This window comes from Nothobranchius furzeri, chromosome 5 (genome assembly GCF_043380555.1).
Source record: "Nothobranchius furzeri strain GRZ-AD chromosome 5, NfurGRZ-RIMD1, whole genome shotgun sequence".
Classification (NCBI taxonomy): domain Eukaryota; kingdom Metazoa; phylum Chordata; class Actinopteri; order Cyprinodontiformes; family Nothobranchiidae; genus Nothobranchius; species Nothobranchius furzeri.
The window spans coordinates 4,930,696-5,002,784 of NC_091745.1; the positions used below are offsets into that span (position 1 = coordinate 4,930,696).

At 43.8% G+C, this 72,089-nt stretch overlaps 2 protein-coding genes across 7 annotated transcripts in view; one reads left to right on the top strand and one right to left on the bottom strand.

Moving 5' to 3' along the window:
* Positions 1 to 10,692: 10,692 nt before the first annotated feature.
* On the top strand, positions 10,693 to 54,711 carry axin1 (axin 1). 6 transcript variants are annotated; one of them, XM_054740147.2, is made up of 14 exons: positions 10,693 to 11,364; positions 24,499 to 24,597; positions 24,668 to 24,847; positions 29,005 to 29,970; positions 33,157 to 33,339; positions 39,844 to 39,984; positions 40,440 to 40,536; positions 43,668 to 43,805; positions 47,450 to 47,940; positions 48,028 to 48,189; positions 48,264 to 48,512; positions 48,675 to 48,782; positions 52,927 to 53,076; positions 53,226 to 54,711. In XM_054740147.2, the coding sequence occupies exons 4-14, from the start codon at positions 29,096 to 29,098 to the stop codon at positions 53,350 to 53,352; spliced, it is 2,721 nt and encodes a 906-aa protein (XP_054596122.2). In that variant the 5' UTR covers positions 10,693 to 11,364; positions 24,499 to 24,597; positions 24,668 to 24,847; positions 29,005 to 29,095; the 3' UTR covers positions 53,353 to 54,711. The 6 variants fall into 6 exon arrangements, with proteins under 6 accessions (XP_054596122.2, XP_054596120.2, XP_054596121.2 ...); XM_054740145.2 differs by lacking the exon at positions 24,499 to 24,597; XM_054740146.2 differs by lacking the exons at positions 10,693 to 11,364; positions 24,499 to 24,597; positions 24,668 to 24,847 and adding an exon at positions 26,501 to 26,731.
* A 17,078-nt stretch (positions 54,712 to 71,789) lies between these two features.
* galr2b (galanin receptor 2b) overlaps positions 71,790 to 72,089 on the bottom strand; it is a 14,962-nt gene continuing 14,662 nt past the window's right edge. The window contains exon 3 of the mRNA XM_015948611.3: positions 71,790 to 72,089. This exon is cut by the window's right edge and continues 3,328 nt beyond it. The gene's annotated coding sequence lies outside the window, so the exon portion shown is untranslated.

Sequence of the window (72,089 nt, forward strand, 5' to 3'; positions counted from 1 at the left end):
TTGACCACAAGGGGGTGGTATAATCTACCACCTGACAATGGGAGCCGTCTGTTTTTTAAATGCGTTTCCAAATACACAAAGGAAGAAGAGTTTTTACTTTCTGATGCACCGTTGTTTTTAACCTAAGGCGGACAAAACATATATCAGTAAACCTTTAACATGTGTAGTCTGGGCTGATATCAAACCACGTAAACAGCATTAGTGAGGTGATGGGTAGCATGTCACATTCCAGCTTTCAACTCGGGAGTCTTGTAAGTACTGTAATATAAGTTTCAGTGGGAGCATGGGCAGAATATCTTGCCCTCCAGCCAGAACCCGAAAACAGCACCAGTAGGCAACAACTTATCCAAAAAGAGCCTTTATTCACACCGGCAATAATAAAACAATCACAATCAACAATAAAACACTAGTCATTCACACTACAAGCCAGCTGATCAGCATAAATTAAAGCAAGCAGCGGTACTTGGCTGTCCCAGTTGATCTAACCCTCTCCCCGGGGTCTGAGCTTCCGACACCGTCCAACGCCCCGGGGCTCAGCTTGCGAGGACGGCGGGTAAATCCACAACTTAGGTCCGGCTGCCCGAGTCTGCGGCGGCAGATGTCGGTGTGGTCTCGGCACCCAAATACTCCCAGCCCTCGCTACCTAAAGAAGGCGCCAAGCCTTCCCTCCTATCGCTGGAACACTGTCACCTGCTCAACTATCTTCATCGCCGGCAGTCTTAAACGACTGCGAACGATCCCACCCCCTCGGGATCTGGTGCCACAATGACAGGTTGACCACACACACCACCTTGGTAGATCTGCCACCCTTTTGTTCTCTCTGGCCTCACTACCCATAACAAGGACCAGCCGGCGTCCAATCACCACGCCCTCAGAATCCGGCAACTCCGGTCTTCTGTCTTTCACGCTCTCCCCCTTCTTGCCCTGAAGGACTCACCCTCGAGTCCTAAACATCCACACGATAATCCTTGAACCAAGCGGGGGGGCCTCCTCTGACAAACCACACGTTGTTCCACAGCTCCATGTCCCTCGTCCTTCCCAGGAATACATCCTCTCGATCCTCCTGCAGCAGCACCCCCTCGAGCAGCTTCTCCACGTGATGGGGCAGGGTCACTTGAGTCACTGGAACCACTTGTCTCTGCCGACCGTTGATCAATCCTGCTGGTGTCCTCCCAGGTGGCATCCGGTTGACGGTTGGTGGCATCCGGTTGATGAACCACACGTTGTTCCGCAGCTCCATGTCCCTCGACCTCCCCAGGGAGATGTCCTTCCGGTCCTCCTGCAGCAGCACCCCCTCGAGCAGCTTCTCCACGTGATGGGGCAGGGTCACTTGAGTCACTGGAACCACTTGTCTCTGCCGACCATTGATCAATCCTGCTGGTGTCCTCCCAGGTGGCATCCGGTTGACGGTTGGTGGCATCCGGTTGATGAACCACACGTTGTTCCGCAGCTCCATGTCCCTCGACCTCCCCAGGGAGATGTCCTTCCGGTCCTCCTGCAGCAGCACCCCCTCGAGCAGCCTCTCCACGTGTTTGGGCTGGGTCACTTGCGTCACCAGAACCGCTCGTCCCTGCAGACCGTCAATGAACCCTGCTGGTGTCTTCCCAGGTGGTATCCTGTTGACGCAGCCTCTGCCCCGCTCTCTCTTGGGACCCCACAGCCATCGGTGCTGCAACTGTTGGAAGAGCATTTCATGGCTTAAGTCGACTGAAGTGAATCATACTCTCAGGACCCCCTCAATGAGTACCAGTCTGTACAGCACATCTGTCACCCGCTCGAGAATCCTAAACGGTCCTTCATATCATCTCTGAAGCTCGGGAAATTGATTAAGGGGGTAATTGATAGGGGGTTGTCCTTGTCTTATGTTTTATGCATCTGCAAGAGTCCACATAGCTCTCGAAATAGTTTTGACTCGAAGTTCCTCTCCTGGTCGGAATGGAGGCTCTGTGGTACCCCAAACCGACACACCCATTCCTCGGTCAGAACCCTCGTGATCATTTATCCTCCTGATTAGGGAGTGGAAAGGCTTCCGTCCATTTAGAGAAGTAGTCACCCTCTACCATGATGTATTTATTTCTCAGTCCGGTCTAAGGAAGTGGACCCAAAATATCCACTGCAATGTGTTCAAAGGGCCTAGAGGTCAGTGACTGCTCCAAAGGTGCACGAGGTATTCCTCCATGCATTTTAACCGAGCCACAGTCAGCACACTCCCGGTCCCAAGCCCTTACGTCCTTAAACCACTCGGGCTAATAAAAACGGTCTTTCACCTTGCCTTGCAACTTTTGGACCCCCAGATGGCCTCCAGTGGGGACATTATGTAACTGTTTCAGGACCTCTGGCACCAGAGCTCGGGGCAAAACAACCTGGACCTCCCGCGCAGCATCAGAATTTGCCGGTGCTACACGCACCAACGGGGAACCCCGTATTTCGAGTTGGTCCCACACAGGTGCAAACTGTTTTAATTCCGGGTCATCGGGGTCTACAAGCTTTACACACTGTTTGGCATCCTTGATTCGCTTCAGCACCGGATCATCCAGCTGCACCTGGCTGAGTTCATCCATCTCTAAAGCCCGGCTAGACCTTGATCCTCCCTCTTGTAGGGAGCACACCCTCAACTCAGCTTCTAAGGGCCGCGTTCCCTCGCCAGCTGATAAGTTCTCTGGTTTCCAACTTGGCAGTCTGGAAAGTGCATCTGCATTACTATCCAGTTTAACTGGCCGATGAATGATTTTACATTGGAAATTGGCCAGCTGTTCCACCCATCTAGCCACTCCAGTTGTCCCTCCAAACCCTGGAAATTGTGCAGCCATCGCAGAGAGTTGTGGTCTGTCCTTAAAACAAATTCCTTGCCCAACAAATAATGTTTGAAATACTTAGTGAAAGTGCCCAGACTCAAGAGCTCCTTCTTTGTCGTAGCATATTTACGTTGTTGCTTTGTAAGAGCCCAACTAGCATATGCTACAACCTGATCTGTTTCCCCTTCAACCTGTGATAGTACAGCCCCAATCACCACCTTGCTGGCATCTGTATCTAAAATAAAAGATTTCTTGGGGTCGGGGTAGGTCAGTACAGGAGCGGTTATCAAACAGGCTTAAAGTTTCTCAAAGGCATCCTGACAGTCTTCACCCCACTGAAAGCGTTTTCCTCTTTCTCCCAACCGAAGCAATGGACGAGCAATGTCCGCAAAACCTTTCACGAACCATCTATAATAAGACGCCAGGCCCAAAAAGCTCTGGACCTCTGTCTGATTAGTTGGGATGGGCCACTCTCTTACTGCCTCTATTTTAGCTGGATCTGGCATAACGCCTTTGGCGGAAATCACATGACCTAAATAATGGACCTGCGTGGAAAAAAGGTCACATTTAGAAGGCTTTTTTTTAGATTAGCCTGCCTCAACTTCTCCAAGACCGTGCCCAGGTGCGCTTAATGCTCCTGAAAATTATGCCTGAACACGATAATGTCATCCAGGTACTAAACAAACAGTTCACTGCAGATCAGCCAAAATCAAGTCCATCAGGCGCTGAAACTTACCGGGGGCATTACACAACCCAAAACTTAGCACGTTAAACTCAAACAGTCCCTGATGAGTGATAAAAGCAGTCTTATGCCGGTCATAGGGTCTACTTCCACCTGCCAATAACCACTAGTCAAGTCCAAAGTTGGAAACCATTGTGCATTCACCAGACTATCCAAAGCATCATCGATTCGAAGAAGAGGATAAGCGTCTTTTCTAGTGACATCATTCAGTTTCCTGTAGTCCACACAAAATCTATATCCGCCCCCTTTCTTTTTAACCAGGACCACAGGGGCAGCCCATGGACTACATGAGGGGCGAATAATGTTATTTGCCAACAGGTCTTTCAAATTATCTGTCACTTCCTGTTGTAGATGAAGTGGAATTCTTCGCGGGTGCATTTTTATGGATGCGGCCTCCCCGGTGTCAATTTCATGAGAGATTATCCGTGTTCTTCCCAAATCTGTATCCCCTTGACTGAATAGAGACAGATTTTGAAGGAGCAACTGTCGGACTGCTGAGACTTCCTCAGGGGTAAATCCTCTCTCATCGACTCTGAACTGAGTCATCAACGATTCCACTGTCCAAGGTTGAGAGCCTTGATCCTCCATCACACGATCTGTCCTCTCGTCCTCCACCTCAACATCAGTGAAAAGCGTGTCCACTCTCATACCGCCTTTCAATATTAGTGGGTCGTCACTCACATTTATCACTCGCACTGGGAGTTGGCCCTGATCAACCTTGCAAATGACTCTAGCCACAAGCAAGTCACAGTGCTTAGAGAGGTGATTAGATGGCTCCAGCAACCCTCGGGCATAATCACCCCAGCTGTCGTTAATTTGTCTTGATATTATAGCTTCACTCCGCGGAGGAACCACTGTATCTGTTTGCACCACTACAACCTATGGACTTAAAGAAGGCCTCAAGTCAAGCAGTGGGAACACTTTGCCCATGATCTTACACGTTTTGGTGCCCAGATCAACCACCATACCATATTTGGACAGAAAGTCAAATCCCAACAGTATTTCATCTGAGGGGACGTCTGATACCAAGAATTCCACTACGAAAGCCAGGGCGCCCAGCTGACATGTTGTTTGCCAGCATCCTGTAATACACATTCCTCCCCCATTTGCAGCTGTAACATTACCCCCATATGGAGTTAATTCACACACCCCTCGAGTGAAGGATAGCCACAGCTTTCGTGAAATCACAGAGCGGGAAGCTCCTGGATCTATTAGAACATGGCATTCGCACCCACCTATCCTGGCCTTCAAATACCCAGAATTTCGTCTTCTTATAGGGGTCTCAACAACGGAGAGGGGGGCAGGCATTTGACCCACTGTACACGCCCCCTCTAGTTTCCCTGAACGTAAGGACAGTCCCGACGTATATGCCGGTTACAACCACACTACCAGCAGCCTCCCAATCTCTCATTTCCTTTTTTCCGGGAATACTCTCGACTAGGCTGTAACTTTGTGTTCTGGGAGTCGCGGTGAGGACCAGGGGCAGCAGGTACAGGCAGTGTGTGCACCACATTCTGGAGGGATTTCACCTCCTATCTCAAGCTCTCAACCACCCTCATTAGCGAATTAATACTCTCGTCATCAGCATCTTTCTCAGTTATTCCTCTCACTCTTGCATCAGTTACTGAGCTGGTCTCCAAACCCTTTACGAGCTCAAGCTCCGCCGCCAGGTTGATGGCTGCTTCAAGTGACGCAGGCTTGGCACTCCGTAAACTCACTCTCATGTCCCCATTCCCCACATGAGCTATAAACTGATCTTTAACCAACAGGTCTTGTGTTGGGATCTGCTGTCGGATAAGCTTTAACAGCAGACCGTCGTAATGCCATCCCAAATTCACGAGCACTCTCATTATGCCATCTGCATCGAACGGAGAAAACAGCTCTATTCAAATCAGCGCTGTCACACGGATCTAAGCACCTCCCCATTTGCTCTTTTAACGAGACATAATTAGCTTTAACACTTCCCGACAAGCCATTATTAACCTCTAAAGCCTTGCCAGACAAAAGAAGACACATAAACTTGAATCTAACGGGCTCATCCCAATTATTTACATCGGCTGCCATTTCAAATTGTTCAGCCCAGTCTGCCCATTCATGGCCAACACCAGAAAAACTTTCAGGCATAAAAATCGGCCGAGCCGCATGCGCTCACGGGCTGGTTTACAGCTGAGCTCGATGAGAGAGGTGTGTTATTTTCAGGTTCTGACATTTTGAATTGCTGGATCCCACTCATGACACCAGTGTAGTATAAGTTTCAGTGGGAGCATGGGCAGAATATCTTGCCCTCCAGCCAGAACCCGAAAACAGCACCAGTAGGCAACAACTTATCCAAAAAGAGCCTTTATTCACACCGACAATAATAAAACAATCACAATCAACAATAAAACACTAGTCCTTCACACTAAAAGCCAGCTGATCAGCATAAATAAAAGCAAGCAGCGGTACTTAGCTGTCCCAGTTGATGCGACCCTCTCCCCGGGGTCTGAGCTTCCGACACCGTTCAATGCCCTCTGACTGGCTCCTCTTGATATAGAGAAGCAGCAGATCTACTTCAAGACCCTCCTGGATGACCAAGCTTCTCACCCTATCTCTAAGGGAGAGCCCAGCCACTTGGCGGAGAAAATTCATTTAAGCTGCTTGTATCCATGATCTCCTTCTTTTGGTCACTACCCAAAGCTCGTGACCTTAGGTGAGGAACGTAGATCAACTGGTGAATCAACAGAACGGTACAACACCGGTCCATCGGTACAATATCAGCATCACTGTAGACGCAGCACCAATCTTCCTATTGATCTCATTCTCCATTCTTCCCTCACTCGTGAACAGGATTACAAGATAATGAAACTCCTCCACTTAGGGCAGGGCCTCATCCTTGACATTCTACCCTTTTCCAACTAAAGATCATGGTCTCGGATGTAGAGGAGCTGATTCTCATCCCAGCTGCTTCACACTCGGCTGTAAACTGCTCTAGCAAGAGCTGGGGATCATGGTCTGATGAAGGCAACAGGACCATATCATCTGCAAAAGCATAGACCTGATCCTTAGGCCACCAAAACAGATCCCCTCAACAACTTGGCTGCGCTTTTCCTGTCCATAAAAGTTATGAACAGAATATGTGACAAAGGGCAGCTTTGGTGGACTCCAACTCTCACAGAAAACAAGCTCGTATCAGAGTGCCTGGTACCCCATACTCCCAGAGTACCCCCTCACAGGGTCCCCCAAGGGACATGGTTGAACACCTTCTCCAAATTTCCAAAACACATATAGATTGGTTGGATGAGCTTCCACACACCCTCCAGGACTCCCTAAGTTTAGAGAGCTGGTCCAGTGTTCCATGGCCAGGACAAAAACCACATTCCTCCTTCTGTCAAAAACACTGCAGTGCTTACATTGTTCTGAAATGTCAAATGGACGAAAACGTATTTACAAATAAATAATTGTCACCAGCAGTCATCAAACCACACTCATGTTCATGGCTGTACTTTAAAAACAAGCCAATGCATTTGACCATGTGGGTATGTGGCAGGGTGAAACAAGGGCCCAGGTGAAATTTGATCCCTAGATCCCCGGGAGAGAGTTACGCACACTAACCAGTCAGCCAAAGGGACATCCCCTTGGCCAAGAAGCCAGGGTGCATGGTCAATCAGGACACAGTGACAGGAGGTTCACACTGTCACAGGTCTACTGCCTCTACACTCAAAACTTGAAAAACAACAGCCCATCCATTTTCTTCAGCGGACCCGCCCACGTGCTTGGTCACATCTGACTTCCTGAGCTTGGCCGCGTGGAGTAGGCTGTCCCCACCCAGCCCTGGCCAAGCTGACAGAAGTGTAACAACGCCATCATTTCCTCAGTTGTGATGTCACAATCTTAGGATTTTTTAAATGACTAATTTTTAGGCATATAATTCCTAAAACCAAACACTGACATAAACTGGATGGACATTTTTTTCACGTTTAGTGTTTAAAGAGGCAGCAGAGATGCACATGCCTAAAAGTTCCCCTTTCAACATCTGTCCAATGTTAAGATGTCAATCCACAGTTTCTATAAAAGTTCATATTTGACTCTTAAATAAATAAAAACGCATTCAACCCAGTCAGTGTATGATACTGGCATTAAATCCCAAACTTTCAAAGACAGACATGAACTAAATTAAATGAGCAAAGGGCTGCCATCTTTATCCAATACACACTAATGGTGATTCCAGCTTAGTCATGCAGGACCCATAGCCTTCTTTATAGGCGAGAGCACTTATTTTGGACATAAAATGCATCAAACATAGCACAGAAAGCATTTGGTAGTGTACAACATTTCACCAAACGATTTCTGCAAATATAAACTGTTTCTTATCATGTTGTAAGCTTTTGAAAAACGTTTATGCACCATACATAAAATGATCAACTGGGATACAGTGTGCATGTAACCTTTAAAAGATGTGCTCTTAGATTTTAGATTTCTTTTGCATCTCAAACTCTTTTAACCTGAGAAAGACAAAATGTTCCAGTCAGAGATCACATCCGATGCATTCATCTTCCCAAAAAAGCTCAACCCCTGAGAGAGGTAGAAAGATCACTGAAGCACTTTAAAATTATTTATTGATTTGTTTCAGTTCAAATCCTGTTTTTGGCTCGCTGCATGGGAATGAATATTTGTTTTTGATTCAAAATATTTACTTTGCTCTCTTTATTGTTTTTTTTTTTTGTTAGACTAAGTACATTTTCAGTCTTAACTCTGATTTCTGAATAAAGGAAGAGAAAAAAAATTCAATTTAATCTGGAAGTTTGATTTGGATTTAAACAGTAGGTTTGTCATAAAAACTAAAGGCTTTCAGGGATTTAATACCCCTTTGGATTCTTTTGCTCACAGACTTGTATCCTAAACTAACCAGTTACATACACATGCTAATTTAATTTTCTGTCAATTTGGGATTTTTTATAGAGATTTAAGATGTTCAAGTTTGTGTAATCTAAAACTGAAATTAGGATGTAAGAGATTGCCAAGCAAGAGAGCAGTGGACACAGAGTCATTACTCCACTGCTGTTGAGGCACTGCTTAACGTGTGGAGAGCTGTTAAAATCAGCTGGAGCTATAGTGGAGGCAGTGGAAGGAGTACGTTGAGGAGGTCCTCAGTCCCATCGACACATTCCAGTAAGGACCCAGAGACATGGAACATAAGAATGGATCAAACAACAGAAGCTTGGATTGAGGAGGAGCAATGTTTCCTGGCCATGGACCTGTGGACCAGCTCTTTACCCATGCTAGGATGCTGGAGGGAGCGTTGGAGGTTGCCCAACCAGCTCACATGTGTTTATTGGCTCAGGAGAAAGCCTATAGCCATGTCTCCAGGGGCACCCTGGGGGGCACTCAGTGTTAAGTTAAGGTCTACTTAGCCCCTGTGCAAAGAGAGTGAGTCTGGTCCACTTTGATCCATGTTGCTATAAGTGTGACCTGTTCCTGGTGAGAGTTGGACTCCACCAGGTCATCCCATTATTGGTTCTGTTAATGACCTTTATGGAAGTGTAACTGTGGGATGGAAGGTGTTGAGTTTTTGGGCAGGAGGATCCCTTCTCTGCTTTTTGCAGATGATGTGGATCTCTTAGCACCATCAGAATGTGACTTTCAACTCTTGGTGGACCAGTTTGCAGCTGAGTGTGAAGCAGCTAGGATGAGGATTAGTACTTTCAAATCTGATGCCACAGTTCTTGACTAGAAAGGGGGGGATTGCCAACTCTGGGTCTGGAGAGAGGTCCTAGCCCAGATGGGGAAGTTTAAGTATCTCAGTGTCTAGGGAAGGAGGGACAGACGTATCGGGGCATCGTCTGGAGGGTATAGATCTACTGTGCCAAAGACTATACGGTGTAGAGGTTTACCTGTGACACGTAAGTCTTTTAGTGCTTAGTTTATCTTTGATGTCGTTATGTTTGGGCAGGGATATGACTGCATAGTGGGTTTCTTATGTTACAGCTGGTACTTCCATACCATTGTGGAAAAGGTACTTTTTTAGCAATCTCCTCTGCAGAACTGACACAGCTTCAGCAGAAATGCAGAATGTTACTTTTGAAAGTGTTTGTTGGAATGAGAAACATTTTCATTGTGAGAAGTGGAGGTGTGAATCTGCACTAGCCTCATGATTCGATTCAGTTACGATTACCATGTGAACGATTCAATTCAATTCAATATGTCGATGCATCATGATTAATTCATATGGTTTCATATTTATCAATGGATAGAAGACATCAGATATTAGCTGTTTAAGTAAAATGTGTCTGACACAACCCAAACGCTCTTCAATCACAACACTCCTCATAGGACAATGCAAAAGAACATTTAAGATGTAAAAAAATCTGTTTCTTTACGTAACTGTCACATCTCAGACTTGGAAAAACAAATTCTGCAGATGACAAAAAATAAATAAAAACTTCTTTAAAAAATACTGATTACCCTTTGTTTTAGTGATCCCAGCTAATCTGTGTCAAAATGATAGAACCAGAAATGTAATGCAGGCAGCCGAATATAGCCCAGCCCGAGTGGCTCTCAGCTCCACTGGTGCAGCTTGAGGAGAAAATTGGTTATTGTGAGAAGGGTATGCTGGATGTGACCCTGGTCACAATGAGACGTGCAAGTGTGAAATCTAGCTGAAAGGTAAGCAGCTGATAAAGCTACAATACAAAGGCAATATCATTTCTCCCCCTCTTTTCAAATTTTCCCTTTTCTCCCATCTCTCTCCTCTTTTATTTGCATGAATCTGTTTGAATGGACTGTTTTTGCAATTTCATTTAGCAGTTAGATAAACATTTTAAAATCAAACCAACTTGTAAGGTGCTGGAATGACATGTAATCACTTGCATGTGGTGCAGCTTTGCATATTTTACAATCATCTGATAATGTGTGCAGAGAAATCAGGTGCTTATCTTCGTACTTGTTGGGTCGATTACCATAGATACAACATGATTTTGCAGTCAAGCACTTGGTCTTTTCATTCCTCCAATAGAACTTCAGAGCTAGACTACAAAGTGAAGAAGCCAAGAACGCTCTTGAAGAACTCAGAGATGTGGTAGACTGGCATCATAGTGGAGCACAGAAATCTGATGAAACGATTCACACAGCAAGAGGAGGGGAGAACATGTGTGTATTTTGTCCATCAAAAGGGGTTTGGTTAAATCGATCAGTCACAGCAAAGTTACTCAAGTTCCTAAAAGAAGTACCAGGAGTAAAAGGGTTGATGCATTAGGATTAGCTGAGAAAAGAACAGAAAAGAAACTAATCTGAGAGTTTCATGAATGACTGTTTATGAGGAAAAGGCATTTCAATGTAAGTTGATGTTAAAATGCCGTTTCAGGTTTAAATTATGTCATGCTTTAATGAGATGTGGTTTTTGCCAAACAGAATGCGAACAGCTACAACATCTGTGAATGAGATTAAAACCAAAGGCCTGAAATACGTTTAATGTCCCGTCCATAAAATTCTGAAAAAAAAAATATCCATCCGTTTATCATCAGCATGGAAAAGGACAACAGCCACCACAGCATGTTGAAGCTGCCCCCCTACTGGGCGGCCCACGAGCCCATCGATACGGTTGGTTTGATGTTGGATGGAGAACAAGAGCCCCCCACAACAAACGGAGGGCTGGAACACAGAGACTGGAACAGAGAAAGAGAGACTAGAAAGGGAAGAACCATCGACAGATGGACTCTGTTGTGATTAAAGATGGCGGCAATCTTCACTGCAGACTACGAAGGAATATATTCGATCTCTAGAAAAGCGATGGGAGTTGTCTGCGGTCCAGCTGAACAGAACCAAGAAGCACACAGTAAGGAAGCTGATCAGGTACAAAGTCTGATTTTCATCCGTAGGAATGGAAGCTGCTGTTAGCAGGAACTTCCCATTGTTTTGTGCATCGTTCTGTTATGTCTGCTACCATTTTTCATGTCTGTGCCATACTCTTTGTTGCATCCTCCCTCTCATCAAAACAAAGCACATCATTTGATTTGATCAGTGTGTGCAGATCTCATCAACCATCTACTAAAGACCATAATGAACTGAAGAGGAACTCATTCATTTATTTTATTTCTAGCTGACAGAAATCTGGCTGTTTACTTTTTGTTACATGGTTCGGCACGAATCGCCACATCGCCAGCAGTTGTGCAGGCCTTTCACGAAGCTTTTCTCCCTTTTTGTGAGAATATCACAGCCATGATATCCTGCAAAAATAAACTCAAGTCTGCAAAATTGCTCAATCCTCTGTGCCTAATCCACACCAAGACTTGTTAGTGGTGATCTATTCAACCTGCACAAAGAACAGCGGCGGGACTCCAGAATACATTTTCAAAAAGTCTTTGCTACCAGTCTTTTGTTATTTTCCAAACTCGACAAATGTCTGAATAGGTTTAACGATCTAATATCACATCTAAAGAATTTTGTTCATTAGATAAAACAGCTTTAATTTTCTTAAAACCTATTGGGATGCTCATTGTTTTCATTGAAAGGATTTTGAAAATCACAGAACTTTTGTAGTGTTTTATGAACAGATGGTTTTAAAAGCGTTATTGAGAATGCATCCAGCTAAATGTGTAACAGGCTTTTGTTCTTCAGAAGGTCTTCAGCTGAGATAAGCTGATTTCAGCCAGAGCCTACAAGAAAATCTAAATCCACACTGACAGGTGGAACAAAGGAACACTGAAAGGGCCAAAGCAGGAGACATGAAGTTGTCTCTGGGTAAGACTTCACTGCAGCTGGGTGTTTTTGATAAAACATTTTAATAGGTCGGTAGAAATTTTCACGACCAAACAAATTAATTTTTAATGTGTCATAGGGTGTAAACTTTAAATGTTCTCAACTTCTGAAATTGTTTTATTTAACAACACAGACACATGGCTCAGTGATGTTGTGAATAAATAAATTAACTTTTTAAGAAGAAACATTTTTATACAGCTCCTCTCAAGATAAAAATCACAAGGTGCTTCACAAGAGCAATAAATAATAAAAAAAATCTAAAAAATATTTGAAAAAAGTTTCAAATGTCATAATAAAAAAGGGGAAAATTAAAACATTTGCATAAAAAATGTGAGAAAGACAAAAACGAATAAGAAAAGGTAATCAGGATACCAAGAAAGGCAGAATTGGCGGAGGAAGTGGCATGACAAAAAAGGTAGTGATGAAGAATCAACAGAAGGTCACACCAAAACCAGCTTGAACAGGTGAGTCTTCAGCTGCTTTTTAAAGGAGACCACTGAGTTCAACAATCTCAGGCTCAGGGGAGAGAGGTCCAGAGTCTGGGGGCCACAGCAGCAGATGATCTGTCACCTTTGGTCTTTAGCCTGGTGCTGCACAACCAGTAGGCTTTGGTCACTGGACCTCAGGGACCTGCTGGGGGTGTAGGGACTGAGATGATCCCCAATGTATGATGGTGCTTATCCCATTAAGGCCCTATAGACCAGAACCAGGATCTTGAAATGAACGCTGAAGTTGAGGTGGTGGAGGACCAAAACGTGGAGACAGTCCTTTGGCTTCACTGTAACAAACAGCTGTAAACAAAACAAACAAACAAACAAAAAACAACAACGACAACAAAAGCATCCAAAAATAGGCAATGGACAGTGCACTATATTTCATTCTGGAAATTATTTCTACATAAAATAGAATGAATAGATTTTCTTGATCACACAGAAGGGAAATTCACTTGTTACAGTGACACAAACACTTAAGAGAATGATTTGAAGAAAAATAATAACAAAGGTACACATATTTATACACATAGGCAATAAGCTAGTATTGTAACCTTCGACTGCTAAAAACCACGAAAAATAAAATAAAAAAATTGGGTTTCAGCATTATGCAGCCTACTGTAAGGGACGCAGACATATTATGTAAATCTGGTATTGGACGAGTATTGAACACATACTGAGTATTGCATTGGTGTTAATGTGCAGCAGGATAATGCCAGTACAGCTTAGACTGAGGAGTTATAAACTCTTTCTGCAGAGGGGATGAATGACCTACGGTAGAGTTCTGTTTTACATCTGGGATGTCTCAGTCTGCCTCTGAAGGAGCTGTCCATGGTCTCCAAAGTGGAATGCAGTGGGTGGGAGGGAATTTTAAGATGGAGATCATCTTCCCCAGCATCCTCCTTTCACACGTCTCCTCAACTTTTGTTGGTGAGGTAGTTGTGGTCCATGCAGTCAGATGTTCGTCCACTCCTGCACCCCTCAACTTCTGCTGCAGTAGACGCAGCTGGATGGTGTTGAAGGCACTTGAGAAGTCCAAGAACAAGATTCTCACAGTGCTCTTTTGCATCTCGAGATGAGTCAGCACCTGGTGCAGCAGGTAGATAAGCTCGTTCTCCACCCCCATTTTTGGTTTATATGCAAATTACAGTGGGTCCATTTCCGGGGTCACCATTGAGTGTAGATGGGTGAGGATGAGTCTCTTCATAGTCTTCATCAGATGGAGATCAAGGCGACAGGTCTGTAGTGGTCTGGTACCCTGGGATGTGATGTTTTGGGAACTGTTAAACGAGGCCCCATTTAATTAGGATTAAACTGCATTCCTCTGACATACATAAGGAGCAACTCTATTGCTTTTACACATTTACACATTTCCATGTGCTTTGATTTCAAGCAGCCATGTGTATGAAAATGTGGTTCTTTAAAAGTTATTTCATCACCATAACCTGCTTTTGAGCTGATGACACAACTCCTAGAAATAAGAAGTAATAAAAAACGACCAACCCAATTCTAATACCATTACGTTTTGAGACAATTGTAGATAGTATTTGTAAATCTGGACACGTATGAGGGAATGGTCTGTCAAAATGAGTTAAATACATTTTAATTTAATGCAAAAGAATAAAGTTAATTTAATAAAATGAACACGTTTTCTTTATGTAAATAAACATTTGTGCATCAATGGTGTTTCTGTTCTAAGCATGTTATCAAGCTGGTTAAATATTGAGAAAAGAACTGACAAGTGTTCCTGCTGATAAAGCATTTATGACATTTATAAAGTTGCTTTTGGATAAAACAGAAACCTTTATGTAAAATGTGAAAAGAAGCCATCATTTCATCTTTTGTTATGTTTATGCTGTTCTACAAAAACAATGTTCCATAAAACTCAAGCAGGTTCTGTTTCTAAAGGCTTTGAGTAACTCCTTGAGCTTTGGACTGTTTACTTGCCACAGGAGTCCCCCAGGGCTCAGTGCTGGGACCTCTTCTCTTTACCATATACACCACCTCACTGGGTGAGATCATTCGATCACATGGCTTCTCCTACCACTGCTATGCTGACGACACCCAGGTCTATCTGTCATTTGCACCGGACGACCACACTGTCTCTGCACGAATATCGAACTGTCTCTCTGACATATCAAAATGGATGAAATCCACCATCTCCAACTCAACCTCTCTAAAACTGAACTACTTGTCATCCCAGCAAAACCATCCATACAGCACAATATCTCAATCTGAAATGACTTCCTATCTCTGGCTCCTTCAAAGGCAGTTCGAAATCTGGGTGTTGTGATTGATGAACACCTGAGCTTTAAAGATCATGTTACCTCTGTTGCTCGTTCATGCCGCTTTGCGCTGTATAAGAAAGATCAGACCATACCTAACACAACATGCCACCCAGCTCCTGGTGCAATCTACTGTCATCTCCCGCCTCAATTACTGCAATGCCCTTCTAACTGGTCTTCCAGCCTGTACTGTGAGACCTCTTCAGATGGTCCAGAACGCAGCGGCGGGTCTGGTCTTCAATCAGCCAAAAAGAGCACACATCACCCCTCTGTTCATTGAGCTCCACTGGCTACCGCTAGCTGCACGCATCAAACTCAAATTGCCAACACTAGCATACGTACTAGTATGGTACGGCTCCCATCTAGCTGAATCCTCTTGCAAAGGCTTACGTCTCGGCCCGGCCGCTCCGGTCATCACAGGATCGTCGGCTAGCAGTGCCTACACCACGCTCAGGACAATTCAGACTCTTCTCGTGCATCGTTCCACAAATGTGGAATGACCTACCAAGCACTACCAGAACTGCGGCTTCCTTTTCAATTTTCAAGAAACTCCTGAAGACCCTGCTCTTCAGAGAGCATCTTCTTAACCAGCACCTTGCCTGCACCTGTCCCCCCTCTACTGTCCACTCCTTGTTCCCTCCTCTCCATGACTGATGTCAATGTTGTTGTTGTTATAGTTGTTGTTAGCCTCAAGGGCAATATGCCGATTATCCCTTGTAAGTCGCTTTGGACAAAAGCGTCTGCTAAATACATAAACATAAACATACTTGTAAACCAACATTTTTAGTGTTACTGCTTTTTGTAATATTTGCATCAGAAAAAGTACAAAGTTTATTTGAGAATGTTACTCATCCAGCTAAAGAAGCCTTGGGGACATTAGCTCTAACTGAACTCAGTCTGTTTTCAGCAGCTGTTTTTGCAGCCTATCCAGATGTTGTTTTTCCTACATCAAACACTGACCTCTGTGATGATGTTGTAGGTGAATTTCATCTCACAGGTGTTTCTTTTAGACCTTGTGCCAGTGCTGCACAGGCAATTATGCATCATCATCATCATCATCATAATCAGCCCCTTTAGCAGTGACTTTGGGAGATTTTGTTCTTGCAGATGAGCAGCTTCATCTGACAGCGTTTTGGCTCTGACTCAACTTCCGCTCTTTTCTTCAACTGGCATTTGCTAATAATCTTTCAGACAGCTGCAAGCCCTTAAAAATGACGCTTCTACTCTTCTGCTGCTCTATCCATTAACTTCATTTGCAGATTCACAGTCAGTTCCTTAGAAGAGTCTGTTTTAATGGTCTTAAACTCCAAATCGCAATTATAGATTTACTCTAGGTGAGGGCAATCATGGAAGCTTTTTTTTACCCCCCCACCCCCCCCCAAAAAAAACAAACCTTTAGCAGTGTGCAGATTATAAAGTCTGTAGGCTCACAGTTAGTGGAATAAACTTCTCTGAGATCCGCTGATGCAACAGCCTTCATCTCTTTTCAGAAAGCAGCAGAGTGAGCAGGCAGTGGCAAAGGTTGTTTCTGTTTTCTGATTTTGTTCTAGGCTATCGCTTCACTTTGCTGATGTTAAGTACGTGGGTACCAAAGTTCAGGGCTGTTTCATTCTCCTGCTGCTGAGCTTTCCTTTCATGAATCATGACTACCAGCTGCCAGTTTTACTTTAAAGGGGCATCATGGAAGTTTGACAGCCAAAACATGTATAGAAATAATAAATGTCTTCTTCATACATTCTCCTGCAATGCCCTGGTCCTGTAGAATGAGTCCTGGCATTTTTACTGTGATTGCCTATTTTTCTGTAAAATCACAGAAAAAGAGCTGCTCGGGTCGAGCAGGCTGCTTCATACGCGTTCGTGCTCAGGCATAGCCCTTCGAACCGTTCTTAAGTGGTACAGATACAAGTGACAGCACTGGCGTGTTCGCTCGCCTAGTTAAACGTTGGACTTTCGTGCAGAAGATCTGGGTTCGATTCTTGATGTGAACATAGTTTATTTAGAGTTTCTTTTTTACATTAATGGTATATTTTTTTACAGTAAGATGCCCAAAATTTTATTTGAGACTCGCCGAACGGCATTGAATTCACAGATAAAAAAGATGTGGGTTCAACTTTCATTTTGGAACAATTTTTCAAGAGCATGCAGGAGGACTGACCCATCTTAAACCTTTGTCGGCTGTGCTGAAGAGAAAGGTACAGAACCAAATTATTTAATTAATTAGCTGCACGTTCTCCTGTCCTCTGTCCTCCGACACACACACACACACACACACACACACACACACACACACACACACACACACACACACACACACACACACACACACGAGCTGACTGTCTCAGCTGTTATTTTCGTTAAGGAGTGTGCTCGTACAGCATGCACGCTTCGTGCACGAGCCTACTATTGAAGCTGCCTTTACGCTTTTGGCCTGAGGGGGCAATCACGAGCATAAAAGTTCAAAACTCCGTAAAGTCCCTTTAAAGGTCAGGATGTTTACTTTTAATCTTCTGTTGCTTTTTTTTAAAAAGCTCTGACATAGAGTTCTGTTTCTGCAGTAGCAGCTTATCTACATTCTGGTCTATTGTCATAACTATTGTGGGGTCTGGACACATTTTTGAAAGTGCATGCAAAATAATATCTGTCTCTAAAAATAAAATTGATCTCTTTTGTAGGAAAGGTTTTCTGTAGATTGTAAACTGCCAACAGAAGTAAACCTGTATAGCCAAGTGCTCTGTTGACATAAGACAATAACATCTTTAATATTAGGAGCTTGATCTTTGATGTCTTATGAATAATTTTTTTATTCATTTTTGGGTTTTATAGGGTGCCAATAAATGGATGCCTACGTTTGAAGAAATTTGACCTCTCCTCCTACATTTTATTAGAATTCACAACCGCAACGATTAGGAAAAATTTAACATATATTTCGAACATGGGGTGGAAATCGATACATTTATCAATATCAATGCCATTGTCAGTTCTAACAATTCAATTCCTTATCAGTTCCCGAGGTGTTTAGTTGGTGGCAAAAAGTTAATTGCACATAGCCTCCTGCATCATAACTGTCTGTTTACTAATGATAAATAACGAATTGTACCTGTATCGGTTGCAAAGATCTTTCCAAATGTTCTTTTTGCTTTTGCAAGATGGGCAAAATCTCACCACAGGTCAGACTTTTGTTGCTGGAGACTGCTAGTGTGGAGGTGTGTATATGAGGTAAATGATGCTAACATGATAGCATTAGCTGATTAGTTACCTGCAGTATTAACAAGAGAGGACATGCAAACGTTACAGCTGCAGCTGCGTTGAAATTCATTAGTCTGGAGCGGGTCAAAAACACAACATTCCCTTTGTCATTGCCTATATAATGCGTATATCTGTCATGACTCCCAGTCTTTCACCCTTTATTCATCTCACCTGCCCTGTCATCAGCTCATTACACACACCTGCTCCCCCTGCTATATATTCACCAGCCAGCCACCAGTCCCCTGCCAGATTATTGAACACTCTTTGCCAGTAGATCTTCCAGCCTTTCACCTTGCCTGATCACTGCCTCTGGACCTCGTTTTCACTCCTGACCCCTGCCTAGGACTCTGCCTGCCATTACGACCCTCGCCTGTCTTTGACCTGTTCCCTAGCCTGCTCCATTTACCTGCTTCGCCTCGTTCTGGATTTTGACCAACGCCTTCTCTCCGACTCTGTCTCCTGCCTCGCCCTCCTCAGGTACGCCACATCTAATAAAGACTTTTTATTAAACTTTTACTGTGTTTGGTGTCATCACGGGTCTTCCAAGTTCTGGTTGTGACAGAATAATCTGGCCAAAACATAGACCCGACACCGACACAGTGCTCGCATGGCACTTTAGCCAACTTTCAGTCTGACCTGTCATGGATCCAGCGGTGGAGTATCTCACGCTTCTTGAATTTATGGAGATGGAAAAGGAACAGGAGTCACCGTTCTGGGGAACCCGTCTGGCAATCAGGCCACTGCCACGCAGAGGTTCCACCCCACCGTGCAGGCCTGCTGTGGCCATCTTGCGCAGCGGGCTCCTGACAACGCAACAGTGGCGGCCCCGGAGACCCTCTACTAATTCATGGCCTTCACAGATCCAAGGTTTACCAGTCACGCCGCTCAAGCCTCAAGTCCCTCCCTTCATGCCAAGTCCAGGGGTGGTCCCAGGAGTCTCACAGCGTCCGTCTGGCAATCAGGCCACTGCCACGCAGAGGTTCCACCCCACCGTCCAGGACTGCTGCGGCCGTCTTGCACAGCGGGCTCCTGACAACGCAACAGTGGTGGCCCCGGAGACCCTCTACTAATTCATGGCCTTCACAGATCCAAGGTTTAGCAGTCACGCTGCTCAAGCCTCAAGTCCCTCCCTTCATGCCAAGTCCAGTGGTGGTCCCAGGAGTCTCACCGCGTCCTGCGGTGGTCCCAGGAGTCTCACCGCGTCCACGTCCTGCGGTGGTTCCAGGAGTCGCACCGCGTCCACGTCCAGCGGTGGTCCCAGGAGTTGCACCACATCCACGCTCAGCTGGGTTCCCACTTTCGCCTTTCCAAGAGGCTCCGCCTGTCCACGTCCAGCCGTGGTCCCAGGGGACGCATCGCATCCATGTCCAGCGGTGGTCCCAGGGGACGCATCGCATCCATGTCCAGCGGTGGTCCCAGAGGCCGCACCACATCCACGTCCAGCAGAGATTCCACCTTCGTCTTTCCAAGAGACTCCGCCTGTCCAGGTCCAGCGGTAGTTCCCGTGGTTGCACCGCATCCATGTCCAGCGGTGGTCCCAGGGGCTGCACCACATCCATGTCCAGTGGGGGTTCCACCTCCGTCTGTCCAGGAGGCTCCGTCTGTCCAGGTCCAGCAGTGGTCCCAGGGGTCGCAACGCATTCTCGTCCAGCGGTGGTTCCAGTGGTGGTTCCAGCGGTCGCACCGCATCCTCGTCCAACGGTGGTCCCGGAGGTCGCGCCACATCCTCGTCCAGCGGTGGTTCCAGAGGACACTCTGCATCTTGGGTCCAAACCTCCTGGTCATCATCGTGACAGAAAGGACCGACCACACCTGGACCCAGCAGAAACCTGGACTCCACCAAAAACGCTTCATTACAGGTACTGTGGAGATCCAGTGACTTGCCGTACCTACATCAAAGCCTGCGCTCGTTACATGGACCTGGCATCCTTGGAGCATGACAAAGTCTCCTTCATGGTGTCTAATTTGGGTGGTAGCGCCCTGGTGTGGGCCATGGACTATCTTGCTGTACGTCCATCTAGATCGGTGTCCTTCTGGGAGTTTGCCAGGCGTCTGCAGGAGACCTTTTGCCTTGGTTCATCTCCTGTTCATGCCTCCGACTCCACACCCCCGGGATACCAAGTCACCTCTTCCATATCTACTCCATATTGGCCCCGAGTCATCGTTATCCTCCTGCTACCATCAGATCCGGTTTACTCTCCTCTTCCCCTGTTCCTTTTGACGCCGTCTCAACCTCCACACGACGCCAACGCCGTAACCGTCGCCAACGACCTTAGTCCAAGCTCCACGCGCCCGCTCCACACCCAGGTCCCACGGTGGTCTCAGAGGATGCTCCACATTCAGTTCTGGTGGGGGTCCCAGAGGACGCTCCACATCCAGTTCCGGTGGGGGTCCCAGAGGATGCTCCACATCCAGTTTAGGTGGGGGTCCCAGAGGACACTCCGTATCCTGTTCCGGTGGTGGTCCCAGAGTACGCTCCACATCCAGTTCCGGTGGTGGTCCCAGAGGATACTCAGCATCCCGTTCTGGTGGCGGTCTTGGAGGACGCTCCGCATCACGTTCCGGTGGTGGACCCAGAGGACGCTCCGCATCCTGGTGCTGTGGCGGTTCCAGAGGACGCTCCGCATCCTGGTCCCGGTGGTGGTCCCAGAAGACGCTCCACATCCAGTTCCGGTGGTGGTCCCAGAAGACACTCCACATCCAGTTCCTGCGGTGGTTCCAGAGGACGCTCCGCATCCCGTTCTGGTGGTGGTCCCAGAGGACGCGCCGCATCTTGGTCCCGCAGCGGTTCCAGAGGACAATCCGCACCCCGTTCCAGTGGCAGTTCCTAAGGCCGCTCCGCATCCTGGTCCCGCGGCGGTTCCAGAGGACGCTCCACATCCAGTTCCGGTGGTGGTCTCAGAAGACGTTCCACATCCAGGTCCCGCTGTGGTCCCAGAGAACGCTCCACATTCAGTTCCAGTGGTGGTCCCAGAGGATGCTCCACATCCAGTTCCGGTGGTGGTCTCAGAAGACGCTCCGCATCCAGGTCCCGCGGTGGTCCCAGAGGACACTCCGCATCCAGTTCCAGTGGTGGTCCCAGAGGATGCTCCGCATCCAATTCCGGTGGTGGTTCCTGAAGACGCTCCACATCCAGTTCCCGTGGTGGTTCCAGAGGACGCTCCACATCCAGTTCCGGTGGTGGTCTCAGAAGACGCACCGCATCCAGGTCCCGCGGTGGTCCCAGAGGACGCTCCTCATCCAGTTCCAGTGGTGGTCCCAGAGGATGCTCAGCATCCAGTCCGGTGGTGGTCCCAGAAGACGCTCCGCATCCAGTTCCCGCGGTGGTCCCAGAGGACACTCCGCATCCCGTTCCGGCGGTGGTCCCAGAGGACGCTCCGCATCCCGTTCCGGCGGTGGTCCCAGAGGACGCTCCGCAGCCAGATTCAGCGGTGGTTACAGAGGTCGCACCACATCCTCGACTAGCGACGGTCCAGCCTGCCCAGCCTGTCCAAGAGGCTCCGCCTCCAGTCCCATCAGTGCCACGTCGGGCACCTTGGTCCACGCCTGCTGCTGCAGAGTCCAGAGTCTACGTCCCCGCCTCAGTCTCCAGTCCGGTCATCGGCAGCCATTACCGCCGGTCCGGTCCTCGCCCTTCGCCGCCGGCCTCCTAGGGCCCTCTGGCCACTGCCTCGTCGTCGCCGGCCCCCAGACTCCCCTGGTCGTGTCTCCTGGTTCCCCGTCACCAACTCCCCTGGTTGTGGCTCCTGGTTCCCCGTCGTCGGCCCCCAAGACTCCCCTGGTCTTGGCCCCTGGTTTCCCGTCACCGAACCCCAAGACTCCCCAGGTCCCGGCTCCTGGTTCCCCGTCGCCGGCCCCCAAGGGTCCTCCGGTTTCTGCTGGGTTCCCCGACTCCTGAGATCCTGCCGGCTCCTGCATCTCCGTCTCCGGTCCCCCATCCCCGGTCTCTCTGACTCCTCTGGCCCTCCTTCCTGGTCCCTCTCCTCCCACCCTGCTTTTGCCCTCCCTCCTGGTCCCCCTCCTCCCGCCCTGCTCTGGTTTCCTGTGGGCATCTGGTATCCACCCTTGTGGGGGTGGGGGGTGGGGGTGGGGGGGTTCTGTCATGACTCCCAGTCTTTCACCCTCCTCTGCCTCTGCTGCCTCCTCATCGAGCCCTCAGCCACTTTATTCATCTCACCTGTCCCTGTCATCAGCTCATTACACACACCTGCTCCCCCTGCTACATATTCACCAGCCAGCCACCAGACCCCTGCCAGATTATTGAACACTTTTTGTTAGTAGATCTTCCAGCCTTTTACCTTGCCTGATCACTGCCTCTGGATCTCATTTTCACGCCTGATCCCTGCCTAGTACTCTGCCTGCCATCACCCTCACCTGTCTTTGACCTGTTCACCAGCCTGCTCCATTTACCTGCTTCGCCTCGTTCTGGTTTTTGACCAACGCCTTCTCTCCGACTCTGTCTCCTGCCTCGCCCTCCTCGGGTACACCACATCAAATAAAGACCTTTTATTGAACTTTTACTGTCTTTGGTTTCATCACGGGTCTTCCAAGTTCTGATCATGACAATATCCATGTGTTTTCTCTCTTTGATGAAATATGTATTATTACTAGTATTGCAATTTGCCCTGTAGTCATCCTTTGTCGTAAAGTATAAGCAAACTTTCGAGCGTTTGTGCCCTTAGGCCATGTTTCCTGCTGAGTAAATGCGCACGCTACACAACGTGCGAGGTGTCGACTGGAATTGATAAGGGAATCAAACAATTCCTAGGAATTTGAACAGCGAGAACCGGTTTTCAACAAGTACCGGTTTTCGATTCCCACTCCAGATCTTAATAATAAATAATTTTAATCAGCAGTCAGGTAGCAATCAGAAGTATGGCAGTATGATCAGAAAATGAGTTACCTCTCTTATTGAGTAGTACAAAATGTGTTTTTTAGTGAACGTTTGTGTCCTAAATGTTTCATTAAGCGTTTGATGGTACATGGTAAAGGGTCTGTATTTCTATAGCACCTTCCAAAGTCCTACGACCTATTAACACACAACGCTGAACACATCAGGGTGTTTGTTTGCAGCTCGGAGGTACGTGTGTGCGCAGTGCAGCAGACACTGTTAGTTCGACTGGATATGTACTCCAGATATCTATAATTCAATTGCTCCTAGTAGAAATTAACATCCCAGTTATCTATAGAACATTCGATGTCCATTCTAGATAGGAAGAATCATTTAGGAAAAAACTCTTGTATGCAACTGCGTTATAGAACATAAAAGTTTTGTCACAGTTACTATGCTAGGTAACTAATTACTCCTAAAATGTTGTAACTGAGTCACTAACTCAATTACTTTTGGGAAAAAGTAATTTGTAACTATAACTAATTACTTTTTAACATAAGATGCCCAACACTGCTCGCCAATGTGCCCCACTTCCAGACCAGAGGAGGGCACCTGTGACCTATGCTCAGGCGAGGGGACATTGTTTCCATTTCAATTAAACCTCATAAGGGGTCTTCGAGCTGCACTTTGTCTTTGCCCTCACCTAGGACCTGATCCTCATATTGCTTTCCATTAATTTGCACAAGGATCAGAATCAACATTACTGTTATTGCACCAGCTTCTGGAACAAGGAAATTTGACTTGACACCACAACCTGACCAAGAGATACACACAAACAAATAGTCAAAGCAGGTTCAGGTGGGCTATGCTCCATGCAAGTTCAGAAAAAGTGGCCAGATCAGAGCATCTAGCTTGAGATTCATCTTGAGCAACGTCTGAGTCTGGGAGTTCAAAGCATGGCAAATACTTTCTTTGAGCTCAGGAGCTCTGCCATTTGCTCCCGTCAGGCCTCTAAATTTTCCAATTCACCAGGTTACTGCCATCCCCAAACTGCAGGAACCGGTAATCATAAACCCAAAAATGTAAACATCTTCTGAGTCTTCCACGGAAAGCAACGAGAGGCACACAATCTTCAACTCGCTCCAAGAATCCATAATGTATCCAAAAGGGTGTGTTCCGTCCGAAATTGAGGAAGCTCCCTTCTTCATCTTTAATGTGGAAAAAAAGAAAAGATCAATTTCATTCAGAGATCAGCTCACCAGATCCATGGTTTAGACATTTTCAGAAGAAATGCAAAGAAGTAGCCCAGTGAACTAGACCACACTTTACAAAGCAAGAGTTTTATATAATATATTTATTTGATCTGGCTTGTTAGGCTAGCAGAGAGGCACTCTGATGGACAAGACAGGGCAAAGAGCCTTGGAATGAAAAGACTGAGAAGAAAAACGAGAAAATCATCTGCACTCCTCAAGAGGTGGAATTAAAAGAATAATCAAATGGTGAATATTATGAGCTGTTTTTAACAGCTCTTTATTGTGTTTCAGGAACTAATGGAGTGTGACCATACACTCTTTGGGCACCTTTCTGCTCCAGACGGATGTTTCCTGGAGATGAACGTGGATTCACTGTTACTGCTGCTCAGTCAGTTAAATAAAATCACAATGGAATCTTTGGTGAAAGGATGCACAGCCGGAGGATGCAAAAGGAGGACAATAAACCTTAAGGTAAGAAAGTGTTGGATTTGCACTCAAAATATCATTTTCTTCACGGTCTTTATGACAGCATTGTTTGAATTTTTCTAATGCTTTTTCAAATAAATGAACTGCATTCGCATGTCTTCTCTGTTAAAATATTGACTTCTGAGAACCAACCGGAAAAGCTGAGAAAACTTTGATGAATTGATGAAGACATTTTTCTCATCTATCCTGGAGGAAGCTGTAACTATAGGATGTATATGATTCATGTTGCTGGTAAAAACTCAGCAAACCATGTCTGCAGTCCACACTTTAAAAGGTCTGTGATCTGTTGAGATGAAGTGTGAAATACAGATTCCTGTTCATGCGGCGGTTTTCAGATGCCTCCATCAAGTCATCAGAAACATATTTGTGTTTTATCATGCTGGATTAGCCTTTCATGTTGGCCTTGGCTTGGTGATTTTCTAAAATCAAAGTACAAAATGAGCCCCATTTTTTCTTCTCTCTTTGCACTATAAAGCTGTTACGGTAATGAATGGATCAAGTGCATCAAAGAGAAGCTGTAAATGTACGGAGATGGGATGTTCAACTGAAGCATTTCCTCATTAAACTGTTAAACAGTGCTGAAAATGAATGTTCTTCTGCTGTTTAAGCTAATTACTGGAGCTCTGCACAGCTTGTTCTTATTTAGAGATGCTAAAATATATTTAACGATTCAAAAAATTAAACGTTTATAAATTGACACAGTTTAGCTATTTTTCACTTTGGATATTTCAAAAAGAATCAAGTTCGGAGGCTTTCAAACTTATTGTTGCTGCAGAAATGGGCAATGTGGTCATTAGTGCCTCTTTTTGAGTAGTTGTTGCATGTGGCATGCAATTAGCTTAGAGGAAATGAGTGTTTCTTGTTTGCATTTCAGGAAATGCAGATAATTACCTGAATGATTTGCAGCTTGGGAGAATTTCTTGTTAACCTTATTTGTTAATGATCAGCTACCTCCTTCCCCCTTGGTTTAATACTGCTTATTACTGCTTTTGGAGCTCTTCTGAATAAGATACATTTTAATGTCAAAGGCTGTTGGATTGCAGAATTAACAGAAAAATGAGTTTTTTGTCATAGAAAGCTGATTTAAGTGATCAAAGCAGCTCCCGTAGATCTGATCATGGTGGTCACCTTGTGCACCTTGTGGCTGGATTGAAAGCCAATGGCCTCCTAAACAAGCAGTTATTTGAACTGCAGTGTAAGAAATGTCATGCTTCAGTTACAGAATGTACAGATAAAGATAGTTTGATTTATCTGTCTGACAGTTTTATTTAGGGTTTCAGTGCAAATGCATGACCTGGATGGGTTTTGCACACAAAAATGCTGATTGATGGTGAAGCATCTGTGTTTTTTTGTCCTCAAATCTCATGTGTGACTTTATCTCATCTCAACTCAGCCATGGTTTTGCTTGTATTAAAAAGAAATTGCACATTAAAAAAAGAGTGAAGCCTTATTATGATAAAAACTTTGATAGAGAAAATCCAAGATTTTATTTTAAAAGAACTTCTATTAATTTACTCTAAGGAAAAATCTTAATTTGTACAAAATGTTCAATTATTAAATTATCATGATGATGATGATGATGATGATGACTGAGAGCAGTGCACACCACTTGATCCAAGAACGCATCCTAGCCAGTAGTGTGTGAATTGGTGTAGTGACCGAAGGGGGCGCTGTGCTGAGCTGATGAGCAGCCTCAGCTCCACACACACACACATACACACACTCTCACATACAGCTATGGAGAGCGGACTGGCCTCTTTGTTGTTTTTAAAGTCCTGCTCGTCGACACTATGTCAGTGTTTGCGGTGACTTGTATCTGCCCAGCTGTCCGACGCAAACGGAAGCGGCCGGAAGCGTTTTACCGGTAAAGTATGTATCACTTTCCCCCCTCCCTCTGACAGAACTGCGGTAGTCGGGAAATAAGATCATCGCTTTTCTTTGCAGCTATAAGTCGGTTCAGGGATCGGCGCGGGATCCCCGCGGTGTCCTCTCGTGTCACTTGCGCTCGTAGTGTTGTGCGGTCAGTTTGGCGGCTGTTTGCGGGTCGCAGCTCAGTCAGATATTAATAGTGTGACAAAGTTGTGCACTTGTCGGTGGGCTGCTGGGAGGCCTGGCTCTCGCTCTCGGAGTGTGTGCACGGAGTTTGTTTCGGCTACCCTCCCCCACTCTCCGCTGCTTGCTGAAGACACGTGAACGTGAGGAGATGCTGCCTCAGTTTCATCTCTAAATGACATTTCCAGAGCTCGACCTTTTGTCTGGATCAGGAGGAGAGGGACCGCCCTCACGGGGGGATCCGACTGCGTGCATCCTCTCAGGTGGAGCGATGCGAGCCAGCAGGTGATGGATTCAGCATCATTTCACTCCAGCTGTTCTCCCGCACGTTTCCGGTTACAGGATTATGGTTTAAACCCTCTGCGCATCTGGCCTCGTGCACCGTGCGGGCGCTCTAGCGTGGTGCGTCATTTGAGCATGTTGATCCTGGCATTGTTCAATCAGGATAATCATTTGGATAGGTATTGGACCAGACAGAGAGTGGGTGTGCCCTAAAGGAAAGGGTGCTGGCAACCATTACAAACATGTCTCATGGACCCACAGAGAGAGTTAACCCTGCCGCCTGCCTTTATGAAATCTTAATAATCGTCTTTCTCTCTCTCCCAGCATTCATTTTTAATCCCATTAGAGTCAACAAGTGCTCGGAGCTATAAATAGGGAAGTCATTTACACAGAAAACGCAAGAAGAAGTCAGGGTTGGGTGCTGAAAGATTCCTATTTTTTATAAATCCCCTTTTTAAAACCAGGATTTGAATCTGCCAGAAGCTGTCAGAAAAGATGGGCTTCGGTGTGTGTGTGTGTGTGTGTGTGTGTGTGTGTGTGTGTGTGTGTGTGTGTGTGTGTGTGTGTGTGTGTGTGTGTGTGTGTGTGTGTGTGTGTGTGTGTGTGTGGATTGACGAAGTCAGCTGTGGCCATATTACACCTTAAATTAAATACCGAGCGTGTATCTGGGAAGCTTAGACATGAGCTCTGTGCTCCAGTAAAAGAATAATAATAATAGAAAAATGTCCTTGAAAAGTTCTTTCCCTAAATGATCTGGTTTACCACTCAGCTGGGCTGTAACACGGGGAGTTAATTAAAATCAGATTCTGGCTGTGCCCCGGTATCAGTAGCAGTAAATAACAATAGCTGTTCCGTTTGGCTCAGTATAGAGTCCTCCACTGACTTGATGCTCTATAGCTGTGTGAGGTGGTGTGTCCTGCGCTTGTAAATCAAAACGTTAATACTGATGAATTAGTGCTGCATAATCATGCAGCCTCCAGACTTTCAGACCACATTAAACGCTTAATGACTTTAAATTTCAGTTTCTGATCAGGTTTGCATTAATTCAAGCTTGATGCCAGTTTTCTGTGTTTGGAATAATAATCCCAGTGGCTTTGTTTCCATTATAATGTTTAGGTTAAACATAATAGTGCAGGGCTGTGAGTGTAACAATACGCACTTCTTTTGTTTTTCATTTTGATTTTGACACGTAAATTTGTACATTTGCTTTAATTCAGCCATTTTGGAGGCTTTTCCAATTCTTTGGATTATTTGGGATTATTTGAGAGCAGAATTCATGGTTCCATCAGTTACAGCAAGTGTCTCTACCACCATCATGCTGTGGACTGGCTCTAGGAGGGTGCACGTTGTTGTCAGACAGGTTGTAATAACTCTATATCAGTAACCAGGTCTGGGTGTTGCTGGTGAAGCTGCTCAGTTTTCCAAATATTGTGGTTAATCCCAGTTTAATTATGCTTTTAAATAGGGCCAGCTTGAGTTGGTTGCCTTTGTCTGATATTGAAATGTGCTTTCTCTTCTGAAATACTTAAGAAAAGAAGGGTGAAATACCTTGTTGATGCACCTCCAAAAGAGTCCTTCCTATTGGTGTCATTTCACCATTAGGCATCGATGTGTTAATGAATCGGAAGAAATACGTGCTTCATTCGGGTTTTTTATGATTAGTGAAATGAAAAATAATCCAAAATGCAGAGCGTGCGTGAGAGAACGAGCTCATTGTGTTCAAGTGGTACAGGAGTAATGCTGACAAGCACCGATCTGCCTTCCAATCATGTGAGCAGCGTCTCATTACATATTCTTCTCCCTTGCAGGAGATTTCTCACCGAGGCATAAGAAGAATCCTGGATGGAGTAGCTGTGCGGTTTGGGCACTACGGGGACGTGGATTTTGGATGCTGGGACTATGAACATAAGCGACCAGAGGGGCTGCATAGCAGACCTGGGTGGCAGCTTCACTGAGGATGCTCCCAGACCTCCGGTCCCCGGGGAAGAAGGAGAGCTGGTGTGCAGCAGCGGTCGCCAGCATGGCAACCCTGGCTTCTCCTCCAAGAACGAGAGCTCCAAATGTGAAGCGTCTGTGGCTACACCCAGGCGACCAGACTTGGATCTGGGTTACGAGCCAGAGGGCAGTGCTTCTCCAACACCACCCTACTTAAAATGGGCAGAGTCTCTTCATTCCCTCCTGGACGATCAGGATGGCATCCATCTGTTCAGGAAGTTCCTCAAGCAGGAGGACTGCGCTGACATGTTGGACTTCTGGTTTGCATGCAGCGGCTTTCGCAAACTGGAAGCTAACGAGGGGAACGAGGAGAAGAAGGTGAAACTGGCAAAAGCCATCTATAAAAAGTACATCCAGGACAATAATGGGATTGTCTCCAGGCAGATCAAACCAGCGACTAAGTTATTCATCAAAGATTGTGTTATGAAGCTTCACATTGATCCTGCGATGTTTGACCAGGCTCAGACTGAGATACAGACCATGATGGAGGAAAACACTTACCCTCTCTTCCTAAAGTCTGATTTATATTTGGAATACACACGGACGGGAGGAAAGAGCCCTAAGCTGTACAGCGAGCAGAGCCCCGCTTCGGGGAACGGGAAGGGACTGTCGGGTTATTTACCAACTTTAAACGAATACGAGGAGTGGAGATGTGACCGAGGGCCGGAGGAGCAGCCCGAGTGTGACCCGACGCCAAGCAGCCAGCTCACTCAGAAACTCTTGATGGAGACACAGCGAGTTGGCAACAACTCAAGATTCCAGGACAGCCTCGAGTACAGGTAAATGCTCCCGAGCGTCTATAAAAACCCTCCTCGGCTCAGGCTGCAGGTTTCCCCTGCAAACTGCTGAATTAGAAATAAAGCTGAAACCTCACATCAGCGGTGAGCACCGCCACGAGTTTGAGATGAAAACAGAGCGGAGCTCTGGGACAGCAGAGCTGATGGTGTGTGAAGTTTAGCATCAGCACCTCGGGTGAGGAAAAGTCGGAAGCTGAAGTGGTTTCTTTTCCTGTCTGGACGCTGGGACAGAAGTCGGTCGTTTTCTGTGTTGGGTTTCAGGGGATTGGTCCACTGGACAGAGCTTTACAGGGGGGGGTGGTTTGAAATGAAGCGTGTTGATCCTCAACTGGTTCTTTTTCTGTTTGGGGAGTTTTTCCGTGAAATACAAGAAAAACAACATCTTTCAATGATCTACAGTTTCTGTATTGTCACAAGATTAATTTTATTAATTAATGATCCTTCCTATCAGTAAAAAAAATAATTTCCACCCATTATGATTGAAGTTCTTACAATTAATCTGCGTGATTTAGAGGTGATATATGCTCAGTAATCTGGTAGACTGAGTCGGACTGAATGTTTAGTTTTTAATTAATGAAAATGGCTTGCTTTTAGCGCCCCCTAGAGTTCGTTTGTAGAACCAAAAGCAAAACATATCTTCTGGCTGCCTCATTGTCTTTTTAACACCTTGTTCTGAAAGCTGAAATGTCTCCCCAGACTTCTTTAGTGTCTACAGGAGTGATTCATCATTAAATGAAACAAATCAGCTGTGTTCATGATCTAAAACATGCAGGAAATGTGCTGGAAGCAGACCGCAACGCCAGGTATGTCAACTACATTTTTTTATAAGCCCAGAACCTGACCGGCACTCTGAAGTTTCAAATGCGGTACTCTGGCCACAGAGGGCGGAGGGGGTCTGAGTGACATTTCATCAACCCCAAAGGGTCGTTTTAACACATACCGGGCCAAGAAAATGATATGAAAATATGAAAAAGTTGCATAGAGTCTGTTTAATAGATGTTGCTGTAATCCTGATTTTAATCTCCAATTCTGATTAATGTGCTTCTGAGTGGATATTTCGACTCCTGTCCCATGCTTGTATTGAACACATCACACCCTGAGAGTGCAGCACTGGCTTCTCTGCTCTTGGGGCTTTTTAGCCTAACAGGATTGCTTTGCATCATTTATACGTTTGTGGACTTTGGCACAAAAGGGCCTTAAACAGATAAATGTTAGTGTGGTTTAAATGCCCTGTCACGGAGGCTCTGAAAACAGATTAAACAATGGTATTTGTTTAGACCTCTCATATTTTAAAATCTTTTTTAATGCACTTGTCTTAATATTTGGTGTCGTTCTTGTTGACAAAAGTTCCATTCAGTCATGATGAATGGAGAATTGCTAAGTGTGTTTAACGATTTTGTGCATCCAAAGCTTCACATCAGGAGAGTGGATGCTTAGTTATTCTACATCCTTTGGGCTTTTATACATAGCTGTTATTTTAAAATTTGTTTTAAAGAACGCACTGTTTAATTAAAGGCCTAAGCTTTCTTGAGGGAATGCACATTGCACACAGCCTAGAGATCTAGACCAACCGGCAGGACAAAAAGATTTTGCTCTGCAGGTTGGTCTAGCCTCACTTCATTGTAGCCTCAGCAGGTCTACCATTGACCTAAGCAATCTTGTTTCTTGCTATTCACAGTGCTCTATGTCTGTAAAAGATGTTGGGCGGGCTTAGCACCAGGGCTGCGATGGAGAAAAACTACAAAGATGGCGTCAATATCTATGTCTATAGGAACAGCGCTTGTTTGAAATGGCCTTGGCATCAACTTTTGATGATTGTCACTCGGGCTTTTCTCTGAGACATGACCAGATGGAGGTTCCTAAGTCACGATGTATTTGTTTCTTCTTCTTCATCTTTTTCTATGTCGACGATGGTGTGTAGCGGACGGCCCCATTAACTGATTGCCATGAATACATCAGGTTGTTTGTTGCTCTGATTGGTCCTAGACCAGACCATAATACAACATGAATTATGGAGGGGTTTCCACAGCATTGTTGGTGTTGGGAGTTTAAAAATGCATATTTTAAAACCGTGTCAATGCTGCTTATTTTCATTTTCTTCTCATCCATCTTCTCCAGCAACTCATCCAATCTTACAAAAGCTGGTTGTTGGACAATGTCAGCAGAGATATCATTTCCCATTGGGTTAAGCCAATCAGCCAATTCCGAGTACTTACCCCAGTATAGTAACTCTGTTGGAAAGTGGTCCTTTCAGGCCTGCCCTGGGAACAGAAAACGTGCATGTTGAGAAGGTCTAGTACATCTGGAATTTAAATTGACGGTGTGTATTTTCCACTTGTTACAAATCAGTAAATGCCTTTTGTCCTCATGGGCTCCTGTAGAAGGAAACATGGCATCTAATATGGCGTCACCCAGACACTTAGGCTCAATCCCAATACTCGCACTGCACTCTGCGGTCTTCAGCAAAGTGCGCAGTAACGCTTCGAGTGCGTGGTACACAAGTGTGTAAATAATTGCCGAATTGAGACTGGGAGCACTGGTCGCTGTGCTATTATTTGTTTAAACTTTAACAACTTTCGAGCAATCAAACTATTATCTGAAGTATGTTTACATTTGTTGCTGCTTTGTCTAAACGTTTTAGAGCATCAACTAACCATCCTAAAATGAACTACCGTATTGACCCGAATATGGGACGACCCAGATTATAAGATGACCCCCCCCTTTCCAAGACTAATCTTCAGGAAAAGAAAAAAAATCACGTTTTAAATCAAATATTTTTATTGACAATTTGGGAACAAATACTGATAAAAAATACTATTTTAATGCAAACCATCAGAGCTTTGCTGAAATGTGAAATCAAAAGTCAAATGAGGCTTTTATTCACAGACATCCTCTGCCTCGCTCTACTCACTCACTCATGCTACTGCGAGGTGTCCCATCAGGTCGCTGCACCTGCCCATTCCTCCCATTGAACATCATCCTCACTGCCATCTAATACATCCATGCATGCAATGTCCGACGCCTCTGCTGAATTGACCACCGTCATCTTAAAGTTCGCATAACTCTGCCTTAGTAGCCCCACTTTCGGTCCACTCTGCTCCGGACCTTTCTCCTGTAATGACTCCAGACAAATATCAGCATGTGAACGCTTACCCTGGGTTTCCACAGGAGCCGTCAGCAGCATGTTACTGCAGCAGCACGTCTTGCTCGCGTAAACTGCTGCTTGGCCCTTCCCACGAGACGCGAAGCAGCATGGGAGCAGCTGTCACCGACCGAGCACGAAGTCACACGAGTGACTTCGTCAGTAAACACAACAACAAGCAGGAGAAAACTACAACATGCCTCCAAAAGGTTTGTGTTTTATGTTCTGTCCATTTTATAATCGCCAATACGGACCTGAAAAACAAAGGAGACCGCTAGCTAGGTGACAACTTCTCACGGGGACGCACAGTTAGTAACCTTTTTTAAAGTAAAGCAACCGGAAGGCAGTACGTTCTTTATTCTGAAAATCTCGGGAGCTTCTCTCCATTTCCGCGTCCGATTTCCTGTCGTTCATTCCCCAAAAATGTCGAACTTGACCCGTTTCAGAGGCGTCGCGCGTAGGAAATAGAACCGGCGCGTAAAGGCCGCGACATGCTGCTCCTGAGACGCGGCCGACTCGCGCTGCTGACGGCTGCCGACGGCTCCGGTGGAAAAGGTTCTGTTGACCACAGCGGTTCCTATCAGCAGCTATGACGTGCTGCTGCAGTAACGTGCTGCTGACGGCTCCCGTGGAAAGCCGGGGTAAGATCCCGATTATAAGACGAACCCACATTTTCAAATAATTTTCAATGAAAGAAACCTCGTCATATATTCGGGCCAATACGGTACTTTAATTCGAAAAAGGGGCGTGATCAACTTCCGCTTTTGATAATCGGGACACCCCAGGCACTCGCACCCTTGATCGGGATCGCGCAATTGGAGGGCACAAGTATGGAAGTGCGAGTACTGGTATTGGGCCTACGACCTGCTCATGTGTCTTTTAGACCTGATTTTTATGGTTCTATGTTACAAAGCTGCCATTGTTTTTTAACAAATGGGCAACATTTAATTTATTTTCAACAAACAACATTTTTAAGGGTATTTCCAGAGATTAACTGTAAAAACTACACGTTGTCTCTTTAAAACCAAATAACATCAAACTGACTAGAAATCTTTAACACTTAAAAAAACATTTGACAGAAGATGAGGGGTCCAGCTATGGCAAGCAGCATTTGAATCTGTTGACAGCAATTACTCTGAAACAGAACCATCACTAATACATCCCGATTGGAGGTTCCCGTACCAGCAGTGTTATGATGAGGGACAGGAATTCACGTCAGCAGACAGACAATACCTTCCAGATGAATGTCTCTGTGTCAGACGTGTTGCTGTCAGCAGCAGACACACAACAAACCCTTATAACAGTCTCATCTGTTCAAACCCAATGAATGGACGGAAATGAGATGTTCCATTGATTCAGGCAGCTGCATGTTTAAGTTTTAGACTTGTTAACATTTCATCACATCCTTCTCCAGCACAGAATAAAGAGTTTAGATCTGCAACATCCAAGCGCTTGTTTGCACAAGAAGGATTTTTTTTTTTAACCCAAGGGCGATTTTGTTTGAAATCAACGCTCAAAATCTGATCTGAAATACAAACAAATTCCAAGAATCCACTGAACACCTCAGGCTTTTCAGCCATGTGCATGTAAAGATCCACACAGCAAACAACTGGGAACATGTTAAAGTTTAGTGATTAAAGACACTTTCTGGCTCATTTTCACATCATTATTTCAGCAATCAAGCATTTGGCTGGAATAACAAAAAGACGAGCTTCATTTTTAAATAGCCTCTTAGCATCACCCGGTGGGTTTTCTTTTCTTTGTTTTTTTTTTTTAGAGAAACTAAATTTTACAGTGTTTGTGTCAGATCCCCTTCAGAGAGTGGCAACAGAAGACATTAAAAAGTCTTTCAGATCAGCTTCAGTAAATGAACTGACTTGAGAGAGAATGGCTTTCATGTTCACTACTGTTTGGGGGAAGGTTTGAAACTGTGCAGTTTTGTTCTCCTTCTAGTGAGATGTAAATTTCAAAGACCAGCCATTATTCTCTTTGGGTTACGGACTTGGAATAACAATGTGCGTAAACAAATGCGTTGCTTTCAGATTGTCATTATTGTTGTTTTTCTCATCTATCTGCTGAGAAGCAAGGGAAGATATTTCCTCCTGAAATCAACTTTTTTTAGGGTTTACACAAAATCCTTCAGTTTGGGGATTTTTTAAAATTCTTTAAATGCATCAGAAAATAAGTTTTCTAATTTGTTACAAACAAATCCAGTAAAACTGCAGCAGTTTTATAAAAAGGAACATGTTATTATTTTATATGTTGTAATTCTAGTATGTGTTGGTGACAGTGAAACTATTAAAGGTGTGGAACACTGAAAACCCTTTTTTAATTATTATTTATGATTATAATGGGTCACTGAGTTTTTTATGCTGCCTGAACATGAAAATAGTCTCCTACACTTATCTTGTTCATTAGCTTATGATAGAAAATAGACAAACTCTAGGATTAGAAAAGTTTGACAGATCTACGTCACACTGTCACATAACATTCATGGACTCACCCATCTGGACTCACGGCAAGGAAGGCAGTTGTTTTAACATCTGGGAATCAGCCAAGGACATCTCGACTAGCAGAAACTAACGTTAGCATTAGCAACTTCACCACATAGCAGAAGCTCCTCCAGGTTTACTTTTGGAGATAAAACATCAGCTTGCAAGTCAGTAGTAGTAGTTTGCTGTTATCAAATCTGAGGTGAGGAAATAAGTCTCCAAAACCTGCCGTCTGAAGCTCAGCTTTGATGCGGGTCACTGGTAAGCTCCTAGAAATGGTGCACAAGTATATTTTTCCCCAGACAACGACTTACAAGGCATTAATTCCAACTGGAGACCACTGAGCAAGATATGGAGCTAGTTGAAATCAGAAACAGCAGATACACAATAATTATGACTGTACAATCTCTGATATTATGATAACAAAAGGCAAATAATTTTCTTGAATAAGCTATGGCTGTTTCAAATCTACTGACATGTCTAACTCAGTGTGGGGTCCACATTACTAATGCTTCACCCACTCAGGAGTTTGCTGTGTCATTAGACGCAACACAGTGGTCACTATAGTCTGATGTTGCCGTACAAATAAATGAAGAATTTATTGTCTTTTGTGTAAAAAAAACCTAACTTTATTCCATCCACCCCTCCCTTCCTACACAAATTTCAATACATCCCCATGCAATCAATGCCAATTTTGGATTATTGCAAATGTCAGTCCACCTTTTTAGGTCAGTTTACTGCTTTTGAGAGCATACATTGGTCGTAATTGATATTCTGATATTCTGGCATACTGAATTTAGGACTTTCAATAGTTGTCAGTTATAATCAAAAATTGAAAGAAAGAAACATTTGAAACCAGTCTCTGTGTAATGAATGAGTCTAATAAACAAGTTTCACTTTTTGAATGGAATTACTGAAATAAATCAACTTTCTCATGATATTGTAATTTTTTGACCAGCACCTGTAAGGCCTGTTTCCACTATCAGACCTGCACAGTATGCGCTTGTCTCCATTTTCTGGGCCATTTCAGCGACCCTCCGAATACCTGAGCTGGGGAATGAATGGGCTGGTAGAGTCTCCGAGTCAAACTTGTGACTGCATGCTGCTTGGTTGTAACTCAGGGGGAATGATATCAGCAGATGTTGCCAAACAACTGGCACTGATGACATGGAGTGGAAGAAAAAGAAAATAAGCAACGTTCATGCTGCCTTTAAAATGGCATTTGTACACAGAGAAATGTGGCAGAAATCCCTCTACAATGCTAGTATTAATGCTGTGTTGGTCACCTAGAGCACTGTTAAAAACTGCAGCTTGCTTCACCAAAGCAGAGGCAGAATCAGGGAGCCTTTGGTCATTCCGAAGTTGTCAGCCTGTGTAAACAAGCTGACATGACCATGTTATTTTCACAAAAGATTATGTGATGGTGGTATAAAGGGGTTGTCGGGTGGTCTCTGCGTTGTCAACCCGCTGTTGATCTGGTGACCTTTGCTTCAGCTCTACTGGCCAGAAGCTCCCGGCTCTCTGCATTGCTCCAGTTGGCCATCTCAGCAGATTCTGTTTACAAATGCAAAAGGGACTTCCCACGTTTACTTGTATTTTACATATTGTTGCTGGCCGGTGTTCCGTGAACATTCCACATGCCATCATGACAACATCTGTTGAGCACAGGCACAATCTTCATTCACAAATCCGGTGTTGTGGTAATATCGAGCTTAGTGGCAAGAATGGCCCAAAACTTTCGCCACACCATGCCACCAATGTGCATTTAATCGCGGCATGGTGCTGACATGCTGCCACAGTCTTTTGAAATTAGCTGGTGTTTCTTCTGGTCATTGAACGCTACTTCTTATGTCACACTAAGGCTGGGCAATCTTTCAATAACGATATATATTGATCAATAGACATGTGCAAGAAAAAACCCCAATAAAAACATGAAGCTCAGGAGGGAGAGCGGGTTGTCCAATAATCAGAAGGTTGCAGGTTTGATCCCGGCTCTGACCCGAGAATTCTGCTGTTGTGTCCTTGGGCAGGACACCTAACCCACCTTGCCTGCTGGTGGTGGTCTGAGGGACCAGTGGCACCAGTGCTCGGCAGCCTCGCCTCTGTAAGTGCACCCCGGGGCAGCTGTAGCTACATTGTAGCTCATCCCCACCAGCGGGTGGATGTGTGTGAATGGCTGAATGACAGATTGTGTTGTGAAGTGCCTTGGGGGGTTGTAGAACCCTAAGAAGGTGCTATACAAATACAGGCCGTTTACCAAAAAAATTCCTTTTTCCATTATAGCCTATCGGGTAGCGTGATACTAGAGTCATTACTTACACCGCAGAAACACAGAGCCAAGCACACTCCGTCACCAAGCCCTCCCCTCTCAAACCTAAACAGACAGCAATGTGACTTAAGCAAGATGCTGCAGCAAGGAAAGGCAGAAGAAATATTCCAAAAAAAAAGGTTACAGTTCTTCACTAGTGTGGTAAATCTTTCATACAAGTCTGACAAGAAACAAACAACAGTGGTTTGCAAAATTTGCACAGAATAAAGTCTGGTAGCCAACCAACCAAATCGTTCTATCATCAAGTAATGACATAAAATGGCCAGGGCACATTTACATATTTTCTACATTTTCTTTTATAAGTTTTCAATAATTATTGATATTGATCAATATGATTATTTTTATCAATAAGCTTTTTTTTTTTATATCGTCCAGCTCTATGTCATGCAGCTGCTCTGCTGGGCCCCTGAATGGCTTAAACGACTGGTCCGTAGACGTCTTTTGGTGCACATCGCTGCCAATACATTTGGGATATAGTGATGTCTTAGCAAAGTCGTGAAAGGGACGGTTTTGTGTGGAGGCACAATGGCTGAAAGAACTGAGCCATTGTATTTTCCCTATCACCATCCCCCTTTCCAGAACTCATATATTGGAAACAGTTATTATTCCCAGATCTTTGGGTTTATCAGATTTACAAAGTGAAAAAAAAAAACTTATTTTTTTTAGCCTTTTTTTTATAATGCACAGAAATAAAATCACCATATTAACTATGTACTGCCCTTTCCACCTTCAGCTGGTCACAAAGGTTTTATTTGAGCTCATACTGCTTCTGCATTATGAGCAGGGAGGCGGTTTGGGTTAAATGCTTCAGGGAATTCCAATTTGAATAAAAGATAACGATGCATAACATCAATAATTCATGTGTACAGGCTCTTTTAGAGGTCTGTTGAGCCACGTTAATGACTGAATGGTGTCGAATAAAGTCTCCTCAACTTTCTGTACATGCTTTGTGAAGCTTGTTCCTCTGTTATATTGGTGATGAGTTTCTCTGCTTACTTTTACACATAATTAACATGTGGTATATTAGCATATCAATACAGGCAAACATTACCAAAGATATTTCTGACATTAAAAGCCTTTACTGCATGCCACCTTTCCTGTCAGAGTCTTAAATTAAGATCACTGAATTAGAGGTGCAATAGAAGCATATTGTAGTACCATATATATATATATATATATATATATATATATATATATATATATATATATATAGATAGATAGATAATTCTTAATTTCTAATGCCAATGGAAACCAATACCAATTTATATTTTAATTTAATTTGAATGCTTTATTGAAAACAAGATGATCAATCTCAAGGGACTATTCCTCTTACTAAAAATATAGTAAAGATATGTGGGGTCCTCCTCTGACAAAAAAAAAGAAAGAAGACAAACTCAATTTTAAGTAACTAACATCACATCCGTCTTATGATTCATGCTTCATGTTGAAACATCATCAGTGCAGAAATATGGCAGTTACTTCAATTTAAGTCAGCCAGTTGTGCCAAACAAACAAAAATTCTCACATCTATGTCTCGGATCTGTCCTATTTTGACTTATGTGAAGGTTGTGTCATTAAAAGAGTTCAAACTGTTAGGTTCTGATATTACATTTTAATGCTATTATCAGCAGATAATAATGGTTGCCTGATGATCGGATATTGGATAACATCGCTACAAATGATATATTTTCAATTTGTTGGTTCGAAGTGTGCTTAAAAAATTAGCTTTATTGAATCTGTCTGAACTTGTTTTGTTTATTTTGCGGTTTTTATGGTAAAGATCACAAAAACAATCCTAAAATGATGAAACTCTAATTCAAGTAGTCATTTCTAGGTACACAGGAGCTAATAATAATAATATTTCTTTTACTAATTTTCATTGTTTTTTCCAGGCATGCACCATGCTGCGAGCCCATCAACCCATATTATGTCAACACCGGCCATGTTCTGGCTCCAGCCACCAGCGCCAACGATAGTGAGCAGCAGAGCGTGTCCAGTGACGCAGACACACAGTCTCTCACTGACAGCAGTGTGTACGTAACACACACACACACACACACACACACACACACACACACACACACACACACACACACACACACACACACACACACACACACACACACTATTGTTTTCCAACTGTTTAAGGAGCAGCAAGGCTTTTATCCAAACTCTTCCAGATTTGCACAAAATTGTGTTTGAAGCTAAAAGGCTTGATCCTGAGCTCCCAGCACAAGAGAGAGAGTAAAAACCAGTATGACCTTTATGGAGTTATACCGTCATGCAGGTAAAATCATGTAGCAGTGATCGGATTAACCACTTGTGGTGCAGCAGGGACGCCGGACCCGTGCCGCTGCGCTGGATAACAAAAGTTGTTTTAGGTGTTTCTTTCAGGCTAAAATGCTGTGAGAAACTTTCATCTTCAAAGCTGCCTCTGTTGTTTATTCATGAGGATGTTTTATGAAAATGCCTTTGTTCTTAATTCCAGAGATGGAGTTCCACCCTACCGATACCGCAAACAGCATCGCCGAGAGATGCACGAAAGTGCCAAAGCAAATGGGCGAGTGCCACTACCTCATTTTCCAGTGAGTTATTCACGGTTTATTTCCCCTTCCCTCTCACTTTCCTCCTCTACACCTCTCTCTTTGTAACTGTCTGTCTCTGCCTAAATTTCTCTGCTTCACCATTGGAGATGTGCATATTTAAGCTCTGCTGTGTCGTGCCGCCTGTGATGGAGTATAAGAATAGCTGATGGTGAAAGAGAAGGTTGTCTAAATGCAGCTTGATGCCTGCCTAAGCTCGCTGAAGCCTAGCAGACATGATTCCTGCTCCGTGACAGCCTCGTGCCTCCCTCTGCAGCTCCCGTCGTAGGAGAACCTCGGCCCTAATTAGGCCTGCGAGTAAAGTCGAATTAAAATCCTGTTGCAGTGTGTGAGTATACTATAAAGTAATGTGTCAGTCCCAAAACGGTAACTCACATTTTTTGCACAAATAAATTCTGGCTTTGTTAGCTGGAAGAATAATGAATGAGCTTGGAGGTTTCTTAAAACTGGTTCCTGATCAGGTGTGAACCGCTTTGAATAAACATGACTGCAGCACTTAGAGGAGGTAAGGCGCAACGCTTGAGTCTTTATTAAGAAGATTATACATGCAGGCTGCGTAAAATCTTTGTTTTCATCACCTTGTTAGGCTAATGTTTGAAGTGTAAAATGAAGAATTGTACCATCAAATGAGTTCATGTGCACTAAACCATACCTCCGCTGAACCGTCCCCTTCTAGCATTGGGTTAGCTTAACACATTTTACTATCTCTTATAATACATTTCATTTGTACGAAGCCATAAAATAGGCTTTATTTACCAGTTCATGCTTCATTATGAAGTTTTTGGTTAAACGCGGCACGTTTCAGGTGTGACCCCTTAGTGTGTTGGTGCGCTAAAGATAGGGTTGGGTTTTATTTTTGATGTAACACGCATCCAGATCATGTCAGGTGCCACCTTTACCATAGGGTTAAACAGCACTTCACACACAGTATCAGTGTAAGGCATTTGGTATGTTTCAAAATAAAAGACAAATTCAGATCTGCGAGTCTATGGAAACTTCATGTCTTTATCGGTGACCAAAGGGCTCCATTCAGTGTTTCCCCTAGGAATTTTTACATTTGGGGGGGGGGGGGAGATTATGACACGTCTCTAAACAAAGTAAAAATTTCTAGTGCAGATTGGAGACAACCCATAGAAGCACTGATTTGATCTCATTTCAGAGAAAAATAGAACAGGTCAGATGCACCTAATAAATACAATTACTAACAAACTCAGGAATCTTTCTTTGCTTCACTGTTCTGGTGCTGAAAATATCACTCATGCGGATCAAAGGAGATACACAGATGAATGCACCTCTTATTTATTATTTGGAGACTACATTTACTGCAGCTGGCAGAGGCAGAGATTTTTTCTATTGATACACGGAGTTTACAGAATCATTTTAAATTTTAATAGGGGAAGACTGCAGGAGGGAGCGGTAAAATACAGGGGGTCCCCAGCAAAAACAAGAAACTTTACGAGTCTGATGAAACCCGTTGGTTTTCCATCAGGCAGTCACGGGGCAGCTCCAACGACCCAGTGGCTGTGCTGGGTCAATGTTATCGAGCCCAGTCCGGTACCGGCTCGGCCGTGAACGAGCCGAGGCGACGTCGTGCTCTGCTTAAGAAGCGGTGTTATTTTCCCGCTTCAGAAGAAGCGTCCAACGTGTTTTTACGCTTTCTCCGAGACATGTCACGTCGCTAAGTTGTTAGCGCCGCGCGCTAACACGTCAATAGTGCAGCGTAGCCTGCTGGAGGTTTTAAGGGTTCCGATGAAAACACCCGACCTCTCAGGCTGCTCACACATCGATCTTAAGTTGTCGCTGTTGCGCTCACGCCGTAATACAGTATTAGATGTGGTTAAAGTCAGACATGAAAAAATAAATACATTTTACATGAATAAGTGATGCTTAGCCTGGCGGGGGGAGGAAACCCTGTCAAGATCGTCAACACTCGTTTATCTTAACGCTATTGAAACATGTAAACCAAAAAGCATTATATCCACTGCTACCTTTCTAATTTTAAACTCAGTAACTTATGCTGTAACTTCACCTCGCCCTGCCTTCTCCTCCTTGCTGCCCGCTGTGATCACAAGTGACAACATAGTAGTTCCCGCTGCTTCTTTGGGAAACAGCGCCAAAACAAAAAAATAAAAACTTGGGATCTTGTAGGCGTGGCGGTGGGATTTCAGCCGTGGCAGGCTGCCACGGCTACATCTTTGTAAGGGAAACCCTGCCATTGCTTCTACATCTATTGTAGGGAGCATCGGTGTGTGTAGCATGAACCATGAGACTATTATCCTGGCAGTGGAGAATCGCAACACTATTTATGACCTATGACATCACCAAAAAGGAGAAAGTATGGACAAAATTATACGGAATGGATGGTGAGTTTAGCAAATTTATATTAAAAAGCTATTTTTAAGGTTATAACGTCATTTCTCCTGTGAATTTGTGATCTTGTGAGACCAACACGCACCATGGGACAGCTGCCCCGCGGCTGAAACGCTTCTGGGGGGATTAAAGTGCTCCCAAGCCACGCCGCTGCCGTAACACACTGCGCTCACACGTCATGTAAATTGGGAATTAGAGATAAATGACAAATACTCCTTTCTTAAAAAGAAAAAAAAAACACAAGAACATAGATGGTTGATTATAATTTTATTAAGGTGCTCTTTAACCTTTTTAACCTGCCATTCCTTCATGTTCATCAGCTGATTCTGAATGGCCTTCGCCATTAACACCGACCTGGGTGATGTCAACACACCGATGAGATCCTCTAATGGGCTGATCGGAGGCAACAGATCAGCACATATTATATTCTTGTTAATTCTGGCACTGAAAAGATGGAGGCAACCTCATTTTATTTTTATTGTCTTTCTCCTGTTGGAACTTTTTGCAAAAATGTGCACGGAAATGCGCTAAAGCTGCTCGCAGCTCAAGGTTCAAGTCATACTTGGCGAGAGTTACGAGGGGATGCTTTGGAGGTTTCGGACCATTAGCACAAACGTGAAAACAGAAACTGTTCCCTCTGCAGTGAAAGAATGCCTAGCTCATTGATTTCTGGGTGTGATGCAGTGTTAAAAAGATCCAGATTTTCCTGACCGCTGCTTACAGTTGGACATTTCCTCCTGCAGCGCACCAACCGGATTCCTAAGGATATTCACGTGGAGCCAGAAAGGTTCGCCACGGAGCTGATCCGGCGGCTGGAGGGCGTCCTGAGGGAGAGGGAGGCTCGGGAGAAGCTGGAGGAGCGACTGAAGAGAGTCCGATTGGTAGGATCACTTTTTTTTATCGTTTCTGGAAGAACAAGCGGATTCAGTGTGATTCCCTTTAGCGTGTCTGAGGGAGTGATTGTTTCACACTGAAGAGCATTGTCTTCCAGCTCAATTGCAGTTAATGTAGTACAACACGGGCAGCACATGGACACAGCTGTGTGATAAGGAACTATTAAAGTCATGTGTGCTGATGGGAGCGGCCTAGCAAAATAATCTAACCCTAAAAAGTTAGATTTTAAGCTACCATAAGGCAACATCAAAGAATACCTTTTCCACTTTATTAATTTTAATTGCCTTAAATAAAAGACTGATTTAGTAAGCTGACTGTAGGTGAAGTATCAGTGGAGGCCAACAGACTCGGTTTGTGAGCCTGACAGTTGGAGGTGCGCGCCTGGCCATAAGGTTTATCGTTTTCAGAAACAAAGGAACCTTAAATCTGTCGGTCCTTAATGAAACGAATGAGGCCAGCCGTTTGAGAGGGCAGTGAAATATCCGCGATGAATCGCTTGGAGAGTTCTGGCCTTGGCCTGTCAGCAATCTGGCTTTGTGGATGAATCAGATGGAGCACCTGCATGTTCGGACACTCGTAGGCCTGGAAGAGTGAGCTGCCTGTTTGATGCCACTTGAACGCTGATGAAAAGCTTGCTGTCACCACAAACAAAATCCCCCTCAGTACTCGGTGCCAAGTATCGAGTCTCTAGGTGGACAGTTTATGTGGCAGCGGCTGAAAGGAAGGAAGCAGCCATCACAGAGCTTTAGGTTTGCTTCATGAAAACTTGGAGGCAAAGATGCAACGACTGCTTTCAGCGAGCAGTTCTCCAGGCGTCAGGAGGAGGACATGTGAGCTTTGGTTTCAGCTTTTTAAACAGCAGTAAGGTCTGAAGGGTTTAACTGAGAGATGAGCTGTTTTAGAGTGGAAGGAAGACCTTTCACTCTCAACAGTAATAATGCCTGTTACATACAAATACACCCAGATGAAGTGATTTAAGAAGGTAACTTCATCTGAAAGAAGGAGCCAAAATCACTTGTTTATGCTTAACTTAAATGGTCAAATGTATTACATTGACTGCAGCTAATTTTTTAACTGAATTATTTATTGTCTAATATAAATTTAAAAAAAATCACATAATATTCAGATTAAATGTATTATGTCATTATTTAACAATATAACTAGGGGTAGACGATACATTGGTCAGCCAGTGTAACAGGCCAACGTCTGTTCTGTTTAAAGTCAGGCGCGTCCTCGGGCAGCCTGGTGCTGTTGCAGAATTTCATTTAAATGTATTTTTACTTTTACTAATATCATCTGAAAACTCTAAATTTACTTTATTTAGGTGTCTGACTTTAACACTGAGCAGTGCATAAATTTAAGTTTTAACAGTTAGTTGAATTCGGAGTTCAAAAACTTATCCAGCTCCAGATATTTTGTGTATCAAACGATGTTATTGTTGACATTTTAGCACGAAAATAAGATGGAAAAAAATCTGGAGATCGGCCCATAAAAATCGGCAGTACATATGGACTATCGGCTGACCGTGTCTCCTACATATCGGCACCTGTATCAGCAATAGACCAGTGGCGTGCAGTCAGAAGGAGGCATGCCTCCCTTGCCATTGTAACAAGTACATTTCTAATATTGATTTAAGATAAAGTCAGTGTATCCAGTGACTGCTACACATTAGGTTTCTGTAAGATATCATCACGTTTATGGATCTACCTGTTTCCTGATCAAATATGCATGCAGAAGCGAGAGGAGAGTCAGTGACGAGCCTGACTCTGCTCTCACAGACCCGCCCTGCACACACCAACTGATTAAGGCAGAGCGCATGTGTCATCTCTCTGAATCAGGTGTGTGCAGCGGTGCGCCCTCTGGAGGCAGAGATGAGAGCTGCCTCTATTCTCACAGTGCAGCGCCGCACACACTCACTGAAACGGGAAGGGCCTCCTCTGCCTCCTCTGACCACACGTCACTGCTCTAAACATAATGCTAATAAACAAATAACGGGCCGTTGCCACCCGTGGATCGTCCACTAGGGGTCAGTAGACATGTGCAGGACTAGATATGGCAGGACTGTGTTGAAAGTACTAATCCTGATGTTCCTTCTGGACACTTTAAGGCCAGGAGTGCTTTGATGCTAAACACTTGTCTACAACAAATGAAGTTACAGATTGGTTCTAAATAGAGCTGCACAATGTATCGTAAATATATCGTTATCGCGATATCAGCATGCGCAATATGCATATTGCAAAGAACAGATAAATATCGCAATGAGTGGTCAGCTCAAATGTTTGCTACACATAATGCATTCTGTCAATCAAACTGAAGCATTATGTTTTTTTTAACAAATCAAATAAAGCTCTTCTCCCATTTGGCCAATCGGGTGGGTTCTCATAGGTTAGATGCCCGCCCCCGAGGTGGACGGCACTTAATTGTGATTGTTGCAAACGCTTGAGTTAGCTTTGTTCTGCTCTTTCTGCTGATTCTGCTTTTCCCCAGGATACACTGATTGCCTTTTCTCCCCCCCCCCCCCCCCCCCCCCCCCCCTCACATCTTTTGCTGTTCTCATTTTAATGATATTTTTGGTCATTTTTTATTTCTTTGTATATGATCGTTTTTGTTGCTGAGTTAAGTTTTTATTTATCGCAAGTAATATCGTCATCGCAATATTAATCACTGTTATCGCATATCGCAGGTTTTCCTAATATCGAGCAGCCCTAGTTCTAAATCAGATAGACATATTACTGTTTAGGTTGTTGTAATCCCATATAGGACTAAAGATGATAACGGTTCAAACTGACTTGCCAAGAGAAAACATCTAAGTTCTTGGAAACTAAATTTTAACATGGAGACCAATCTTTGCTATAACCCTGGCCTCATCTGTAAAATGAACATTAAAATGAAGGATTTGCTGAGAGAGAGAGAGAGAGAGAGAGAGAGAGAGAGAGAGAGAGAGAGAGAGAGAGAGAGAGAGAGAGAGAGAGAGAGAGAGAGAGAGAGAGAGAGAGAGAGAGAGAGAGAGAGAGAGAGAGAGAGAGAGAGAGAGAGAGAGAGAGAGAGAGAGAGAGAGAGAGAGAGAGAGAGAGAGAGAGAGAGAGAGAGAGAGAGAGAGAGAGAGAGAGACGAGCATTTACCATTTTTCGAGGACCAGGCTTCAAAATAGGCCTAGGGCTTAAGGGGTCTGAAAAATAAATCATCCAGTTGGTTGATTCGGACCACCAACTGATTTTTGGGCTCATATTACCTTTTGCAACAATAGTGGGTATTCTTTCCATCCTTGCACATCCTTCTCCTGCTCTATTTGTGCCTTCTTGTTCAAACCTAATATAAATGCTAGCAGCACCTCACCTGGTAAATCCCCCCGAAGCAGTTCTGTCACAGCACTGTTTCGTCGGTCGGAGCTGAAGCTGCTCGTGACATGAGGTGGCAGAAATGTGCTGTCTGCACACTGAGGGCTCGTTCACAGCCTTCTGCAGTTAATTTAAATAGTAAAAAACTAGCAAATGTGTCATTTTTAGGTGTGAAGAAGCATGGTTTATGTAATATTAAAAAAAGAAAAGGTTTGTTGAAAATGGCTGGTTAATTGATACAACGTGTTTATGTTTTCTATTTCTCTGTTGTGTTTTTTTTGTGTATATTTAAGGAGGAGGAAGGTGATGAAGTCACAATGTCCTCAGCTTCATCGTTACCCAGTCACAGGTTCCCCCCTGGTGCTTACTCACTGAATTACAACCCCCGTTACGCTGACACCACCTACAGCGGGCCGTTTGTTAGAGACGCTCATGAGGAGAACCCCGAGAGCATCTTGGATGACCACGTCCAGCGGGTCATGAAGACACCCGGCTGCGAGTCTCCAGGGACTGACCGCTCCCCAGACTGCTTACCAGGAGTCAAAGGGACGGGACAACCAGGCCAGGGTAGACATGCAACCAGGCAGTCCATCCATATGCATCACCATAAATACGTCCATCACACGCATCAGACAGGTGGGGGAAAGTCCAGGGAGCAGATGGAGGCTGAGATGGCCTCACGCAGTGGCTTTCCCTGGAGTGTGGAGACTAGTTATTATGGCTCAAAGTCCCGTAACTATGGAGATGGTATTGGATCCAACCCTCCAGAGCACACGGGGTATAGGTGTGGATCAAACACTTCCCGTCATTCAAGCAAACATTGTTCTTCTTGGTTTTATGCTCACCGGTCTTTTGTTTTGTTTTGCAACAGCAAAAGTGGCTCTCAGTGTAAGAGAGCAGTCAAGAAAGGTGACGAAGTTCGACCTTACGATGGTCCCGGACCTGCAGAGGAAATGGAGAAAAATCAGAAGATCCTCCTGTGGCTAAAGGAAGGGCAAAAAGAAATGGTCCAGCACAAGAGAAGTCCATTCGGGTCAGTGATCACCGTTCTGTTCATTGCTTTTTTTCGTTCCCTTGCTGCATCACGTCTCTCTATGATTTCCTTAGGAGTGTCAACGGCTCCAAGAGGAACCAGAGCTATGAAGGATCTCACCTCAGCTCTGCAGACCGGCCAGCTCCTTCACACCCAGGATCCAGCGGTCAGCAGCGCAACAACGTACAGCCGTTTCACCCCTTCATCCAGGACCCCACCATGCCCCCCAACCCAGCTCCCAGCCCCTTAATCCAGCTGGAGGAGGTTTGTCGGCGGCTTGAGGAGGAAAAGATAAAGTCTGGACCTTTACAGCCCAAGCAGAGGTAACAAGAAAAACATGTCTTATCCCTACTTTTATCTGGGTAATCAATCCGTGCAATCTTTCAGCAGGCTCTGCTCTGATGGGCTCCTCTACGCCGCTACGGTTTTTGTTCTGTCAACTCTGGGCTTCTTCTGGTCTAAATTAGGGTTCTTTTGTCCCTCAGGTATGTGATGGAGGTGATTCAGAGGGGTCGCACGGCCGTCCGACCTGCACCTGCCCCTCCACTCAACGTGGTGCCTGCTGTTTCAGACTGCGAGCTTTCTGAACCCGAGTATGTCAGAAATCCTCCTTTATCATCAAAACAAGGGTTTCTATTCACCTTGTGCTGTTTATTTTGTGTCAGGAAACTTTAATGAATAATAATAGATGTTCAAGTATCAGTGAACCGGTGTCCTTCTGCATTGTTCATCGCTAGAGATGCACAGAAGGGCGTTATCACTCATATCCTATGGCCTTATGCTTCAGCGTTACCATGACAACGTGCAGCCTGAATTATTTATCTTATTGATTTTGAAGAAAAGGATGTTTCAGTCATCATGGTAAAAAATAAGTTTCCCCACCCGACCGTAAAAACCAGATCAGACTTCAAGGTCGAAAGCGCGAGAGCTTTTTACTTTATTTTCCACAAAGAAGAAGCCGTGCAGAGGAAGTAAAAGTGTGTTTTCTGTGTTCCATCACAGACGAAGTAGCTGGAGAATTACAGAGCGGGTCAGTTTTTGATGTTTTGTGAGTAAGGTGTAGGTTTGATGTGTGGTTGGAGGAGAGACGAGTGTAAAGGAAAGATGAAAGGCAAACTCGTGCGGCTGACTCGTTTTTTCAGTCCTCCCATCAGAGATGAGGGCTCGCTGCAGCAGGTCGAACCTCATAGAACCGCAGGTCCCTTGATGAGGAAATGAGAGTTTAGGAGAGAAATCCGCGAGATGAATGTTTTTACTGCACTGAGTAACGTTTTCTAAGGAAGGACTAAAACAGCTCTGCTCCTCGGGCTTTTAAATCTCAATGATCTTTTTCAACACAAACATTTTCTACGTTTGATCAAATTGTCAATAACAGCAGATAGATTCTTACTTGGCACTTCACCAATGCGGTAGTTTTGAGGCTGTTTGCTGCCCTTATATAAGAACAGATTTGAGTGTAAAATGCCCCAGCCTGAGGTCAGCCTGATGAGCTCTGACTCGGGGGAGGATTCATCATGTCACATGAGTGTCACCATCTGTGGATGACCAGATGGGTGCAATGTTGTGTGATATACTCCCATGCCAACATTTTGACAGGTGACATCATGCAGCTGAATATATAACATTTTATCAACCCACAAGCCGCATTTTATTTTTAAAAGTAGCTTGTTGCTTTTTCTATTTTAATGATGTTCTTGTAAAAAGCTATTTAAAGAGCAAGTCACCCCCAAATCAACTTTTTTTTCTGATAAACTACATAAATGTGCGTCTAATCGTGCTGCAGACACGTGTAGTCAATAGTTTTGCACTTTACTGCATTTTAGTTAAAATTTAAACTTTCTGCCTAAAACTGTCAGTGTTGTGCCGTTGTCAGGTAAAAACCCTGCACTGCTGTTGAATATAAATCTGCCATCGCTATTGGCTAAGAGGTACTCTAGAATGTTAGCTGGTACCATATGATGTCACAATGTTGTTGTGAGCCTGTGTGTGTGTATTTGTTAGCGGCTCCGCCCTCTCGGTCTGCTAGGCAACAGCATTTGTTGCATTTTTCAAACAGGAAGTGGGAGCAGACTAATACTCTGGTAGGGGTGACTTGCTCTTTAAGCTACACACTGGGAAAAAACACAACAACAAAACTATTGCAAGGTCTGACGTTTTTCTTAAGGCTCCTCCCTACACTCACAGGATCTGCTGGTGGCAGAAAATGGTAGCACAATGGTTACTGTAAAGAATATAGAATTCAGTTTAAAGTTTTAGTCCTGACCTATAGAGCTCTTAACAACCAGGCTCCAAGCTACCTATCTGAGCTTTTATCCCCACACACCACCTCTCGGAACCTTAGATCCACATCTGAAAACCTCCTGGCTGTTCCTCGAACCAGACTGAAAACCAAAGGGGACAGGGCCTTTCAGACTATTGCACCCAGACTTTGGAACAGTCTACCTTCAAATCTCCGTCTCTCTAACACTGTACAGGTCTTTAAAAATCATCTAAAAACTCACCTTTTCATCCAGGCGTTCCCTCCCTAAATGTTTCAGAACGATGGCTTTGTTTGGGTTCATACCTTCACTTTGTTTATACTCATGATTTTATTTTCTACTTTATCACTGCTATTGTTTTTTGGATGTTTTATTGGTTAGAGGTATTTGCCCTGATCTTTATCATGTTGTACAGCGCTTTGTGATTTATATCTGTGAAAGGCGCTATATAAATAAACTTTTACTTACTTACTTACTTACTGTCAAGCATACATAATAACATAGTTATTTAACTTTTTTCTATCGTTGTCTGCACTTTTGCTTGTCACAACTCCTAATACAATGCGCCTATGTTACTTTGTAATAATTTAGTAAGGTAGCCAATATAGTGTAAATGTTTTCGGTGAAAAATAAAGCAAGTTGATAGCTTTCTTGTTTTTTCCTTAACTTGAAAATCAGCAGCTTAGTGCCAAAAACAATATTTGGAAACTCCACTAATAACTGGTCAAACTGTCAGAACCCGCCCTGAACCTTCTCAGACTCGCTCAGCCCTCACTCGTCCACACCCCCACCCCATTCCAGCCACTCACACGGGCATGCATCACTCTGCCAGCTGACAGAGGACAGCTGCGTTCACAGTCAACAGGTCCGTCACCAAAATATTTCCCAACTAAAACAGAACCAGATTTTAAACAAAACATTAAAAAAAACTCCTCAAACAAGATTTGTAAACACAAACAAAATGGGGCAATCAGTCTATGACACTAGGTCTGGCTTTGCTTCCTATTCAGCTGCTACAATCCTAGAATGCTCATTTGGTGCACAGAAGTGTGTCTGCAGATGGGCAGTTTATGATTGGATTATTAACAATGGGACGTGCGCAATGCTTAGATGAGCTTTTTCCAGGATTTTACATTTCAGACGCCATTAAAATGACTCATTTTTGACAAAATATCTAATTTGTTGGTAGCTGTCAGAATGTGAAGAGCATTTTAAGCAAAATAGCAAAAATGCTCCACAAACATATCATCAAACCCTACCTTAGAATACATGACAAAGGTTTAAAAGGTTTAAATGGATACTGGAATGGAATAATGTATTTATGACCACTTTAGTAACTGATCTGAATGATCACAAACATCTTTACTGATAATTATCACAATTTCTTCAAGAATCATTTTCACTTTCTCTCTCTCCTGATAACTTTTTGTTTTCATTGACTTTTGATGTGCTAATGCTAGTTTATCCGTTTAATTATCCACGAGGATAAATACAATAAAGTTTATCTTTCACCAAATACAATATTTACTAAGACATCACAATATAAGTATAAACACATTACTTGTGTGTGTGTGTGTGTGTGTGTGTGTGTGTGTGTGTGTGTGTGTGTGTGTGTGTGTGTGTGTGTGTGTGTGTGTGTGTGTGTGTGTGTGTGTGTGTCTGCTCCGTCTTCTCCATCCCCAGTGAGTCATGGAGGATGGCTGCTTATACTGAGCCAGGATTCTCTGGAGGTTTCTTCCTGTTAAAAGGGAGTTTTCCTCTCCACTGTCGCTGCATGCCTGCTTAGTATGAGGATTGCTGTATAGTCACTGACACTAGTCAGTGACTTGATGCAATTTGCTGGGTTCCTTATATAGGAAACATTATTTCTGATTGGCTTAATGAACTGTGAATTGGAATGTTTATTGTGTGAAGTGCCTTGAGACGACTCTTGTCGTGATTTGGCGCTCTATAAATAAACTTGAATTGAACTGAATTGAACTTCCCTCAGTTATTCTCACATTCAGATTTTTATAATTTACTATATTTATGAGGTTTTGGTTTGAAGCTCTCATGTAGACTTTTTTAAAGTTTTGTTGGTCAATTGTTCAAGCTGGCTTTTGTATGACCTTCACGCTCTCTTTATTCTGCTCTCCCCACCTATTCCACCTTCCTCAGGATCCACTGATTTCCCTCTTTCCTGTTCACTCTCTCTCTTAACATTTTTTTTAATCCCAATTGCCCATTTTTGCTCATTTTAATATATTTTTAAGCATTTTCTAAATGCTTATTTATATTTTTACAATTTTTGTTTTTGTGAAGCGCCTCGTGATTTTTATCTTGAGAGGCGCTATAGAAATGATATTTTCTTCTTCTTCTTTCGGCTTGTTTACACTTGTTCTACAGCTTTTTTCTTTAGGTTAAAGCAGTAACTCTTCTAACTATTAAATGCTGAAACAAAAGGCAATTTCTAAGTTGCTGTTATGTTTCCCGCTGACAGACATAAAGCCACTAAGAAGCAGCCTTGTGAGAACATCACGGTGGCGTATTACTTCTGTGAGGAGCTGATACCTTACAGGACCTCAGTCAGAGGGAGGGCGGTCACGCTGGGACAGTTTAAAGAACTGCTCACAAAGAAAGGAAACTACAGGTGGGATTAATGCTGCTCCATGAGTTTCAGTCCTTTTAGACGTAGAGTTTAGTTTGAGACTAAAAGGATTTTTATTCATATTAACATCCTCACATTTAGCTTTTAGGAAACTGCTTTAACAAGTAGATTTTTATGGTTTATCTTCTCAGGTATTATTTCAAGAAGGTCAGCGATGAGTTTGACTGCGGGGTGGTGTTTGAAGAGGTACGCGAGGATGACGCTGTCTTGCCGATCTTTGAGGAAAAGATCATCGGGAAAGTAGAAAAAGTCGATTGAAGTCGGAACGAGTGGAGGTGAAGAGGAAATGATTTAAGATGAAGAAACGGAGATCGGTTCTGGGCTGGAGGAAGGGGAAGCGCTGCCCTGTCGTGGTTTATGTATGTGGTTTTTGCTGAGTGTAATGTAGCTCTGTAAAGCTTTTTAGACAGATGAAGAACAAAAGTGCTTCTAAAGCTGCATATTTTTGATAAAGATGTATCAGAGGATTTCCTCTCTAAAGTAGCAGCACTTGTACTTTTTGTAGGTTCTGATATGTACAGTTTGTGTTAAAGAAAAACAATTTTTTATTCTATTCATCTATTTAAAATGCAAAATGTCATGTTTATAAAACATTTCTCTTGTTGAAGATGAAGAGACTCCTTTTAAAGAGCTGATTGGTAATTCATAGCTGGATATGTTTGTGCTCATCGAAGTGCTTTTGTTTGTTTATTTAGTCAAGCTGCTTGTTTATTCCGCTACAAACCATGTTTCAGCGAAGGCTTTTTAAAGGACGGAGCCACAAATAATCAGCAAGACTAAAGTGTGAGGCAGTTGTCATTTAGAACAGCCCCGCCTTTTTAAAGACTGATATGAAGTGTTTTTCGTTTCAGTTGGAAGCTTTTGGTGTACGAGGAAAGCTAAGCTCCAAACAAAGGAAACACTCCGTCTGTGCAGTTAATCAAGTTTGCATTTTGTTTTCAGCGCCAAACAATCACAACATCAATGTAATTAGAGCAAAAAAGATCATTGTTGACATCATTTGACACATCCTGATTTGCAAGCATGCTTTTAATTTGAAAGGCCTTTCAAATGATGCCTACATTGAAAGATGCACTTCCGTTAATTTTCAACCACACTCGCAGCAAATTATGTTTTCTGAGTTGAAAGTTAAGTTCAAATTAAACGGAGTCTAAATGTTACAAACGACTTATCTGACATGTGTGTCATCCTAAATATGCCTAAACGTTTTATTATAATTATATTTATTCTAGTGTTGTAAAAGTAATTTTCATCACCACGGATGTGTGCAACGCTGACACCTGCTGGTGTAAATTGGCGTCTGCAGTCTCTTTAAAGTGTGATCTCTAAATGTTAAATAATCATAATTTAGATTTTCCCCAACAGCTAGATTCTGGCGCAGCTTCCTACGCTACACAATTATATGGCTAGATACAATTTCCTTTTACAAATCAAGCATGCAAGGAAGCTTGTTGGGTAGTACTACTGTCAGAGGTTTCTGGTTATTCTGGTTTCTGCTTCACTAAAGCAGCATTGCTGACAGCTGTTTTTAGTCGTTTACCAACAACACACGTTTTTAATGAAGATGCCATTAAGGTAAACTGCCTCAGCAGACACTAGCTGCATTTGAAATGACAACGTGAGCCCATGCTAAATGGTAACTGATACTATTTGGCATGTAGAATGTTAAGAAGAAGGACTTTGCATTTAACTGGATGAGTATTTTGCATCATTGCTGAGATAAAGCAAGTTTTATTTAGATGTCTGATTATAATTGTGAAAAATTAATTTTTGGAAGCAAATTTGTGTTTTGGAAAGTGGCTATATCCTTTTGGAGCCAGCTTTCCTCCGATTTGCTTTAGATCAAATGCTAACTTTTGGACTTCCTTAAGTAGCCATATGGGCCATTCCCATCTGTACCGGGTCGGCCCGGGCCGGGTAGCCCCAGTTGGCCCGGTTGATTCCACACATCCTTGTCTTAAGCCCATGTGGGCTGATTCTACCCACCAATCAGAGGCTTGCTCTAATGGAAGGTGTGAATTTGCTGTCAGCAGTGGGTGTGTTGGCCCTGGTCGGCCTGAAGCAGACCCCCTCGAGAAGAGGGCTGAGAGTGAGCCTTGGTTGGCCCGGAAAAATACCAGGCAACCCAGATATGTAAACAACCTACGCTACCCGGCCCGGGCCGACCCGGTACAGATGGGAATGGCCCATTAGAGGCTGAAGCTGACCATCAAGCTGCAGCTGTTGCAGAAAACCCCTTGAACGTTTTCGTTAGAAATCACATCACAGCCTGTTGGCAGCGTTGTTTTCTTCAGATTTTATTTACTGGATTATTGAAGCCACACATCAGAACGGAACAAAAACTAAAAGATTCTGTTGCAGGGAATATAATTATTATTTTTGTTGATTTCTGATCTGAAGCCTTTTCCATCTCATCACATCTACAGCTTGTGCCTGGAAGAATATCAGCATCAATATGTGGTAGATCAGTTCACACCAAAGAGGAAAAGATGCTCTTAAATGATACCTTTTACATTAATACTTGTTTTTCTTTCTGAACAGCAGCCCCTGATGCTCTCAGCTGAATTTATTCATATATAAACACTGAAGCCCTTTTAGAACGAATGCATGTTTTTATTTACGTAAATATCAGCAACGTTTTGAAGGAACACTCGCCTGAACTAACAGAATGATTCTCTCTGACTGACTGGAAGTTGAGTTTCACACAGTTATTATTACATTATTATTTCTCTATATGTTGACACTTTTGCACAGAAAATGGAACCCGCACCGAAACAAACGGTACAGAGGCAGCTGTGAGGAGAAATGGGGATTCAAGGCCGCTTTGCCTATTTGTATTATGTCCTCCTCTTGATGCCGATTGTCATTATTATGGATCTGTGGCCTGTTGGAACAGACCACAACACCAGTGGACCTTGGGAGACAGGTTGCTATGTGTTGTTGCATAGAAACTCTCTTTGTTAGTTAGTTAGTTTGTTTTACAAGCTGCTGTGTTTATAGACAAGGTAAATCAGTTGTATGTATTTATAGCTCATTGAGCTCCACTGATGAATTTGCTGTTAAATTATACAGATTTATTCCGTTATTAGGGTATGTTGTTTTAATTGTTAACTCCTGAGATTGACTCTGTTTTGTTTCCTACTGTGAAAATACCCTTAAGTGAACTTCTCCTGTTTAAAATCAATGACATGTACAAAGAACAAGAGAGTGCCTTGATTACTATGCTAATGATGTCTTCAGCACCACTTGCAGATAAATAAGGGCACATAAAACCAGGGATTTGCTTTATATTTATGTTGAGAGTTATTATTATTATTTTATTTTTTGCAATGTTGTCTCTTGTTACTATTTCCTGTTTGGTCTTATTTATGTAAATATGCAGAGCTTAAATTGTCACAAACCAGCAGCTCGGCCATCTCCCTTCCTGGACCAGTTTCTGTTCTACAACGTTACAAAGGTACCTGAACGATGAATGCAGTAAACCAGCATTTGAGTCGTCTAATCAGTCACCATTTGTCTGAATGTACAGGTGTGCAACAGAAATGATAAAAATGTTCCAGGTTTCTTCACACAGTTTCAGTGAGATGAAGATTTTGAAAAATGCTTCAGTTCAAAGTGACATTTTCTGTTTATTTCTTGCTAACAAGCTTTTATTCTGTACATTTGTGATTCAAAACAACACATAAGCTCTCAGAAAAAGGTTTGGGCTTCCCTCCTAGACCAGTGCTTCCCATAAGGAAGCACGGGGCTGGCTGGCCAGGCTATCCTGGACCAAACCTCATACAGGTGTAAAAACATGGATGGATGGAATCCTTTTATGGAAATCTCAGACTTTAATTAGCTTCTGCTGACGGTAAATGCCAGCATAAGTAATTGCATTTGATGGCAGGCACAAATAACAGGTCCCCAACAAACAGAATAAAATAATTGCCCATACAGCCTCTGTACACATGACAGCTCTCAGGAGGTAAGTCGTTATCTTTCTAAAGGATGTAAATAATAAGTCTGACAGCAACTAAGTGGAAAACACATCAGTAAATAGCTTCAATTTCCAACATTTCATTCAGACATCATTTCGTAAACCTTTTTGCAATCACTAAGCACAACATTGTGCTGCTGCTGGTGGGATTTACTCATAAATAACCACGTAGTGGTGAAACTAACCAGTGATGTGTGAGCTGTAGTGAAACGCTGGAGATCAGAGACGTTTCAGGATGACAAATGACTTAAGAAGTCACAACACTGGAAGACACTTCCAACATTTAGCATATTTGAGAAACGTGTCAAAAAAGGATTTCAGGTAAAAGTAGCAGAAAGTGAATTTGATCGAAGTTGGGGTTTTTGTTGGAGTCGGAGCATTTCATTGATTTAAGTGAAATGGATTTTTAGAACCTGATGCTTTGTAAACAAAGAGCTCAAGTGGCTTTTTGCACATGTATGTTTCTGTTCAAAATTATAATCTTGCACTTGAGCGTTCTGTGGCTTCCACTGCATTATGTTCCCATGTCCAGTATTTTTTAATACTATTGGTTCAGAACAATATAGTTTACAGCACTACAGGACTGATGAGCTAACGGCTAGTCTGAGGACAGCCAAGACAGACGAGGATATTTAGCACCATAACTGCCTCCCTTCTCATTTTTCTAGAAATCCAGGAAGTGCCTCATTAAATTCTGCTAATCAAAGGAGTGGTCTGGAGTAGCACATGCCACCTTGAAATCTGATTGGCTACCCCACTGAGTTCCATTTAAATTGATGCATGCAGAAGAAGAAGAAAAACAGAGAAACATGGCGGTGGAGCTCACAAATTCACTAAAATAAAATAAAAACAGCAGCTATAGGTGCCCTCCATGCATAAACAAGTGCCCCAATGATATTTCTGCGTGTAACTAAAGGAATAAGTTCTTGTATATACATATGTAATATGAAATTGAAGAAAGTATTAAAGTTTATAAAATATTATCAAACTAAATACTGTGACATTTGGAAGAATGGAGCAGTTTTAATTGTGCTTCTCAGGGAATATCCAGCCCGTTTGCAGGACAGCGCTGCAGAATGAGCACATGGGTAGTGTTGAGATACTACCTGTAGATGGTGCTCTTCTTGTACCTCTGATGCAGTGTTTTTGCATCTCACACCGTCTGCACATCTGGTCAACATTGGAACTGAATGTTAATAAAACTCAGTAGTTTGTTTTTTTCTTTTGTTGTTCTTTGGAAGCATGCAGGTTTGCACTGTGAAATCATGCTGAATAATTAAAAAGTACATTTACTGCTCATTTCTGGCTGTTTTACACAAACATTTGAAGTCATATGAATAAATATAATATTTATTAATATAAATAATATATTGTTATGCTTTTACCTTGAATGATGGTTCATGTAATCAGAAATTATCACAATGTTAGAAGGAAACGGCTACACCCAGGTGCTGCCTTCCATCAGCGAACGAGGGGAATTCTCAACCTACAGGCTCGTTTCGGATGTGAGATCGATGACCACTTGAGGGCCACTTCATCTCGCTCACTTCTCCCTCTGAGCTGTAGTGGAATGTTTTTAAGATGAGAAATGCCCACAAGTGCCTGCAGTTACATCTGTTTACAACAGTGAGTAGTTTCTTGCTCCTCCGCACTACTGGCTGAAAGTGGAATAACAGCTGTCGTGTAAACAACCCTTACTGACGAGCTAACACCAACAAGAGCCAACTATTGCTAAAATAAACCACAAAGTAAAAAGATCCGCACTGTTGGAAATAAATAATTGTTACAAGTCCAGTAGCAACAAAGCCAGGTCACCATCAGTCCGTGATTTTGTAGCATCTTTTAGCTCCTTCAGACTAGTGTAGGCAGTGCCGATGTCCACTCTGGTTTTAGCTTTTTGCTTCGGCTCCAAAGACATTAGGGTGTTTCACAATATCAAGGAAACTTGCCTTGATGCCTTGGTCCCACCCCGGTACTAATAATAGTATCTGATGAGATACTTCACCAGGAACTGCTATGGCATCTTCCAATTGTAATGTGCAGGGCTGGCAACTTTTGAACATTTGAATATGTGAGAGTGTGACCGCAGACCGTTTCAGCCTGTTCACTGACCACATGGGGGGGTTGATTAATCAGTATGATATATTGGAGGTGTGGCGTGAGAGCATGTGTATAGAGGGTCAAATGCGTGTGTCCACACTCAATAAGAGAGAGTTGTTAGACCTGCATGTGCTACGGAGGCGTGTATCTTCTGTTTGTCTGCCGTTTAGCTATAAGGATACATTAGAGGTGCCTTGATGTCTTCTTTTGGTCAAAGATTTCCCAGAATACAGCACTGTATTTTCAAAAGGATGACGGATCAGGAGCCAGCAGCTACTTTGAGGGCAAATTTCCAGTTTAAATGTAAGTCAACAAGTTGTAGCTACAGGGCTTATAATGTTTTTAAAATCCAAAGCAGTTACCTATGGTTGGTTAGTTTCTTAGTAGTTGCAGCTTTGGTGGCTAGCAGGTACTAACTCGCTTACATTTTTAATTTAAGCAATAAATACACAATTAAAAAAGTAAAAGGCTTGTTAAACATGTATAGTGAAACGTATACGCTGAGATCCAAGCTTGGTCTGCCCTTGAGTGGGCAGCTGCTGGTGAGTCTGGGGGCTTTCCATCATTATCTCCTGGCTGGACCTCTGGCATGGCAGCTGGTTTTCACATTGGAACTTCTGTTCAGGCAGCGGAGTGCTGTAAAGCAATTCCCTGCCAAGACAACAGAGGGCGTAGCATTTTTCTGAGATATCCACCATAACACTCTCGCATCTGGTCCCTGATAGTATATTTACTAATGTGTTTACGTATTTCAGAGATTTTTAACATAGACACATTGTTCCTTCATTCTTCTCCACTTTTTCATGTGGTCACCACCTCTAAACCCATGCTTCCTGTGCTTCAATCCATGTTTGCTCCGCATTTTGTACTCCTTCACTCACGGGTGAATAACTGTTCATATTTTTGGACTTTTTCCACGATGCGTTCTTCAGTCTCTGCAGGACTTGCCGCAAAAAATCATTTTGCTTTTTAACGGGGCAATGGCGGTGCTGGTGACGAATTTACAAGAAGCAGCGTCCTGACCAATCTCAAGCTTGCAGTCTGTGTCACTTTCGACAGATGTTTAAAATGTTGGGCATGTCTCCATCACCCTCTGTAAGCCCGTTGGAGAGCCCTTGCACTGACTTGCACTAATGCAGATGGAGAAGTATAAATCAGGCTTCAGTTGTGTGTTTATTTATGAAAACGTTGTAGAATCTGGTTGCACTAATGAGCGCCAGTGGAGCCAGGCTCTGGAGTCACAATGAGAGTTAACGCAGCTCCTGTCTAATGGAGATGGCGGGCAGAACCAGAACCCAACTGGGGAAATTTCTGGTGGGCCGGTCTGTGGTCAGTGATTTTAGTTGTCTTTTTGTTTTTTTCTGGGCCAGTGTTCAGCCATGACACACTGCAGATCACCACCTGCTGCGTATGAGAGCATTTCTCCTGTCAGTGGAACAGGTGAGCTGCTGCCAACAAGCTTTAGATCCTAGAAACACTTTCTATGCTCAGACTGCAGTGACCTGGGGCCTCATTTATCAAGCTTGCTTACGCACAAAACAGGGTCAGAAAACTGCGTAAGCAACTATCCATGCAAACTTTGGGATTTATGAAAGAAAACTTAGCGGAAAAATGTGCACAACTTTAAGTTGACTAAGGACCTGGCTTACGCACATTTTGGACATGGAGAGCAGCTGCAGTGCTGCTGCTGAGAAGGATAAAGTTATGAAATCCAGCAGCATTATCACTTGTACTGCTTCGTTTTCACACATAGACTCTTATAAGCCCAATAGCTACAATTTCTTCTCGCACTATGTTCACCACACGAATCATGTCTCCTCTTGTGCTTTTTATTGATGATTGTCAAACTGAAAAGGCTAACCACTAGCATTACAGCTAAAATCCGTAAAGCAGGTAAAGAACGCCCCAGAACAATGTCCTCCTCCACAAAAAATCTAGCACCATTTTTGGTCAGCAGAGGGCTGCAGAGGGGTGTTTAATGTCAAACTAGTCAAGTTTCTAACCCAACAATTACTGAGATCAATGTTAAAGCTCTATCTTAATGTTTAAAAACAATCTGTTATTACTTTAAGATGACTGGTTTTATGCAGATTTGGATTAAATTGTTGTTACCTCTCTGTCAAAGAAAGAACAACCTCCAGCGGCCACTGGAATGACTTGAAACTGACCATTTTAAAATTACTTTAGCCATTTTCTAATTGTGGAAGGGTCCACGTCAGTGTAGGACATGAAGTCAAAACATAACAAGGTTATAGGGAGCCGAAGTTACTCCCGTGTACTTTGTTTATATTTATGTTTATGTATTTAGCAGATGCTTTTGTCCAAAGTGACTTACAAGTGATAATCGGCATGTTGCCCTTGAGGCTAACAACAACAATAACAACAACTTTACATCAATCATGGAGAAGAAGGACAAGGAGTGGACAGTAGAGAGGGGGGACGGGTGCAGGGAGGGTGCTAGTTTAGAAGATGCTCTCTGAAGAGCAGGGTCTTCAGGAGTTTCTTGAAAATTGAAAAGGAAGCCCCCTGTTCTGGTAGTGCTTGGAAGGTCATTCCACATTTGTGGAACGATGCATGAGAAGAGTCTGGATTGTCCTGAGCGTGGTGTAGGCACTGCTAGCTGACGATCCTGTGATGACCGGAGCGGCCAGGCCGAGACGTAAGCCTTTGCAAGAGGATTCAGGTAGATGGGAGCCGTACCATCTCAGACTTTGTATGCTAGTGTTAGCAATTTGAATTTGATGCGTGCTGCTAGCGGTAACCAGTGGAGCTCAATGAACAGAGGGGTGACGTGTGCTCTTTTGGGCTGGTTGAAGACCAGACCCGCCGCTGCGTTCTGGACCATTTGAAGAGCCTGAAACTTTAGCCCCATTGACTTGCATTCATTTAATTTTTGTTATTCCAGGGACCCATGAGCTGACCGGAAAGGGAGGAGACGTAGACTCCTTATGAAGCTGCGTAACTGTTTTATGTATAAAAACTTTGTCTGTGTTGTCATGCAAACACTTTGAATTGTTCTGAAGTCTGTAATTTCAGACAGCTCACTCATGAATCCCTAAAGAGTAGACCTAGAGTTAAAAATCTCAGTATGTTAGAATGATGCAACAGACAAGACTGATTGAGTAAAGCGGTGCTTCCTCAGATTATCCTCACCACTAAATGAAAACAACCTCTCTCAGTCTTTGTGGCTTTCTCTCACCTCAGACGTGAGGTTGTTTGACATCAGGGACCACATTTTCCAAAGATTGCAACAACAGAGGTGTAGAAGTGTAGTTTCCTCTCACAACACTCCAAGTGGAAGATGCCGGAAGCATTTTATTGATTTTTGTTTGTCCCATAAAGCCTGAAATGACTGTGCGCCAGAGCTTGAAAGGCCTGAATTGACTGTTTTTCCTGTAAAAAGTGATTTATATTAGGAGGAATGATTGAATAAAACACAATTATCATGCAAAAACAAACACACAAGGATGTTTTTAAGTCTCCAGTGAAACTACAAGACAACTGAAGCTGTAAACTGTCCACCGTGCAAACGTTATTATGGCCCAAAGCAATTTCCAAGATAAATTGCGGAGGAGTTTCCAGAGCAACCGAGCAGCCGGAGCAGCCTCTGCCAAGGATATCAGTGACGTAGTTGGTGAAAGATTTTCTAGAATTACATCTAGCTGATTTCTGTTGCCTTTAATGATCGTGACAATAAACACCTACTTTTTAGTCACATTTGATTACTCATGCTGAATGACTACCCTTGTTCAGGGAGATGGATTAAAGCTGTATCATCTGGTGTACACTAAAACATAATCAAAATTACAAATATTGGAATTGTTGCACAGTTAAATACTAGAAGAGTAGAAATCCTTGTTATTTATACACAAAAATATTACATGATCCAGCAATGAAATTGTGGAAAATATAAGGTTGAAAATAAAGCAAAGGGGACATTTGCAAAACTGACCTTTTGCATTCTTTAGTGTTTTCTCTCGGATCTCTACTGCCTCTATAAACACTCCAAATGTGGGGAAAAAAACCCTATCCATCTGTTTTCTGTCAGTGTTTGGTTTTAGGAATATGATACTTTTTCTTTTGTACTTTTAATCTTTTTCTTTATTTTGTTGTGAATATAATCCCTGTTGTGACGCCAACATTTCCTCACTGGAACATGGAACAGATCTTCTATTCTATTCTATTCTATTCTATTCTATACTGAAACAAGTTGTTTCAAAATGTGTCTGTTTGTGATGTCATAATTAGTGGTAGTGGTGGTGGTGTGGTGTGGGTGGGGGTTATAATAGCACCACCTCTCATTTGCAAGAGAGCAACTGCTGCTGGTGGAGCAGCGGCTCTCTACACCAGCTAAATAGTAAATGTCCTGTATTTGTATAGCACCTTCTTAGGGCTCTACAACCTCCCAAGGCGCTTCACAACACAATCAGTCATTCACCCATTCACACGTTGCTGGGGATGAGCTACGATGTAGCCACAGCTGCCCTGGGGACCACTGTCAGAGGCGAAGCCTGCTGAACACTGGTGCCACTGGTCTCTCCGATCACCACCTGAATTCAAGGTGGGTTAAGTGTCTTGCTCAAGGACACAACAGCAGAATTCTCTGGTCAGAGCTGGGATTGAACTCGCAACATTCCGATTACTGAACAACCCACTCTACCTCCTGAGCTGTCCCACTAGAGGAATCCCACGTGCCTGCACCTCCTTCAAGATTTCCACCATAGTCCCTGTCCATAAGAAGCCATGGGTCACTGGTTTCAATGATTTGTGGCCCTGGCCTCTGTGGTCATGAAGTCATTTAAGCACTCAAGACCCTCACAGCCCCCCTCCTGGACCTTCTGCAGTTTGCCTACAGAGCCAACAGGTCTGTAGATGATGTCATCAACATGGCTCTACATCATATCCTGCGGCATCTGGACTCCCCGGGTACCTACGCCAGAGCCCTGTTTGTGGACTTCAGCTCTGCCTTCAGTATAATCCTGCCAGACCTCCTCCAAGACAAACTGTCTCAGATAAACTTGCCTGACCCCATCTGCAGGTGGATCACTGACACGAGCAGCACACGAGGCTGGGAAAGAATTTCTCGGATCTGCTGACAATCAACACTGGCTTGTGTTCTTTCCCCTCTGCTCTTCTCCCTGACTCTGTCAAGCTAAATCAAGTTTGCAGACAACACCACCGTCACCAGACTCAATGGAGGTATGTCTAGTGCCGTGGTTCGGACACAACAACCGGGTCCTAACACGCCCAGAAGACAACTGGTTGTTGTGGACTTATGGAAGCACACAGCCCCACTCCCCCATAACTCTGTCCGACATTCCCATCACGATGGTGGACGCATGTCGCCTTCTGGGCACCACCTTCACCCAGGACCTAAGGTGGGAGCTCACCATCACCTCTGTCATAAAAAAAGGCCGAGCAGAGGATGTACTTCCTGAGGCAGCTGAAGAAATTCAACCTGCCAGTCAGTCAGTTCTACACCGCAGTCATCGAGTCCCTCCTCATCTCTTCAATCACTGCGTGGTATGCTGGAGCCACCACCAGGAATATGAAGAGAATGTAACGAGATGTATGCTCTGAAAAGGTCAGTGTCTGCATACTCCCCTCCACCCGGGACCTGTACACATCCAGGACATTGAGACATGCAGGTCAGATTACAGCTGACCCATCTCACCCTGGACACAATCTTTTCAACTTGCTTCCACCTGGCAAGAGGCTCAGATCCATTCAAACCAGAACCTCTTACCACTTTGCAGTTAGACTCATGAATGACAATCCTAGGGCTGCCCATTCCAGTCGCTTTGTTCCAGTCACCCGCCCCTGTGTTGTGTTTGCACCTGAACTGTTCTGCTCTCACCAGTACCCACAATGTCTTGTAAACACTAGCAATTTCTCTAATTATTGCTTCTCTCTGTTCTTAATTGTTATTTTCGCACCAAGTACCACAGCAATTTCCTAATGTTGTGAACCTGCTCACACTTATGGCAATAAACACTTCTGATTCTGAAACATGTTTTATATTGACAATAGATTTCTTGTCACTTAGGAAAAATGCCATAATGTCATCAAGTGTCATAATTGGTCTTCACTAAAATGTTTCTTGATCTGCAGAAACATTCAGGTGTGGGTTTGAAGGCAGTAGAAAAGACGTCAATGCTGATAATTTGTGGAATTAAACATGTGACACATGAGAGGGAATGTGTCTGACTAAAACTCCCATATGATTTCTGATTGTAGCTTCTGTGCCTGAAATGCGCTTGTTTGTGTTGCAGATTTATGTTTTTGTGCCTTTTCTGACTTTTCATTAAACCACAACACCAGCCGGTCCTCATTAAAATCTTCATCACCTCAGGGCTCTTCACAGCTCTTGTACTCTTGATTTATAAGTCTTCAGGACCTCTTAAATCACAGTAAGCCATCTCGTCAGTGGGCACGTGTGTCCTTGCATTTATTTTTCTGCGTCACATCACTGGCTGCTGGTTAATTTTGCCAGTGTTTACTCATTGGCGTCTCCTCTAATGCCTCAGCTTGTGAATTCCCCTCCTAAGAGCAGCGTTCTCCAGGGATCTCCTCCGCTCTGCTCCATGTGCATGTTAGTCATCTCTTTCTTTCAGGCTGCAGAGCAGCAGCAAGGAAGCGAGGAAGCCAACAGATGCTTCCTGATATTTACTGTCCCTCTGGACCAGACATGGACTGTTGACTTTTCATTACTATATGGCCTGTGTGTCCTCCGCTTGCTGAAGAGGCAGCACATTAAAATCGAACTTACTGAACTCCCCCTCGGTTACACTTGTTACAAACAGATCTGCCCTTACAACATATTTTATGAGTGGGCTGAATGAGTAAAGTCTGCAAACGTTTACTGGTAAAGCACTAGAAAGAAACAACAAAAGTAGCAAAGAGCCCATCTGGAATGACGCAGCAGGGTTCGGAAATCATTTGTTGCCTCATGCATAATTAATCACAGTTTGGAGAAGGAAAAATCTTTCTTTGGGCATATGAACCCCCTAAATCTATTGTCATTTAACTTGTTTTCAGTGAAAATCTATTCATCATATTAGATAGCTTCAAAGCAGCACCACTTTTGCATCGTGGTGCTCAGGGATTTATGAAAATGCTAATTAGCACAGTCCAAATGATCCCTCTGCAGATGAGAGGACGCCCAGTCTGCGAAGGAAAAAAGTAGAGCCAGTCCGCCCCGCAGGAGTGTGTAGCTGAACCTCACAGCTTAATCAGTATATTTATGTAATACCAGCCTGGTATTATATAACAAAGGCAACATCTTTATTAAAAATGCATCATGTGGGTGGAACACTTTCGGCACTGAAGTGATACCACATCAGTAAAAGCTTTTGTTCACATCAGTATTCAGATTTCTGAAGAAGAAGAAGAAAATATATTTTCTATAGCGCCTCTCAAGATAAAAATCATGAGGCACTTCACAAAAACAAAAAATGTAAAAATATAAAAAAGAATTTAGAAATTTGTTAAAAATATATTAAAATGAGCAAAAAATAGACAATTGTGATTAAAAAATGTTAAGAAAGAGAGAGTGAGAATAGGAAAGAGGGAAATCAGTGGATCATGAAAAAGGTGGAATAGGTGGGGAGAGCAGAATAAAGAGAGAGGGGTGAAGAAGGTCATACAAAAGCCAGCTTGAACAAGTGAGTCTTCAGCTGCTTTTTGAAGGAGACCACTGAGTCCACTGATCTCAGGCTCAGGGGGAGAGAGTTCCAGAGTCTGGGGGCCACAGCAGCAAATGATCTGTCACCTTTGGTCTTTAGCCTGGTGCTGCACAACCAGTAGGCTTTGATCACTGGACCTTAGGGACCTGCTGGGGGTGTAGGGACTAAGAAGATCACCAATGTAAGCTGGTGCTTGTCCATGTAAGGCCCTATAGACCAGAACCAGGATCTTGAAATGAACCCTGAAGTTGGCTGGTAGCCAGTAAAGCTGGAGGAGAAGCGGGGTGATGTGGGTGTGTTTGGAGGACTTGGTCAGAAGCCGAGCAGAGGCGTTCTGAACCACCTGTAGACGGTTCAGGGAGGTTCTGCTCAGACACGTGAAAAGAGAGTTACAGTAGTCCAAGCATGAGGAGATGAAGGTGTGGATAACTGTCTCAAGTTCAGAGTGGGACAGAATGGGGCTCAGCTTAGCAACGTTCCTGAGATGGAAGAAGGAAGAGCGAACAAGAGAACTGACATGAGAATCCAGGGTGAGAGCTGGGTCGAAGGTCACGCCAAGATTCCTGACAGAAGGTTTGGTGTGAGAAACAAGCTGACCAAGAGAGTCTCTGACTTTGGGAACCAGCTTGTCTGGGGCACAGATGAGGATCTCAGTCTTATCTTCATTCAGCTGAAGAAAGCTCCCAGCCATCCAGGTTTTGATAGAGTCTAAGCAGGTGTGTAACAGCTGCAGCTTAGACATCTCATGGGGCTTAAAGGAGATGTACAGTTGGATGTCATCTGCATAAAGATGGTAGGAGATTCCTTTGAAGGAGCTCAGGATGTGCTGAAGAGGAATTAGATAGAGGAGTAAGAGTAGAGGCCCCAGCACAGAACCTTGTGGGACACCATGGGTGAGGGAGGTGGTGGAGGACCTAAACTTGGAGACGGCCATGAAAAGGAGCGCTCAGAGAGATAAGAGGAGAACCACTCCAGAGCAGATCCTGATAGGCCTACCCAGTCACTCAGCCTCTCCAGTAGCGGGTGATGGTCAACAGTGTCAAAGGCTGCAGTCAGGTCCAGCAGGACCAGAACAGAACAGTCCCCTGCATCACTGTGAGTCAGAAGGTCATTAGAGACCCTAAGAAGAGCTGTTTCAGTAGAATGAGCTCTACGAAAACCTGACTGGAAGCTATCATAGATGTTATGTTCATCAAGAGCAGCTGTGAGTTGTTTAGCCACAACCTTTTCCAAGATCTTGGAGATGAACGGAAGTTTAGAGATGGGTCTGAAGCTGCTGTGGAGAGAGGGGTCGAGACTCGGTTTTTAAGAAGCGGGTGGATTACAGCATTCTTAAAGTAAGCAGGGACCTGACCAGAAACCAGAGAAGCATTAATTATGGAGAGCACGCTGGGACTGATGGACTGAAAAGCATTTTTAAACAAAGATGAGGATAAGATGTCGAGGGGGCATGCAGAGGTCTTCATAGAGTTAACTAGTTTGGTTAACTCAGGCAAAGAAACAGGAGCAAAGCTATCTAGGATGATGGGCCTGGTTGGAGTCGGGAGAGGCAACGATAAGGCTGAAGGAGAGATGCTAGATCTAACCTTATTGACTTTGTCCACAAAGAAAGACAGAAAGTTCTCACAGTCTGTAACAGAGTGGATGGAGGCTGTAGGAGAGGCAGGAGAGACAATGCTGCAGATGGTGTTAAACAGCACCTTGGGGTTCCCTTTGCTCTGGGACACCAGGTTGGAGAAATAGGAAACCCTAACGTCTCTGACTGCAGAGTTAAAGGATGACAGAAGATCCTTTAGGTGCAGCAGATGGACGTGGAGATGGGTTTTCTTCCACAAACGCTCAATTTTTCTGCATTGGCGCTTCAGGCTGCAAAGGCTGTCATTAAACCAGGGAGTAGGGTTCACTGCAGGACCTGATCTGGTTCTGACAGGACAGATGTTGTCCAGAATGGAGAGGCAGTGCTCGTTAAACTGAGAAGTTAAGGAATCTGGGTCATTATCAGAAGAACAGGGTGGATCAAAAGCCGCAGAAAAATTGCTAGCTGTGCTCTCATTAAGAAAACGAGAACTAACCATACGGCGAGCAGGAGGCGGAGACGCAGAAACTGACAAGTTAGAGCAAATGCAATGGTGATCTGAAATAAAAACGTCCTCAGGACAAACACTGTCAGCATTTAGACCCAAGGTAAAAACAAGGTCTAGAGTGTGCCCCCTGGTGTGTGTGGGGCCAGAAACATGCTGGGTAAAGCTGAGGCTGGAGAAATTCATGGCAAAGAGATCGGAGGGATCATCAACGTGGATGTTAAAGTCACCAACAATCACCAGTCTAGACAGCTTCACAGTGGAGAATAGAAAGTCACTAAACTCCTGAAGGAAAGAACCGTTTGGACGAGGTGGACGATAGACCACAGCACACTAGAACGGGTCCTTACGCCCAACTTTAATCAGCTGCAGTTCAAAGGAAGCAAAGTGACCAGAGTTTGTAGAGCTACATGGAAGATGGTCTCTGAAAACAACAGCTAGGCCTCCACCATGACCAGAACCCCGGGGCTGGCTAAGAAAAGAATAACCACTCGGGCAGAGTTCAATCAGAGCAGAATAATCAGATGTTTGCTGCCAAACTTCAGTCAGAAACAGAAAATCCAGGTTTTTAAGAGAGAATTAGATCATTGAGCTGGAAGGACTTATTGTTAACAGAGCAGGTGTTTAAAAGAGCCATGCTGAGTGAGGTGGAGGAATCAAACTACAGAAACAGCTGGCGTTAGTGGACATAGATTGGCAGGGTTAGATCCACGATGTTACTAGCTACTGCTGTCATGGTCTGCGTCTGTGTCTTTCCCCATGTGTCTCCTAATGTTTCTCCATCCCTCTCTGGATTCCCTTTTGTGTTCTCTTAGCGCCCTCATGTGTCCTTTGTCTGCATCTCTGTTGTGTGTCTTAAGTTGTAGCCCCAGCCTCTTGTTCCCCAGTTCATTGTGTGTGTATGAGTTTGTGTGTGTCAGTATGTGTATGTGTTTGTGTGAGTTCTTCCCTTAGTCTTTAGGTTTAGTTTTGTGTTTTATATAGTGTCAGGTTTATCTGTCCTCCACTGGTTCTCTTCCCCATCCAGATAATTGTTGTCACCTGCCTTCCCTCCAGCCTCACTTCGCACACCTGCTGCCTGTTTTCCTGATTGCTTCTCCCAGTCTATTTAAGCCCTGCCTTGTCTTTGTCTTGTGTCGGTCCATCAATGTTTGTTGATTCTGTCAGTTTAGTCCCGCCATGTTTAACCAGAGTTTCTCGATCCCCAGATAAGAATCTGCCTTTTGACCTTTTGGATTTTTTTTGGCTTTTGGATTTTGACTCCCAGTTTGGATTACCTTGGTTTTTGGCTCACTTACAAAATAAAGACCTTTTACTTAAAATCTTCATCCCTGCCTCCGTGTCATCCTGGGTACTGCATTTTGGGTCCATCAACACCGCATCGTGACAACTGCTAGTTTATCCGTTTAATTATAGATCCACTAGGATAAGTACAATAAAGTTTATCTCCCACCAAATAGAATATTTACTAAGAAATCACAATATAACTATAGACACATTACTTTGTCGTGTGTGTGTGCGTGTGCTCTCCGTCTTCTCCATCCCCAGTGAGTCGTGGAGGATGGCTGCTTATACTGAGCCAGGATTCTCTGGAGGTTTCTTCCTGTTAAAAGGGAGTTTTCCTCTCCACTGTCGCTTTATGCTTGCTTAGTATGAGGATTGCATCAAGTCACTGACACTAGTCAGTGACTTGATGCAATTTGCTGGGTTCTTTATATAGGAAACATTATTTCTGATTGGCTTAATGAACTGACCTGAATTGGAATGTTTACGTGAAGTGCCTTGAGACGACTCTTGTCGTGATTTGGCGCCATATAAATAAAATTGATTTGATTTGAATTATAAAAAACACTTATGGAGGAAACAGGAGGAGAAACCACTGAGGAATGAGGATAAACCAACCCTAAAAAACTTGGATGGAGAAACCACGACGCAAGGCGGCCTGGCGGGAATGCGGAAGTGGCGCTCAAGTCGCCAAACAAAGGAAAAGAAGCTAAAAGATCACGTTGATGTTTACTAGATAAACCATGCTTTAAGAGAAGACTTGTTCTCACCTGGATTCCTGCTCGTTTACCTCTTTTCCTCCGACGTTTTCCTGGGACCGGATAAACATCGCTTGAGGCGCCTGGTTGGAATCGTCGTTTGGCTCCGGGCCGGTGCGCCGCTCAGGTAAACAAAAAAGATGGTACGTCCTCGGTGCATCTTGGGCGATCGTGAATGAACGGAAGGACAAAAGAGTCTGGCGATCATAGGAGATGGTAGCAGGGACACTACTGAAGAGGATCGCAGACAGGAGCAAGGTGGAAAAGAGGTTAGTCGAGAAAAGTTTGAAAAAGTGGCCGGTGACTGCGGCTAAGCCAAGCACAGGTGCCATCTTGTTACCGACCGGAGATGCAGGAGCTAAACTCCTGGAAAACAATAAACACAAATGAAAGTCAGGTGTTTCATGGGGCTGGTGTCAAACACCCTGAGACAATAAAAAAAATTGATGCCCATCAAAAGGTTAAAGTCTGGAGTGAGAATAAAACACAGAGAATCCTGATTTTTCAGTAAAAACATTAATATTTAGTCTTCCTGTGGTAACTTGTTAGCATGTTCTCAACATGCATGAGTGGGTTTGGGTCCTCTGCTCTCTTCCCTTAGAACAAATCATGCATGTGAAGTTAATAGGGGACTCTTTGTTGTCCCGAGGCGTGAGTGAGGGACTGGTTGGCTGTCTATGGTGTGCCCTGTTTCTCGCCTGATGACTGCTGGAGTTACACCTTGTAAATAAATAATTTAAATAAATAAAGAGGAATGAGCAGGTTCAGAAAATGAGTTTAATTTAAAATGAAGTAAACTCTTCAGAAGAACCTCACAGAACATTGTTTATTTGGTCTTATAAGTTAAAATGCTCCTCATCCGTGTGTGTGTGTGTGCGTGCGTGTGTGTGTGTTTATGTAAATACACAAGAGAACGGTGTAACAAAGCATCAGGTTTGTAAAATAGATTCCCAGGATTTAAACTGCACCTCCTCATCAGTTCTCATGCTCAAACATCCCAAACGTAACAGCTCTGACAAAGGATGCTGCCTTACAGGAAAACAAGCAGATTCTGGAAAAACTGATGATGCAAATGTGTGATCATCATTTCACAGCTTTTATAACATCT

Coding starts and splice junctions, on each gene's coding strand:
- axin1 (XM_054740147.2), top strand. CDS start 29,096: ATGAACATAAGCGACCAGAGGGGCTGCATAGCAGACCTGGGTGGCAGC. Junction 29,971..33,156: donor CAGGACAGCCTCGAGTACAG/GTAAATGCTCCC, acceptor GGGTTTCCACAG/GAGCCGTCAGCAGCATGTTA. Junction 39,985..40,439: donor TCTCTCACTGACAGCAGTGT/GTACGTAACACA, acceptor TCTTAATTCCAG/AGATGGAGTTCCACCCTACC.